The sequence below is a fragment of the Larimichthys crocea genome, chromosome I (assembly GCF_000972845.2).
Source record: "Larimichthys crocea isolate SSNF chromosome I, L_crocea_2.0, whole genome shotgun sequence".
In the NCBI taxonomy this organism is placed as follows: domain Eukaryota; kingdom Metazoa; phylum Chordata; class Actinopteri; family Sciaenidae; genus Larimichthys; species Larimichthys crocea.
This window is the reverse complement of record NC_040011.1, coordinates 37,000,343-37,066,924: the sequence shown is the minus strand read 5'-3', so window position 1 is coordinate 37,066,924 and position 66,582 is coordinate 37,000,343. Positions and strand designations below refer to the sequence as shown.

The 66,582-nt window shown below is 42.0% G+C and overlaps 9 protein-coding genes across 16 annotated transcripts in view; 6 read left to right on the top strand and 3 right to left on the bottom strand.

Moving 5' to 3' along the window:
• Positions 1-5,089, bottom strand: part of fbxl3l (F-box and leucine-rich repeat protein 3, like) — a 5,903-nt gene extending 814 nt beyond the window's left edge. The window contains exons 1-5 of the mRNA XM_010755304.3: positions 4,803-5,089; positions 2,444-2,801; positions 2,070-2,192; positions 1,646-1,817; positions 1-863 (exon numbers count right to left, since the gene is read on the bottom strand). The exon at positions 1-863 is cut by the window's left edge and continues 814 nt beyond it. Of these exons, the coding sequence (XP_010753606.3) occupies positions 220-863; positions 1,646-1,817; positions 2,070-2,192; positions 2,444-2,800 (1,296 nt within the window). The 5' untranslated portion in view covers position 2,801; positions 4,803-5,089 and the 3' untranslated portion in view covers positions 1-219. The remainder of the gene's footprint in view (positions 864-1,645; positions 1,818-2,069; positions 2,193-2,443; positions 2,802-4,802) is intronic.
• Positions 5,090-9,277: 4,188 nt separating this feature from the next.
• atp7a (ATPase copper transporting alpha) lies at positions 9,278-22,936 on the top strand. The gene is made up of 23 exons (XM_010754833.3): positions 9,278-9,570; positions 10,932-11,062; positions 12,214-12,721; positions 13,254-14,018; positions 14,122-14,334; positions 14,431-14,594; positions 14,806-14,967; positions 15,092-15,168; positions 15,687-15,909; positions 16,022-16,255; positions 16,371-16,462; positions 16,595-16,722; positions 17,103-17,257; positions 17,337-17,471; positions 17,581-17,775; positions 17,917-18,099; positions 18,222-18,435; positions 18,545-18,691; positions 18,819-18,961; positions 19,162-19,365; positions 20,023-20,140; positions 20,244-20,346; positions 20,442-22,936. The coding sequence occupies exons 2-23, from the start codon at positions 10,943-10,945 to the stop codon at positions 20,716-20,718; spliced, it is 4,560 nt and encodes a 1,519-aa protein (XP_010753135.3). The 5' UTR covers positions 9,278-9,570; positions 10,932-10,942; the 3' UTR covers positions 20,719-22,936.
• A 1,695-nt stretch (positions 22,937-24,631) lies between these two features.
• Positions 24,632-30,062, bottom strand: sfxn1 (sideroflexin 1). 2 transcript variants are annotated; one of them, XM_010754849.3, is made up of 11 exons: positions 29,924-30,062; positions 28,052-28,221; positions 27,797-27,967; positions 27,514-27,612; positions 27,312-27,387; positions 26,913-26,998; positions 26,592-26,719; positions 26,382-26,431; positions 26,095-26,144; positions 25,074-25,121; positions 24,632-24,873 (listed from the first exon to the last, which is right to left on the bottom strand). In XM_010754849.3, exons 2-11 carry the CDS (start codon positions 28,213-28,215, stop codon positions 24,777-24,779), a joined length of 969 nt encoding a protein of 322 aa, XP_010753151.1. In that variant the 5' UTR covers positions 28,216-28,221; positions 29,924-30,062; the 3' UTR covers positions 24,632-24,776. The 2 variants fall into 2 exon arrangements, with proteins under 2 accessions (XP_010753151.1, XP_027133457.1); XM_027277656.1 differs by lacking the exon at positions 29,924-30,062 and adding an exon at positions 29,505-29,640.
• Positions 30,063-33,868: 3,806 nt separating this feature from the next.
• Positions 33,869-36,439, bottom strand: LOC104938463 (serine/threonine-protein phosphatase 2A catalytic subunit alpha isoform). Its single transcript, XM_010754859.3, has 7 exons — positions 35,996-36,439; positions 35,349-35,558; positions 35,085-35,258; positions 34,906-34,995; positions 34,534-34,695; positions 34,321-34,439; positions 33,869-34,219 (listed from the first exon to the last, which is right to left on the bottom strand). The coding sequence occupies exons 1-7, from the start codon at positions 36,095-36,097 to the stop codon at positions 34,147-34,149; spliced, it is 930 nt and encodes a 309-aa protein (XP_010753161.1). The 5' UTR covers positions 36,098-36,439; the 3' UTR covers positions 33,869-34,146.
• Positions 36,440-37,054: 615 nt separating this feature from the next.
• On the top strand, positions 37,055-40,557 carry atp5po (ATP synthase peripheral stalk subunit OSCP). Its single transcript, XM_010754868.3, has 7 exons — positions 37,055-37,185; positions 37,460-37,510; positions 37,612-37,722; positions 38,674-38,803; positions 39,776-39,888; positions 40,057-40,143; positions 40,290-40,557. The coding sequence occupies exons 1-7, from the start codon at positions 37,159-37,161 to the stop codon at positions 40,398-40,400; spliced, it is 630 nt and encodes a 209-aa protein (XP_010753170.1). The 5' UTR covers positions 37,055-37,158; the 3' UTR covers positions 40,401-40,557.
• Positions 40,558-41,508: 951 nt separating this feature from the next.
• si:ch1073-44g3.1 (UPF0461 protein C5orf24 homolog) lies at positions 41,509-43,433 on the top strand. 4 transcript variants are annotated; one of them, XM_019265489.2, is made up of 3 exons: positions 41,511-41,760; positions 41,858-41,930; positions 42,026-43,433. In XM_019265489.2, exons 1-3 carry the CDS (start codon positions 41,711-41,713, stop codon positions 42,665-42,667), a joined length of 765 nt encoding a protein of 254 aa, XP_019121034.2. In that variant the 5' UTR covers positions 41,511-41,710; the 3' UTR covers positions 42,668-43,433. The 4 variants fall into 4 exon arrangements, with proteins under 4 accessions (XP_010753197.1, XP_019121034.2, XP_010753182.3 ...); XM_010754880.3 differs by having other exon boundaries at positions 41,512-41,760; positions 42,023-43,433; XM_010754895.3 differs by lacking the exon at positions 41,858-41,930 and having other exon boundaries at positions 41,509-41,760; positions 42,023-43,433.
• Positions 43,434-43,655: 222 nt separating this feature from the next.
• nsd1a (nuclear receptor binding SET domain protein 1a) lies at positions 43,656-58,283 on the top strand. 3 transcript variants are annotated; one of them, XM_019265488.2, is made up of 24 exons: positions 43,656-43,783; positions 44,711-44,888; positions 45,492-46,354; positions 46,636-46,777; positions 46,917-47,089; positions 47,173-49,045; positions 49,153-49,277; positions 50,433-50,670; positions 50,812-50,909; positions 51,007-51,066; positions 51,166-51,408; positions 51,531-51,623; positions 51,712-51,835; positions 51,925-52,125; positions 53,450-53,629; positions 53,993-54,149; positions 54,752-54,957; positions 55,062-55,174; positions 55,268-55,537; positions 55,633-55,749; positions 55,862-56,003; positions 56,104-56,210; positions 56,347-56,551; positions 56,755-58,283. In XM_019265488.2, exons 3-24 carry the CDS (start codon positions 45,509-45,511, stop codon positions 57,546-57,548), a joined length of 6,507 nt encoding a protein of 2,168 aa, XP_019121033.2. In that variant the 5' UTR covers positions 43,656-43,783; positions 44,711-44,888; positions 45,492-45,508; the 3' UTR covers positions 57,549-58,283. The 3 variants fall into 3 exon arrangements, with proteins under 3 accessions (XP_019121033.2, XP_010753198.3, XP_019121032.2); XM_010754896.3 differs by having other exon boundaries at positions 43,671-43,810; XM_019265487.2 differs by lacking the exon at positions 43,656-43,783 and adding an exon at positions 43,825-43,961.
• A 1,490-nt stretch (positions 58,284-59,773) lies between these two features.
• slu7 (SLU7 homolog, splicing factor) lies at positions 59,774-64,693 on the top strand. Of its 2 annotated transcripts, none has more exons than XM_019265469.2 (15): positions 59,774-59,937; positions 60,101-60,281; positions 60,826-60,979; positions 61,065-61,145; positions 61,241-61,405; positions 61,748-61,813; positions 61,905-62,036; positions 62,177-62,274; positions 62,361-62,428; positions 63,094-63,233; positions 63,327-63,488; positions 63,583-63,684; positions 63,785-63,862; positions 63,960-64,085; positions 64,170-64,693. In XM_019265469.2, the coding sequence occupies exons 2-15, from the start codon at positions 60,109-60,111 to the stop codon at positions 64,347-64,349; spliced, it is 1,725 nt and encodes a 574-aa protein (XP_019121014.1). In that variant the 5' UTR covers positions 59,774-59,937; positions 60,101-60,108; the 3' UTR covers positions 64,350-64,693. The 2 variants fall into 2 exon arrangements, with proteins under 2 accessions (XP_019121014.1, XP_027141356.1); XM_027285555.1 differs by having other exon boundaries at positions 59,774-60,000.
• Positions 64,694-66,472: 1,779 nt separating this feature from the next.
• The window catches only part of spef2 (sperm flagellar 2), a 14,379-nt gene continuing 14,269 nt past the window's right edge, over positions 66,473-66,582 (top strand). Inside the window, exon 1 of the mRNA XM_019265476.2 lies at positions 66,473-66,582. This exon is cut by the window's right edge and continues 76 nt beyond it. The gene's annotated coding sequence lies outside the window, so the exon portion shown is untranslated.

The following is a 66,582-nucleotide window of genomic DNA, read 5'->3' as shown; positions in this document are numbered from 1 at the left end:
AAACACATTCACTGCAGGTTAAAATACAAGCGACAGCTTTAGAAATGACTTTATTGTAAGCCGGTGACGAACACTGATGACAGGAAATCTATCTGTCATCTATTTGTTTCCCAGAAAGAGTCTGATACTAAAGCTTCAGTTAAACACTAAAAAAACTGTAGAGACACTGTCCATAAAAGTCATGCACTTTATTAACCTCCACTCTGGCTTCATGTCAGCCTACCAGGTGGGCATCATATCAGGGAACCACATGCGGCCCAAGTGCTTTGACACCTCACTGTGGATCTGCTCCATGTTGTAGCTGCTGTCTGGGATCAACACCTCCTCCATGATTGACAGCTGAGTCAGCCTTCCCCCACACATCTTCACAAACTCCACAAAGCCACTGCAGGTCACTTCACACTCGCCCAGTCCGATGGCTGTCAAGCTTTTGCAGCGTTCGGCGATACGGATCAGCTCCTCATCCAGTGGCTCAAGGCCGTTGGCGCACACCACCAGCTCCACCAGCCGAGGGCAGTTCAGTCCGATGCGGCCCAGCATCTCTTTGCTGACTGCACGGCCAAAGTACAGGTGGGTGACTGGGGTCTCCTCACAGAAGAAGGGCTCAAACTCCTCCTCATAGAGGAAGAAGTACATGACGATGTTGACCTTGGGCGAGTGTCGGATCAAAGCCTCCCAGCTGCTTCTTTTGATGGTGTGAAAGTGTGTTTGGCCCGGGTTTTCGCTCACCACGTCAATGCGCAGGTGCTCCAGGCGGACATGTTTTTCAGAGGACAGGGCGAGCAGGAGCTCGTCACTCAGGAGATGATAGTTCAATGCCAGCTCCCTGAGTCCATGGCACTGATCTGCAACACACAGGATGCCTGAAGACAGGAAGAGGAGCCAGAACATCTGAATGGGAATGAAGCTTCTTAGCTTACTCAACAATTATTGAATAAATTGCTGTTCAACTCTGTGCAGACATTCATTCCCTGAGGATCAATCCTACTGATTTTGGTGATCTGTTGACTTTTCATCTCGTACCACCATGAGGTTAATAATACACTCAATTCACTCTGGTAATACCTTCAATTTCCACACAGTGGCATCATCATGTCAAAATATGTCAAGTACTTTGGTTTATGACCAGATACCATCAGCCACAGCTGTACTGCTGTTTAGCAAATGTAAGCTTGCTAACACAAACTAACATAAGACAGTCACAACACTGACTTGTTACCCTCTAAACATCAGCATGTTGACATTATCATTGTGAGTATGTTTGTATATTGACGAGGACTGTGTGCTCAGTCTTGTTCTTTTTTATTATTATTATTATTGGTATTTTGGGCAGAGGACAGTCAAAGACAGTCAGGAAAGCAGGAAGAGATGTGGGTGCTCTACCAGGTGAGCCACTTGTTAGTTAGTTTGAGACTTATTTGGCTTGCATGTGCAGTAAGATCTACAAGTCCAGTTACCCCAAATGTAAACTGAGAACCTTCACAGAAGCTAATGAAATATAAAAGCTGGTGGCTGAGAAATGTATGCAATATCCCTGTTCGAGCCCAGTCAGGGACATTGCTGCATATCATTCACCCTCTCTCTCTCTCTTCTCTTTTACTAACAACTAACAATGATAAGAACAAAACAAGAAAAGTATAGTGACCTGCTGGAGAGACATGAGGACAGCTGCTCATCTTTAGTAACTTCAGGGTGTCACTGTTGTTGGCAACCAGCACCTTCAGGGACGGGTCGTCCACTGGCGTATCATCAATTTTGATGGAGGACAAGGACTTGGAATTGACAAACACCACCGTCAGTGCAGACACAAAGTGAGCCTGAAAAGGAGCACATGGTGCTGATTAAACCTTAACATTTTATAACATATGACTTAAACAGTAAAAGTGCAGGATTCAGTGATATTTTTGCCAAACTTAAATTGTGGTAACTCGTTTTGAGGGTTGAAGAAGATGATTACAGTCTTCAGCTTGACATGCAAATGATGTGATCAATCCAGTGCCATGTGTGTGACAAATAGCACAACAGTGAGAGTGCTGACATGTGCATACGCAGCACAGGCAGTCTCTTACCTGAGATACATCCATGAAGCTTGGCCGCGCTGTGGAAATCAACCCGAGGGTCTTAATGGTACAGTTCACCAGCTGGGAGAGGATGTCACAGGCCGCCTCTGCAGATTCTGTGCAGCTGTCCACCTGATTTACCAGCAATGATTCATCATTTAGGTATAGACAATTATGACAGATGAAAAGATGGAGGTGTAAGAATAATCTCAGCCTTGATGTGTTAAGCCCACTAATGCCAAGACAGCTGATGCATCATGGACAGCTTTGCAGCAGATGGTTTGGATTAAGGAGGGAACATATTGTTTTTAAGACAGCTGTGTTGTGAAAATGGAGGAGGTGAAAGCAGAGGAGAAATGAGCGACAGCAGGGAAGGCTCTTACCTTAAAGCTGACGTACTGCAAGTGTTGTGCGTGCCTCTTGATGATCTGCTGAATGAGGTCAGGGTGAGTGGAGCGCAGGTAAGACGTAGCCGGCTGATTGAGCTCAAACTCAAATCTCCTCCACAAGTCAGGGGTGTGAAAGACGTCATTCCAGCAGCGGCAAACAGACGAGGCCCTGGCCCGGTCTACGAGGGACAAATGCTGAAAGATCTGCTGGATGACATGGTGGGGAAGGTTACCCCAGTCCTCTGATGGAGTCAGGGCGAAGCTGGATGTACCACGCTTCTGTCTCTTAGCCCTCTCCTGGGAGGGGAAGGTCTGGCACTTTGATTTGAGACCTGTCCTTCCACGTTTCATTCTGAAGCAAACAAGCAGATTGTGGGAGCATGAGATTAGAAACTGGTCAAAGTTTAAATGCAAACAGTAAAAAGAGTGGACATCAGCATATCTATACGATTCTCTGACCTTTAATAATGTATTACAACCTCACAGTCACAGCACAGCTGTATGTAACTACACTAAAGTGTTGGAGCATCGTTAATTTCACCTAAAATAAGGTTATTTTCTCTCTGTCTGCCTGCATAACAGATGATAAGCTGTGCAATACGTAGAAACCAAGAGGTAATTTACACAAGCGCTTCTTGTCAGTCCTTCAATAGTCCAACAATCCAATAATCCAATGTCTCAATTATACAGTATCATCACTGGAAATGTTTGTTTTTAATCTTTTACCATTTTAGATATTTTTAACACTGGTTGGCATTGACTCCCATCAATCAATTATAATCAATATCATAGGACAGTTTGTCAGACCAAGTAATTTGATTGGACAAGCGTCTATAAGTGCTGATGAAGAACATCAGCAGCACTGGGACTTCAATCCACTTTCCAAACGTTCTAACAACCTTACATTAACGTTACATTAACAGTCATTGTGTATCTTCAATTGTAACAAACATTGCACCACAAGGATGAACATATTTCTTAGTTAGTAGTTTAAAACACACACACACAAGGGGGCAACTTTACTGAAAATAGCTGTAACTGAATACGATTAGTTGATAATAATAATCAATACACAACTAACAACCAAACCAATAACTAACAGCAGTCAACATCAGACAACCTTATCACACTTAACAGTTACCTAGTGTTTCTGTCATTTTGACCAAAATGTTAAAAATTAAACATATTAGCAGTTTGAATAATTTTTTTAAGCTCCCTGCGCTGTCTGTATAATATGACACCAAACTCCCTTTAAGAAATATGACATTTTAACAATACGTGTTCATAAAAACACATAACACCGGAAATGCTTGAAAAGACCAAAAAATATATCTTCATATGTCGACGGTCTTCTTGTTGATTTGGCATCAATATAATCCATCAAGATAAACTGTATAACTTTTTCAATAACGTTTTATAACGTGTTCCTGCCTCCTGTTTGACTCTGAAGAGAGTGCAGCTACCTTCTGATAGAATTAAGATATTATTAGATATATTTCTTTAATAATTGTTATTAAACCAACTGCTAATTGTGTCACTTCGCATACTATACTAAACACATGCATACATCTAACACTAATTTCAGTGAAAATACAAAGTGCATTGAAAGCTGCTCATGTTCTTCCAATGCAAACTTACAGACTTTTTATAAATCACTTTATTCACTGTCACACTAGCTGTTCAGCAACATTTTCCAAAAGAATCCTTAAACTTGTTTTTAACACTGACAAACTGTTGACAACAGTTAGGTTGAAATCACAGCATACTGAATTAAACGTGTAATAATATCAAACTCACCTCAAAATACTTTTAAAAAAACAACTAAACAAACAGTGATGCTGAAGTCCTTTTCCCTGAGATTCTTCCTCCAGTCTTGCAGAAACAATCTTTGACTCGGTCTCAGTCTGTTCTGATGTAATGTGGCATGAACCACCAATCTACATAGTCACCCACTCAGTCTTCAGTTTGCCACAGCACTGCATTTTTTATCTGAATGTGGGCTGGATATCAATGAATGGCTCCTGCTCATCTTCTAAATATTATAAACATGTATGAATTTTACCTTCTTACTAACTAAACACTGCTCACAGCAGTCTGCTAACAGATGTGTTAACTTATATATTTTAAAGCCTCATTCTCTCAACAACTCTTGACTGCACTATTAAAACCATTATCCCTCAATTACCATTGTGCACGTTACTGTTATCATATATTTAATGTGTCCACATGAAGGAAAGGAAATGAAGTTGGTCAAAAAAAGACCACCTGTGGCGCCAGGTAAACACATTACACAAATCTAGACGCGTCGAGCATATCCCATACATTACAAACGCCATTAAAACACGTTACTTACGTGAAAGGGTTTGAAAACAACAGCTTCCTCTCGGCTTTGTGCTCTGTCGGTGGAGAAAACAGCGTTTACTCGGAGCTGGAGATGACTGGAGACATGCTGCTGGCTGGTTCTGATATAGGACAGCAGCAGGAGCGGCTCCCATAATAAGCTCTCCTCTCGGCTTTAGTGACAGCTTGACGGGCGCTGCAGAGCAGCCGGTGCGAGTGAGCGGAGGGAAACATGGATCTGCTCAGCTACAACTCCAGCCATCATACATACATGCACAAACATGGAGGCTGTGTCCACGCAGACAGAGGGAGAGTCATGTTTTTATTTTTAGAGACAGTGTACCTTCACTTTAACACCAGTGTGTGTGTGTGTGTGTGTGTGTGTGTGTGTGTGTGTGTTTATTATTGGTGTGTCACCCTGACCCAGGAGAGTAGAGCACGCCTGCTGAGAGAAAGTAGGTCAATGTGTCAGTGTGTGTGTGTGTGGCCAGTAACAATCACAAGTGTTATCTTCCCTGGAGTATTCAATAAATAATGATACTGTCTGTATTCAACGCTACAAGTTCATCATAAGCAGTAGCAGTACGAGTGACCTTTCATAATTATTATGTTATTGTAGTGGACCTCCAAGTGTTTTGAACTCAGCCCAGGTAGCCACATCCCTTATATTTGTTTAATTTACATTTGCAATTTACACAGACATGCAAGTAAATAGATACCTTCATTAAAATTCAAATTAAATGTGTCTGTTTACTTCTTGCATGTCTGTGTAGTGTGATTATTGATTGGGTTGTAGGTTCTGTTAATTTTTTTGTTGTTTCTTTATGAGTTTCAGAGTGGTCCGGGGGGTCATCAGATGGGAGCCTGCAGTGTTGCACCCCAGTTTAAGGAGGACACACACAGTAGTATGCCTCCCACTGAGGCCCCAGCCCACTGATTTTAGTTTTCTGTTATTGTTATTTGAACTTTAGTAGTGTTATAGCCGGCCTTTTAGAGTTCTTCTGTTAATCAAATTATTTCTTACACTCACCTTGTGTTTAACCTTTTTTCTTTTTTTTTCTCAGCAGTAGCAGTTTTATTTTTAAGCCTTATTCATTCACCTTATTTCAATAAAAATATTTGTTTTATTTACTCTACTGACTCTGCCACCTCAGTCTCGACCGTGTCCTTGCAGTATTAGTATTTCAGTCCCCAGGAGACATTGTTGGCCCTAAAACTCTAGACTACTCTGCTCCTTGCCACATTATGTTTCCATTAAACTAAAGCACATTGATCTTATTGTTTTACATTTATTTGACAAAAATTAATTGGATCTTTGGCCATCAACATGGCATTTAGCAGAAATGTTAGATAATCTCTTGAACGCTGACTTTGACATCCAAGGTAACTTGCCTAACAAAGTACAGCACTTGTACTGTGATAGATAGGATTGTTTACTGGTGCATTCTCATGAGTAAATTTACTTTTCTTCATGCTTAAGGCCAACACAAACACAAGTAGGAGCTGTTGTTAATATTATTAGGAGCTTCTACTGACGCTTGCCTAATGTTTCGTGGATGGAGGTCTCTGCACACCGAGTCGGAGGATGGATGGAGGAGAAAAGCAGCCACCACTTGACAAGCATCATCATACTTAATACATATTATTTGGTTGTGTTTGTGTGTAGGCATGTATGATAACTGCTTTGCTTTAAGAACAGCAATATAACATTGGATAAAATAAGTTAGACTTTAATGATCCCACAATGGGGAAATTCACTTGTCACAGCAGCTTGTATACTCAAGGTGGATGGGAAATTATTCATAAATAAGAAATATATAGAAATATATATACAGTTTTGAGAGAGAGACCACGCAACTATATATATCTACGCTTATTCACAGAAATGTTTGTACAAATGCACTTCTGAAGTGGAAAATAACTTCCCCTGATGAACTTTTGGACTTTCAAATGAGGGAAACTTATGTACCCCAACCGGTCAAAAGAGTGCCCTCATAAACTTCCTCTTTCAATAACAGCTTGTATTTTGGTATAAACATCCCCTGCACTCACTGACAGACTGCTTGTGTACTCTGTTCCTGACTGCTCCTTCTCTACAGAAATCACTTTCAAAAGACAATTGTCATTGTCTAACTCTTTAATTCAGTATGCCTCTGTGGTCTTTGGTAATACCATTTTTCCATGACAGACCTGTGGTAGTGCTCCTTCTTACATGGTGGGAGTAGCAGTGTATTGTTTAAGGCCTCCACAGTCTCATGCAGGAGGTTCAAAGGAGTTCATGATGGATGTCAGCTTTGCTAACGTCCTCCTCTCCCCCACTTCCTCTATGGAGTCCGGGGGCAGTACAGGACAGAGCTGGCCTTTTTGATGAGTTTGTTGAGTTTGTCTTTTCCTGTCACTCTCTGTGCTTCCTCCTCCCCAGCAGATGACTACATAGTATTGTTGTTTTTTTTCAGAGCCCAGCACACTCCAAAGGACCTCAAACTTGCTGTTATTTCTTACAACTGTGGCCAAGTTTTAGTTTTAATTTCAACAGCAGATTCTTATACTATAGGACATCATTGTCAGTCAGTGGCAAAGACGATAACTTTATGATTATAGTATAAACATGTGTATTGATACTGACTTAACAGCCCTGGTGTTGTTTTTCTGTGCTCTCCATTATTATAAAAACTTTTGGTATTTGGTAAATCATAATCAAGAATGCAAGAGTGAGGCTGTTAGGATCTTTAGACATGCAGCTGTGCCTCACATCGTAACATAACTGAGACAGTATTTTTCATAATAGGTTAGGCTATATTCAGAGAAAGTGTTTATTTGTCTGGATCCCCATTGGTCAACATCTCTACCCTGTGAATCTCAATGAGGAGCTGACTCATACAGCATAAAAATATCATTTTTAAAAGAATCAAGTCACCACCCACTGAAGCAGCATATCTCTGGCAAGTTAAAAAGATGTTTCCATCACAACTGGACCAGCTGCCTCCAACATATAGACTAGCAGCAGTTTTTTTATTACCAAGGCAGGTTTTTATGCCACGAGTTTGCCCTGTGTTTAAAGTGCCCACCTGAAGACGATCAATGTCATCTTTAAACTATAAATACAGGATGACAAGAAAGGAACCAAATGTAACAGACATACTGTGGATTGACAGGGCGCATGGGTGATAACAAAGGGTCAATAACAAGTCAGGTGTACAAAGGGAGGGACTAAACAAGGGACAAAGGAGTCAAGAAGAGGAGGAACAAATACTACTTTGTATCTTTTTACACCCTGAATTTAGTCTGTAGGCTCACAACTTATCTCAGACAGAGGCAAACTCATTGCAGTAAACCAACAAAAAGTCTGAATCCCTCTTCATGATGCAAGTAATAGAAATGTAAGCTCCCTTGGTTGTATGTAATTACTTTTAAACATACTGTGAGATGAACATATGTGAGAAAGTTGAGTTTTCAAATTTCAAGAGTCAGTTTTATTTCATGTCATGTGCAGGTTGACACAGGGTCAAAAAAACAATAAAATGTGTTTGACGAAAGGAACCAGTCACCTCAGTTACATTAAGAGCACCGCACATAAAGCATAAAAACAGCTAAAGAAGTAAAATACAATACAATGATGATGATATACCGATATAAAAATACAAGATATAATAAAATATAATATGAAAAATATGTATAACTGTTCTATACATTGTGCAGGTGTAACAAGTACAAATGTGTGTGTGTGTGTGTGTGTGTGTGTGTGTCAGCTTCCAGACTGACAAACAGATCCTGGCTAACCAACCGTGGTCCCCTTGGTAGTGGGGGCACTTGGGGCAGTAACCCCCCAAAACTGGGGCTCCAGCTCCAGCAAATCCCAGGATGTATATATATATATATATATACACATATATATATGCACAGCCATTGAAGAGGATTTTCCACGGGCCACAATCAACAACCTGATCAACTCTATGCGAAGGAGATGTGTTGCCCTGCGTGACTGGTTTTCTGACCCCCCCAGCCCCCACCAATAAAACAAAACTGCACGTTTCAGAGTGGCCTTTTGTCGTGGCCAGCCTAAGGCACACCTGTGCAAAGCAATATTCATGCTTTCTAATCAACATCTTGATATACCACACCTGTGAGGTGGTATGGATTATCTCGGTCAAAGGAGAAGTGCTCGCTATCACAGATTTACACAGATTTCTGAACAATATTTAAGAGAAATGGTTATTTTGTGCGTATAGAAAATGTTTGAGTTCATCTCATGAAAGATGGGAGCAAAAACACAAGTTTATATTTTTGTTCAGTGTATGTACATGTATGAAAGTAAAGAAAAAAATATTTTCTATATAAGATAATCAAGAGTTTCTGTACATTATGTAAACTTTTTCAAATAAAAACTATATATAATAGCTCATTGCTGTATTGATACCAGCTGTGGACTAAACAGGCGTAAACAGCCTGACAGGTCACACTCAGGGCAGCGTTTACCCCTGCTCTTTGCGCATGCGCAGCCCCGCCTGTTGGCGCTGACGCAGCCGTGCGGTGCGGTTGGTCACGTCGGCGTGAAAAGAAGAAACAAACACAGTTTCACGCAGCTGCTCTTTATGTGATAACAGAGGCCACTGCTCTGTTCGTTATTCCTCACTGGGCAACACGATGCTGCGACGTGTCCGGCTCGTTGTTTGTACCGCGGGCTGATGAAAGGGAAGCTAACGAGCTAGCTCGGTTTAGCATAGTCTGACAGTCAACGGCTGTAGCTTTGCAGCTAACTGGATATCTCCCCTGTGAACAAGGTAAAAACTATGTGTGTGTTTGTCTGCTTTTTAATAGACCTTATTACTTCTAATAGTTTCTTGTTGACACCTCAGCTGGCTTTGAATTGTCTTGTAAGTGTAGCAACAAAGCAGTGGACAGCTAACTGTAAACATGTTGTCTAACGTAGCTGACTCACATTAAATAATATGAGCATCACTGCAAGTTACAAAACTAACCATTAAACCAAGAACGGGTTTATGTCGGCTTACCATCGCAGTGTTATTGGTGAGTGAATTGGATTTGATTTAAACCTCAGAAAGAGTTTTTGTTTAATGTTTGTCCTGTGAGTCCATGTGATCGGGATGGCTTCACACTGCTGTGACAGGTTTGTTTCAAACTCAAGACAAGTGTCATGTTAAAGATAAAGTGAGAAGACAGTAATGTTGTCAGTTTAATAGAAGTCATATTATCTATCTATCTATCTATCTATCTATCTATCTATCTATCTATCTATCTATCTATCTACCTGTTTTTAATGTAGTATTCTTGTAATTTGATATACCTTTGTTTTTTTTGTTTGTTTCTGTTATTTGCTGTCTGCTCTAATTTATTGTACAGTGTCCTTGGGTGACAGAAAGGCACCTATGAAATTAAATTTATTATTATCTATCTATCTATCTATCTATCTATCTATCTATCTATCTATCTATCTATCTATCTATCTATCTATCTGTTTTTAATGTTGTATTCTTGTAATTTGATACGTTTATGTTTTTTTTGTTTGTTTCTGTTATTTGCTATCTACTCATTTATTGTAAGGTGTCCTTGGGTGACAAAAAAGGCACCTATGAAATAAAATTTATCATCATCATCATCATCATCATCATCTATCTGTCTAGTTATCTGTCTGTCTGTCTGTCTGAAGCTTTAATCTGTTGTTGCTTGACAGCTCAAACTTCAGAAACATTGTTAAGCTTCTTTATTTTGTCAGGCAAAGGTGCCCGAAATACTTGTTACAGGGGAAATATTTTTTTTTTAAAACTAAAGCACTCCTGTATGTTTTTCTTTTTATATGTTGTGTTTGTGTCTTTGCCCTCCTCTTGAGGGACAAAAAAAAAAGACCAGAGCTGATAAACTGGTCTAATAATGTGACCAGCGCCAAGATTTGTCCTTTTGTTTTTCTTATCGCGTTTTGACTTTGAAGAAACACATGTTGTTTAGTTAATTTGTGTAGTAGTCTTTGTGTACATAATCTATAAAGTCCCACCTGCTGTTCCCTCAACTTATTGTCACACATTTGTGTCCACCCGGTTTTTGTGATGTCTTCCATATTTGCTCTTGTGAAACACTTCCTGTCGTATTTTACACAACACATTTTTTCCTTTGTGTGTCCTTTCAGACTAGGCAGTCATGACGCATAAAGTAAATCTGTGCTCAGTTTCCCTCGGAGTCGAGGGCATGACTTGTGGCTCCTGCGTCCAGTCCATAGAGCAGCGCATCGGGTCTCTCCCTGGAGTGATGCATATAAAGGTAAATGCAGTCTTTGCAAAGATATAACAACGGTTTGGTGTCATTCAGACATTTCTTTTCACTGAGGTGCAACTTTTGACTTAACAATGTAACAATGCAATCTGTGTTTTAAAATGGAGCATTAGAGCCTTGTGGAAAAGACCAATATGTTCACATTATTATATTAACTAAAGTTTCCTGCCCATTTTAAGGTAATACAGATTGATTAATCCCACAGTCTTGCTCCCTCAGGACTAGCTGGTCTGATTTACAACTATGTTAACATCAATATATCCATGAGAGATGGCTAAATGGCAATAGAAGTGATCTGCTATTTTGTTTATCGTGTGTTTACCCCCCAGGCTGAAGCTAAATGAGAAGATAATGTAATAGTATGGTCCAGATAGAGCTCTGCCCTTTTCTGGACAATGACAGCAGGTCGATATGTGGTCTGTACCCACAGGAAATGTCATTTGTGTCTTAAGAGAATTCAATTCCTGCATCATTTTAAGTTAATCCATATAGACATGTTTGAGGTAGGGGTAACATTGTCTCATTCCTGCCCTGCCCCCGCTCTCTTATTCTCAGGAAAAAAAAAGGTTAATCCAAGGCACACTCATTTACTACTAAACCCCCACTGTGGTCTGCAACTTTATAACAGTCAAGTGATCCCTTCAGCGTGTCACATGCTTTCTTGTTGCTGAAGAGGAACAACTGAAGATTGTCATGCTGACAGAACTTTTTTTTTTTTTTAATGACGTAAAGTTACATTCTTGAAACATAACTCATGATTCACAATTGGACTGTAAAAATGTTAAATAAAGCTGAAGGAATTGAGTATAGTAACTAAAATAAATAAATTAAATTGACAGTAAGTCTTTGAAGTTCATTCAGACATACTGAACACTGAATCAACAGAAACAAAACAAACTGTTATTGCCTTACTAATGTGCTTTCTGCAGTTTTATCTAAAACTTCTACATCTGCTGTTTTTAATCTGAAGAATTAAAACCACCTGTGGCACCTTAGTCGTAGTTTTTTTTTGTCAGATTTTTAGTATAATAAGAGCTCAAGTCAAATGCTGTTAGTGATAGCTGAAATTATTTCACTTTTAATGAATATACTCTGTTATATTTACTTATTTATCCCTTATCTTGGTTCTTATTTTGTAGGTGTCTTTAGAGCAGAGGAACGCTACTGTCCTATTTGACCACAGCCAACAGAGCCCAGAGTCTCTCTCAGATGCCATCGAAGACATGGGCTTTGAATCAAGTCTGTCAGAGTCCAGCACAGCCACACCCGTCTCTACCGATACCCACCTGATCCCCACCTCATGCCTGACACCTGCAGCCCAACAGGAAGCTTTGAAGAAGTTGTCCCAGATTCAGGGAGTGTTGGATGTCAGAGAGAGCACAACCCAGATGGGTCTGGTTGTCACCTTTGTTCCTTCCCTGACTTCTTCGCAGCAGCTGAGTGAGGTGGTGGGCAGCTTAATGCTTCCGGAGATCCCCACACCCGGCAGCCCCATGCAAACAAGCCCAACTTTGTCCCCATCTCACTCCTCTGCGGGAAGTGGGGTGTCGCTCCTGAAGTTGCGCATCGAAGGAATGACCTGTCACTCCTGCACCACCACAATTGAGGGGAAGATTGGGAAACTCAAAGGGATTGAAAAGATCAAAGGTGATGTACTTGGCGTGTTCACAAGCTTTCAGTCACGTGCTGCCTTCCTGTGTGATCGAGAAGTGATGTTATAAAACAGTTGCGGCACACTTAACAGATAAAGGTCATGTCATCGTGTATGTCAGGCTTTTTATATGTGCATCACTGAGAGATTGCTCAGTAGGATTTGACCGTGACTCATAAAATCCTCTTGGGTATCGCTGTAATGAGTGACATGAGGACAGATTGGATTATATATGAGTACAGCATCAGGTGGATGCTGTATATTCTAGATGGATTACTCCTAAAGTAATTTAACATGTCCATACCTCAAATGTTTTATGCTTTTGACACAGATTTATGATTATAAAAATCTTTGTAAAGCTATATACTAAAGATAGTGAATGTATGCAGTGAACATGAATGTTGAACTTCTTTTAGTGAAGCTGTCTTTTCTTGCACAGTCACTTCCTGTTCCTGTGTAATATTAGCTTACTTTCTTTCTTGTCCTCTGTTTCTAATTTTAACTCTGTCATGTCTTTATTCTCCACAGTTGTTTTAGAGACTCAGGAAGCTTCAATCGTGTACCTGCCTTACCTCATTACTATCGAAACCATCGTCGACCAGATTGCTGTGGCCGGCTTTAAGGCGTGTGTCAAGTCAAAGCCTCGCCCTCTGCAGCTGTCCCCCAGTAACGTTGAACGTTTTGTTGATTTACAAAAAACAACCGTTCCTTCGCCTTCAGAGGAGACAGAAATCTTCATAGACATGACACTTACCATGCTCAGGGTGAAAGGTATGCACTGCCGTTCATGTGTGGTCAACATTCAGGACAATATCGCCAAGCTGCCCGGTGTCTCCTCTGTGGAGGTCTCTCTGGAGAAGGAGAAGGCCTCCATCTGCTATGACCCTCTAAAGATCACAGTGGCTCAGTTGCAGAAGGCAATAGAGGACTTGCCTCCAGGAAACTTCAAGACTCAACCCTGGGACAGTGGCCCTCTCACTACTACATCCACATCGCCCACAACTGCCTTATTGTTGCCTCGTCCTGCAGGAGCAACTCAGGCCAAACCTGCTGCCTCACAGCCTTGTTTTACCCAGCCTCTGAGCTCTGTTGTTAAAATTCACATTGAAGGCATGACGTGCAACTCCTGTGTCAAGTCCATTGAAGACATGATCTCACCAAGGAAGGGGGTGATGTCGGCCCAGGTCTCTCTGGCTGATCACCAGGGGATCTTCGAGTATGATCCCCTCCTGACCACACCAGAGCAGCTGAGGGAGGCCATAGAGGACATGGGCTTTGATGCCTTCTTACCTGGTGAGAGCATAGATGTTGAAGTATTTTGCCTAGAAGCTTAACCTTGTTGCCTCGATGCTCCTCAGTATTTCTCTTTTTAAAGACCATAATTTGTTGTCCACAGAGACCAATTCACTGCTGCCTGAACCAGATCACAGTCTCTCAAAGTCTTTGAGTCTAGCACCTGTGAAAGATAAGGAGCTCAACAATGACCTGCACAAAGAAACCCCCCAGGGACGCAACAGCGACCAGCACTTAAAATGCTACATCCAGATTGGAGGGATGACGTGTGCTTCCTGTGTGGCGAACATCGAGCGAAACCTCAAGAACGAGGCTGGTCCGTAAAAACGCAGAAAGTTTTATTTAAATGAGGATCAGTTGTGTCATATTGCTTTGATTAGGAGCTAAAGAGAAAATCGTTGGTGTTGTGCAGGTATCTACTCTGTTCTGGTGGCATTAATGGCCAGCAAAGCAGAGGTGCGTTACAACCCTGAACTCGTCGACCCTGTGAAGATAGCTGATTACGTGAAAGAGCTGGGGTTCACTGCCTCAGTCATGGAGAACTATGAAGGTTCAGATGGAAACCTGGAGCTCGTGGTGAGTTAACATAAGGTAGCACTGACATTATTATTATGTATCAAAAGACAAGACATATTCAACAGTCCTTTCCACAATCTGAAATGTGTGATGCGAGCATCCCCCTTTGCAGCAAATGAAAAGAATCATGTCCGTCTCCTCACATCATTTCCTCTTTAATATATTTTTGTCCCTTTTCTCCACTTGACTGCTCCTCTTCACCTTCTTTCAGGTCAGGGGAATGACGTGTGCCTCTTGTGTTCACAAAATCGAATCCAGTCTCATGAGAGAAAAGGGGATTATATATGCCTCCGTTGCCTTGGCAACCAACAAAGCACACATCAAGTACGACTCTGAAGTTATAGGGCCGCGAGACATCGTCAAGATGATTGAGGTAATATTCCTGTTTCTGTCTGTTCAGTCATTTCTGCATGTTGCTCGTGCAAACCAGAGAATTTGTGAATTATTTATTTTTAATGCTTCTAAAATATGATGAGTAATTTGACTTTTGTTTGTAGAGTCTGGGATTTGAAGCGTCTTTGGTGAAGAGAGACCGCACTGCTAGTCACCTGGACCACAGCAAAGAGATTAAACAGTAAGTTTGTCTTTGTTTACCAATAACACACAAAAGCTCCAATCTATGTTTGTTTATCGATTATTGTCACTGTGTCCGTAAGTTATAACTTCTGTTTGTGCTGCTGCTGGGACCAAGACAAAGTTAATCTCAGCAGAACTCAGTTGTTAAAATCTCACAGCAGGGATTAACTCAGAGAAAACATAAAAACTTTATTGTTTGCTTTGTGTTAGGCTTTTCTGTTTTCACATGCACTGCTTTGTTGGACTGCTCTTTGATCCGGCTGTCTGTTTTAACTCTCCTCTCCCCGACTACTGACATTCAAGCCTGTTACTGCTCGTGTTTGTGACTGTCAAGACAGCTGTTCATGTCATCATGTAACTGATTCATATGATATAATTTCATCTTGATATTAATCAAATATCAAATGTATCTAATCATAATGAAACTTGTGATTTTACGCATTAAAACATGTTTATAAACTCAGATTAAACAAAATGAAGTCAGATTCTAACACAGACATGTCTCTGTTCTCAAAGATGGAGGAAGTCTTTCCTGGTGAGCTTGATTTTCTGCGTGCCTGTCATGGGCATGATGACCTACATGATTATCATGGACCATCAAATGAATGTTTCGCATCAGCACAACGCCACAGTGGAGGACCGCAACCACTACCACTCCACCATGTTTCTGGAGAGACAGCTGCTCCCAGGCCTCTCCATCATGAACCTTCTCTCCTTCCTCTTCTGCGTGCCTGTGCAGGTAAATCAGAGGGATTAACTGAAACGTGATAAGGAAATACCAGCCGCCGGGTGTCTGAAGGAAATGTTTGTGGTTTAGTGAATACAAGCTTTTCTCTTGTTCCTCTCTTTAGTTTATTGGAGGACGCTACTTCTACATTCAAGCCTACAAAGCAGTCAAACACAAATCTGCCAACATGGATGTGCTAATAGTTCTGGCTACCACCATAGCCTTCACCTACTCGCTGGTTGTCCTAATTGTGGCCATGGTGGAGAAGGCAAAAGTCAACCCCATCACCTTCTTTGACACCCCACCGATGCTGTTTGTCTTCATCTCCCTGGGACGCTGGCTGGAACAGATAGCCAAGGTTTAGCTCATCATCATTAATGACATCTATGACAGTTCATTTTCATTTTTTAATTGCAGTTAGATGATTAGACGGCGCTTACAAATTGTTTTGTGTGCCCTCTTCTTCCATCCAGAGCAAAACATCTGAGGCTTTGTCCAAGCTGATGTCTTTACAAGCAACTGAAGCCACGGTGGTCACTCTCAGCAGCGACAACTGCATCATCAGGTACTCGTTGTTCTCTACGCTCATTTTGTTTACACAAGCCTTTCATATCTTTAGTTTGTTTTAGATGACATATGTCAGTAACGGTAATCTATTACTGTGCATCACTAATGTTGACATCCATGTGTGTCGCAGTGAAGAGCAGGTGGATGTTGAGCTGGTGCAGAGGGGCGATGTGGTGAAAGTTGTTCCTGGAGGGAAATTTCCAGTAGACGGGAGAGTCATCGAGGGACACTCCATGGCCGACGAGTCCCTCATCACAGGTTAGTAAGAGAAAGAAACAATACTATTAGATACTTGGTCCATTATGTATTAAGGGCTCAAAATCAACATTGGTGGCCTTTAAAGTAGTAGTACTAAGTACTACTGCTCTGGTTGTTCCTTTGCCTTTTTTGTGCCTTGTTTGAGTAGTAGAGTAGGAGATAATCTGAAAATGGTTAGTCTTCAGTTTGATGTGTTCTGTTGTAATGTCTATAAAATAATTTTACAATATGAAAAAAATCAATTGCCAGCACAGCGAACACTTAGTCTTTGCTCATTATTTGAATAATAACCTGGAACACCAGTATCTGCGACAGACGACCTGTTTTCCTCCGTCTTGGACTGTAATGTTTTCTGACCAGCTGTTGTTTTGGATCTGCAGGTGAGGCCATGCCAGTGACGAAGAAGCCCGGCAGCTCTGTGATTGCAGGCTCCATTAACCAGAATGGCTCTCTGCTCGTCAGTGCTACACATGTTGGCATGGACACCACACTGTCTCAGATTGTCAAACTGGTGGAGGAGGCTCAGACTTCAAAGGTAAATAATGTGGTTTGAGATCTGCACTGTTTCCCTGCTCTGCTGGTCACATGTTTAATTTCAGACATTTTATTTTAAGGCTCCCATCCAGCAGTATGCCGATAAGATCAGTGGATACTTTGTACCCTTCATTGTTGGTATATCCGTCCTCACGCTGATCGCCTGGATCATCATCGGGTTTTTAGACTTCTCCCTCGTGGAAAAGTATTTTCCTGTGAGTCTTCTCAGTATAGTTTCACAAAACGATGTCCGTTCCTCTCTGTTCTTTAAAATTTTTTTTTAGATATGACTAAAAGAAAAGCTAACAGCCACATTTCCTGCAGGGTTACGACAAGAGCATTTCCAGGGCAGAGGCAGTGATTCGCTTCGCCTTCCAGGCCTCCATAACAGTGTTATGCATTGCCTGTCCCTGTTCTCTTGGCTTGGCAACCCCGACAGCTGTCATGGTGGGCACAGGGGTTGGGGCCCAAAATGGCATCTTGATAAAGGGAGGAGAGCCACTTGAGATGGCGCATAAGGTGTGTTAACGATGATATTCTGACACCCCTATGTAGTCAGCCAATTATGTAACAGACCAACTGTCAATTTAAACACGTTATGAAATGGTTTACTGTGTTACACAACCACATGAGTCTTATCATATCTTCTTTTATGGGCAGGTCCAGTCGGTGGTGTTTGATAAAACTGGCACCATCACATATGGTGCTCCAAAAGTCATCCAACTGAAGATAGTGGTCGAGGGTAACAAGATGCCTCGTTCCCGACTGCTGGCCATCGTGGGTACAGCGGAGAACAACAGCGAACATCCTCTGGGAGCAGCTATCACCAAGTACTGCAAACAGGTTGGTGTCTTACCTCAGATTTAAACCTAACGCGGCCAATGGCACACCCTCATCTCAGATAACTAGTCCACCATTTGATCTAGATTTGTGAACTGTTAACATCCATTACTGTTTGGGTGCAGGAGCTTGGCACAGAGTCTCTTGGCGCTTGCACAGACTTTCTGGCAGTTCCCGGCTGCGGCATCCGATGTCAGGTCAGCAACACGGAGACGCTGATGAAACAGGCAGACAGCGACAGCGAGGATAACAACCAGCGCAACAGCGTCCTCGTCCAGATCAGTGACACCAGAATGACCACCACCTCCCATCCACTCATCATGGACCCACAGCCATTAAGTAGGTTGGGCTGCAATGCAATCCTAACATATTGTTGCAGTCATAAATTCAGTGTTTTGATATTCCAGTGATACAATCTGCATCTAACCCAAATGATATCTGTGTTTAGGCCTCGTCCAGACAGCCAGCTATGTTGTTCTGATTGGCAACAGAGAATGGATGAGGAGAAACTGCCTAGAGATAAGACCGGAGATAGACGAGGCCATGACGGAGCATGAGCGCAGAGGACGCACTGCTGTCCTGGTAGCTGTAGACGGTGAGTAGTACTGTTCAAGATTAAATGTAATCCTTTTAGCAGTTTGCCATCTTTGCCACATGGAAAGCGTGCTTGGAGTTGTTCTCTTGTAGAGGAAACACTGAATATAGCATTTATTTGTGCATAGATCTGCTGTGCGCAATGATAGCCATCGCAGACACGGTGAAACCAGAGGCTGAGCTGGCCGTCCACACTCTGACCAACATGGGGCTGGAAGTTGTGCTGATGACCGGAGACAACAGCAAGACGGCACGGGCCATTGCTGCTCAGGTATGGACAGGGTGTGGTTATAGAGCTTGGTAACGATATTGTAAAAAAAGATCTGTGTTTTTATAGTTAACAGGGAAGAGTGATATGATTTATGATATCAGGTTTTTAAGCCATTTCTTTTATTGCTCAATTGTATCAAATAATATATTTTTTTCACTCGCAGATGTGATTTGTGTGTTGTGGTATGTTTGTTTGCACAGGTGGGTATCCGGAAGGTGTTTGCTGAGGTGCTGCCCTCCCACAAAGTGGCGAAGGTGGAGCAGCTGCAGCAGTCAGGAAAGCGAGTAGCCATGGTGGGTGACGGTGTCAACGACTCACCTGCTCTGGCCATGGCTGACGTGGGCATCGCCATAGGAACCGGGACAGATGTGGCAATAGAGGCAGCAGATGTGGTGTTGATCAGGGTAAGAATTTGAGCTTGGACGTTAAAATTATGTCATGAATTCATGTCTTGGCTCTACAGATCCTTTGTTTCATAACGTAAACGCTGCAAACGTCATATTTCTGTATTATATACACAGTGTGAAACACAGGATGGCAGGCATGACACACTATCACAACACAGTATGATGATATGTTAGTCATGATACCAAAAGCATAATACATGTTTTGCAGGACAGCAATACATCACACACCAGAGAGAAAAATTGCAAACGACTGTTGCATTCCTCTAATGAACGTCGCCTGGCTCTGCCATCCGTTCGCTCAGGGCAATCGAAACTTGTTCCCCGTTGGTGGCGTGCGATACCAGTTCCTACCAGAGTAGAGTGTCCATCTTCTGAAACATAACTCCTGAAGACCCAGCTCTTCAGAGAGTACCTCCTTTCCTAGCACTACCAACAACTTGACACGCTAAATCCATCCCCCTAGTCCTGTCACAGTATTTATTGCTGCACTAACATTGTCACACTGTACCATGATTGTTTCTTTTTTCTGTAAATCGCTTTGGATAACGGCGTCAGCTAAATGACTAAAAGTAAAATGTAAACGTACTTGAATCATGGTTCTAATCACATTACTGCTTGTCCTGCTTATTGACCCACTTTTGTTGTCATTTGCAGAATGACCTGTTGGATGTGGTGGGCAGCATTGACCTCTCTAAAAAGACCGTCAAAAGGATCAGGATCAACTTTGTTTTTGCGCTTATCTACAACTTGGTTGGCATTCCTATTGCTGCTGGTAGGTGACCGCAAAATTTTTATTTACATGGTGTTGTAACATTGACCGTGCTCTTGGTGGAAATCTTGTGCACAGTAGTAATATGAGCCGTGTTTGTCCACAGGTGTGTTTCTTCCTATTGGTCTGGTGTTACAGCCGTGGATGGGCTCTGCTGCGATGGCGCTGTCATCTGTTTCTGTGGTTTTGTCCTCGCTTCTACTCAAGTGGTAACGAGAGTTCTTTTCATCTGCTTTGTTTTTCTTTTACCAAATGTTGCATATTCATCTCTTTTTTTTCCTTTTATTTTTCTGTCTTCCTTCAGTTACACTAAGCCGAGTGCTGAGAAGTTGGAAGCCAGACTGGGGGGTAACGGCAGACGGCAGGGCAGCCTGTCCGATGTCAGTGTCCACATTGGCATGGGCGACATGCGACGCCCTTCCCCCAAACTCAGCCTCCTGGACCGCATTGTCAACTACAGCCGCGCCTCCATCAACTCCCTGCGCTCAGACAAGCACTCACTCAACAGCTTGGTGCTCAGTGAGCCCGACAAACACTCCCTGCTGGTGGGGGAGGCGCGGTGTGAGGAGGAGTTTTGCTGATTTCCTGAGGCTCACATGGGCCAGCAACAACTTTTATATACTGTAGTAGACTGTAACTGCATTTATTGAAGGATAGAGCATGTTAAGCTGAAAGAGTTAATGGCCCATCCATCTGCTGTAGGTGCCTCAGGGCAGCACTGTTGACTTGAAGAAAGCTTACATGCCCCCTTCTCTTTTCTGCACTACAGAGCGCACTGGGGTGATTTTCTCTTTTTCAGCTGCAGACTATCCTTTCTCGAGGTCACTGCCCTCCAGCACACTCTTTGACCAACCCCCACCCTCTCTGATCTTCTGCCACTCTGTGTGCTCGGGGGGGCATGAAGCATCTTCAGAGGCTTGAAGCAGGTGATCACATCCAGGAAGCAGAGTGACGATCAACTCTCCTACTGTGGTCATTTGCCAGTACAATCTGTAACATCTATCCAAAGACATTTTCACAGTGTATCCCTTGTGAGAGTGGACACAGAGTTATATTTTGATTCATTTTCCATTTAATGGAAAATTATAATAACACTGATGTATAATTATATTCCAGAGTATTTATATTACCCTTATTTATCTTTTTTTTTCTTTATATATGATGTGAAAAATGAAGTTGTTGTATCCAAATGCCTATTTCCATTTATCTCCCAAAATGTGTAATTACTAAGTGAGGTAAGGCATCAAAAACTCGATCAAAGAAGCCTTTTGCTGCAAACACAACGCTAATGAAGTGAGTCGTAAAAAATGTCGGTGTTACTAAAGTGCCAATTGAAATGCCGCCTTGGCAGAGTCCAACACATTCCAAAGATAGCACCATGCAGAGGTGACTTTGGACTACAATGTGCACACAAGTGTGAACAGAAGAAAGGTCAACATCAACGAGCAGAAAACCAGTAGATGTTTGACTGCGTGTGAAGACCCTCTGCGTCTTTGGGTCATGGTACAAGATGTCTGTCAATGAATGTGAACGTTATTTGCTGTTAAACTATAAAAAGGCTGTTACATGAAGGTTTTGTGCTGTGATGCTGTTTGTTAAGAAAAGGCCAAATTGTAAAGGCATGTGTGTTCTGTCATTACAGTGGGCACGATGTCGCTGAACGCACAGCAGGATCAGCAGCTGTGCTGATGAATTATGTGGATTGTTTCATAAAAAATCACGTTGTGTAACTTACAAAATGGAGATCACACTATTGCAGACAGCTATGCTTTATTTTATTTTTTACACCTACAAAGATTTGCAGTCCATCTGTTCCTTGAAGTTTTGTGTCCAAAGCTCTCTGGTATTTCTTTGTCCCATCAGTTTGTCCTGCCACAATCCCATGATGCAATATGTTCTGTAGCTGCTTTCTCAGTGCAATTATGCCAACCTGTTGTTTTTGTGCATTGCTATGTAAAGGCGTCTTAAGGCTTCAGATCTGTGTGTAATCAAATGAAGCAAGTCCATGTTTGCAATCTTTCATAGTTCTTCTGAACATTATGTGCCTTGGAATAAAAATCCCCTTTGTAACGTCAGTCGACTGTGTCCAGTTTAAACCAGAAGATGGCGCTGCGGCACCATTGGCAGCACTAAAACAACAGACAAGATTTCATCAAGTTTATTTCATCCAGTTAGTCTAAACATCACATCACCCCAATGTACTGCAAAACAATCAAATACAATTTGTGTCATCTGTTTTTAAAAATACTTATTGTAATTAATGCAAACTGTAAATGACTTATTCCTCTTGAGTCGATCTGTATCGCTTTGGCTGTAGTGATCATTTGATTTGGTAGACTGAAGCTTGTGAACATGTTATTTATTAGGGAGTTGATTTAATATATTTGTTAGTCAGAGGTTAAGGGATTAATAATCAGAAAAAATGTCTACCGAAGGGCAAGTTTAGTACTTCTTCTCATCTTGTGTTACTCCCTCACTGAAAAGCATTGTGGTCAGGAAACAGAACGGGTTTAACCAGGTCTAAAAAATGTGCAGCTTTTGAAATGTTACAACATTGTGCTTTTCTGGACTAACACGCCTCGAGCAGCTGTAATTTGAAAATGCTACATTCAGTTAACCTTAACCATTAACAAACTTCACTTCAAACCAGCTAGGGAACGGCTCAACTCCAACAAAACTCTCTGGAAACACTGGCAATCTAAAATAAAAGTTACTTATACAGCAATATATGCAAGTAGATTTACATTATTTTAAACATTAAAACACCTTACAGAAATTACACAGCATGATGAGCAAAAAGAAGCAATGAAATCCAAATCAACGTTCACAAGCGTTTGCCATAGATTTAAGTTAACTGGACCAAATGATTTAAACACACACTGGAGTACAGATTTAAAAAAAAATGTTTTTTAGATTTGCTCAGATTTGTTTTGTGTCTTCAGGTTGATCTTTTTCACTTTCTGGCAGGTTTATAAATCTGGCACATCGCTGTACAATCTGTCTCGAATTCAACTTCATGCAGTAAAAAACAGTCGCTGTAGACCTGGCACACAAATGCCATCGACTCTGCAACCCTATCAGAATAACCGACTTCTGGATGAAAGCCATCTGGTGTCAGGCACACACACAACACAATTCAAACCAACGGTGTCCAAACAGAACAGACTGTCAAGTACTGTACCTGCTCTGTATATGTAACTGTACGTATTAACCAAGGTGTGCGTGTTTCTCACTTTATCTAAGCAGAGGGGTTGTTAATGATCCAAGACTCTAACTTCACTAAAACTCACCAGGCTGAGGTCAAAGTATTTCTGTATGGTGCTCCAACGAATTGAAATGTGTCGTTGCTTGTTAATGAGTCCACAGAGCTGGTTCATAATGGTAAAAGTCAAATTCAAAAACACATACTGGTGAGATGGATCTTCTGGAAATCAACGTTATCTTGAAAAGTGCTATCTTGAGAATGTTTCTGGTGTTTTTTTTCTCCATTATATCTAACATAGATTGCATATGTTTACATAAATGTACTTTAATTCCTTGAAAAAAAATAATGCCACGAAACATTAATCTAAAAATGGGTCACGTTGTGCTGTAATAATCAAATCTCTGCGTTAAGGTACATAAGATAGATACCATACAAGTCTGTGTAAGGCATGAATGAGTTAATGAGTCAATGTTGGTGGTATCAAATACTGTGATCACAAAATCATGGATTAACTACTGGAAATTAGGGATTAGAGTTCCAGTGTGAAATTATTATTAATAACACTTTGTCACCACCGGTCAGTTCTCCTGAGTGTAGCCTCAGCGTGAGTAAATATACAGAACTTCATTGTTTTCTTTGAAATCCCATGACGCTCATGTGAGTTTGTGGTTTGTTCATGCATGTTTGGCAAGCAGAATAAATAGTATGATAAACACCGATTATTAAGACATCAAATAGCACCGTGTTGGCCACCATCATAGCATCACATTTTAAAGGGTGGATCCCTGGAGAGTTGTTTCTCAGATTAATGATTGGATGCAACAGGCCTCACTTGAATAGATGTCACTCATTTGGCAACATGAACTAAGTTAAAGTGAATGTCGCTCTCGGAAATAACTCAAGAGCAGGAGGTCGTAATCGTTGACGAGGTCTAAAAAGATGTGAGTACAGATTTGGCAAATGCACTGAAGAGGTTTTTGACTAATAGATGTCAAAACTGGATCATAATTATAATGCAGGTAAGAAAGATAATGACTGCCAACCTCAGGTAGTATGAAAATGGCTTGGCGGCGACATACAAGTCACCAACTTATAAAAATACTGCACAGAGAAAATTAAAGGTCCACTTAAAACAACCTTACACAGGCCACTATAGAGTATCTGTCAAAGTAAACACTGTACTTTTCTTCTGGCCCAGTCAGAGAAAATCTTCTCTAGCAGTTACGATAAAATCAACAATCACATTGACGAAAGCAAACATCTCATTACAAAGAGACTGACTGAGAGAGGGAGTCCTCAGATATCCATCTTGAGTGGTGGAAATGAGGAGACACAAACTTAACTTTGGCACACTGAATGAGGAGGGCTGGCAGAGAGGCGAGGGCTGAGCCTGCGGTTGTGTAATGGCAGTGTTTGGATCAGGGGGCTGCATGCTCATAGCCCTTTGTTGAAGTAGACCCGGTCCACTCCCGGGTGGTTGGCCCGGATTTTCTCCTGCAGCTCCGGCTCCAAACGGCTGACTGACATAGAGCTGCATCGAGGGGAGGAATGTGAGACAAGCATGGGTTAAATTGATTAAACGCATATACTGTGGGTGTGTCACGCAAATGTTGAGGAAGAAAAGAAATCCAGCAACCTCAGCATACATTTAACTAATGCAAAGCTGAGGTTCTGTGGCTACGACAGATTGATTTCTATTATCTCTGAGTCAACTCTGAACGGTTCACTCACCTCTTCTGAGGGAACAATGCACAGCACAGTGGAGTGGCAAACACCAAGCTGAAAAAGAGATGCATATCTATGAAGGCACACAGTATAGAGTTTCCTGTTCCTGATATAAGATCTGTTACAGCGAGCTGGTTGTCTCACGTCTATGTGTATTTACACAAACATGTTATTGTGATACTAATCCACATATTATGTTACAAGCTTTCTGGAAAGTCGGTTGAGAAACTGGTTATGAAATTAACGGTCATGATCACAGCACGGTGAGGGTGTAGGTACACCTGCTGGCATGAGCGTGCCAACATGCTCGCAGTGAGAATATAAGCACCACATTTACAATCTTAATTTAGCATGTTAAGATGAAGGACAGTCAAGGCTGATGGGAATTAGTTTTAAACCAAAGTAATGCACAAATTAACTTTTGACCTGATGATGGCACTACATAGAGGTTTAGAGGTCATTAATGTTGAAGGGGACATGTCAGTTTCAGTCTGGACCAAAGTGGTGGAACGACCAACACTGCCATCAACGGAGCTATGCTGCTCGACCTAATAACATGCTGAGATTGTCAAATTCACACATTGGATGACCTGACAAATCAATAAACCATGCCATAAAAGATATTACAGGCAAAGCTGGCTTGTGTTTGTGTGTGCTAGTGAGCAAATATGCTGCTCAAATAACCGTTGAGCTTGAGGAATGTTAGACAGGATTTTGATTTCAGTTGAGTTTAATCATTCTGAGGAAGCTAAATAAAGCCATCAGCACGTGAAGGAGGAGAAGTGTAAAGTTTTCCAGAGACAGACTGAACAGGAACTGTTGCATGTCACTGAAAAGGTTGCAAAACTCTGCCTGCTGACTAATTTACAGTTAACATCACTGAAGTGCTGAGCTATTTTGAGCACATTCCTCTTGAGACGTTTAAAATCGTGGGATTAATGACTTTTCATATCTTTGTCGTTTTGGAAATTTCAAAAAGGAATTTTCACATGGCCGCTTATCAGGTGCACCATCTCTGACAACTCACCAGAATCCCACCAGGCCGACTTGAATAGGTGCACTCATCCATGGGAACTTCTGAAAAGACCAGGCAGAAAAAAAAAAAAAAAAAACGAATGAGGGGCACAAAAGCGGCGTTGAATTCCCATACTAGAGTGGCCTCGTGTCCTCTGTGCTTTTCATGCCTCTGATGTGTGATTACAAAACGAAAACTGAGTGGCAGATGTAGCGTGGGACATGAGGTTCCCACCGTTTAACTTTAAACCTACAGGTATTTCAAAGCTGTCATGATGAAGTTGATGTCTTGTACTGTACCTTCAGAAAGGCCTTCTTCTCCAAGTGGTTCATTAAAAACGGGGGGATAGCTGAAAAGACACAAAGCATTTTCACTTAAACAGTAATAATAAGTGGTGGTTTTAAACTTGTATATTCTTTTTTTCCTTTATTAGATGATGTGAACACCTGAGGCGAGTTAAACCTCACACTGGGTGTCTAATTGTGCTGATGATATAAAGATATTCATACCCATTCCTGGAGAAGCCATGAGGATTCTGGAGACCACGACCTGAGAGATAGCCTGCTGTGCAGCTTTCGTCGACTCTCCTAACCTGTTGTCGTTTTCATCTGTTATGGGAATGCCGTGCTGAAGTTCTCTGCCAAACAAATTAAATCAGAGGAGTCAAATTAACCTTTTATTATAGCTACTAAGAGGAACAGCCCTATAATCTTTGTTTCCAGGGACACTGTCACCATTAGTGTCGTGTCTTCAAGGTCAAAGCCATAGTGTATTGCCAACATGCTTAAAAACGATGACATACGTTGCAGAGTGCTGCACGTCCTCCTTACCTTTGTCTCATCAGTGGGATGTTGATACAGTTAGCAGCAGCTACAGCAGCAAAAGGAACAAACCGTCCAATCAGAGGCGAGATGTGCTACAGCAGAAGAGAGGGGGCAAGAAATGAATCACTTGGCTCTGCACAGCCAAAGTAACCTTTCAGTCTAGTCTGAGGTTACTGCAGCTTTATGTCAGATGCTGTACATGCCGGCTGTTCTACCATACCATCAAACACACAGAGTCACTATAAAAGCTGGCAAGACAACATGCTGATACAAGTGCATGACCCTGTAAATAACACAGCTCTTCTATGACTACTTGTGCGTGGCTAACGTCATGTCAGCACACGCATGTGGCTGAGGTTGATATATTAAAAATGAGATGTAGAATGGGGTTACATGAACCGATACCTTTGTTAGTGCATTTAGTCCTAGAGCGGTGGCAACTGCCCCTGTGGTGGCAGACACATAAGCTGTGCCAAGCTGACTGCAAACAAAAGAGTCAACGGTCACGTCACGCAAAAAAAAAAAAAAAGAAAACTGTGCACACAAAGACTGTTTAATTAAAGGGTTAATATGAGCCAGTGTTGGTGCTAAAACATCTGTCTCTTACCTGACTGTGATTGGAGCGTCACCGCTCCTGTTGGTGTAGTTCACTATTGCATTGAAAGACTGATTAATCCACTGCCACAGCAGCACGGCTGGAGTTGTTCTGCAAGATTGCAAACAGGAAAGTCATAAGCAAGGACAATACAGAGGGTCCGCAGAAGAAAAGGCTGCACTTTAAAAAATCTGTTGTACAAATGACGGCTAGATTTTCTGGTTCTAGTTAGAAAGTGAGGCATTACAAAAAGGTTACTGCCCCAAGTAATAATACTGATAGTATAAGTTCTTACTTGTAAAATGTCATCATGCATCCAGTGATCGTCATGTTCATTGGAACCTGCGCTGACATGCGGCCAATCAGGATCATCTTCTCCCCGGTGTCGGGATGGAAAGCCGAGTCAAAAATGTATTTGGCTTTCCACAGTTCATCTTCTGTCAGTCCTGGTGTGACTATACCTTGCCTGGGAGGACAGTAAATGTGACATTTAAAGCAAACTGTTCCTGTTACTGGTGAATGACAGCTGTCCTTGTAGTTGCAGGTTTACCTGTAATCAGTGATGATTTTGTGTGCATGAGTTAGTTGTTCATTGGTGAGGAGGATGTTCCTGGGGTCCGTGACGGTGAAGAAATGTTTAGCCCGACCTACAAATGTGCTCTGGTCCCACCGGGGCTCCTTGATGTTTATGGAGGTGGATAGTTCTGCTGCCATATTTATCTGAGGAAAGAAATATTACAATAATCATATCAGTGATTTGTCAGGATGGATTCTTTAAGGTCAAATCACTTTTAGATGTTTTTTTCCTGGAGTAAATAAAAACAGAAGCAGGAATTCTGTGACAAACATGGTGAATTATAGCTTTCGTGGAACAGTAATGTCTGAAGTAAAGGGTTTGGTCTCTGGAATAACTGCGATTGTGTCATATCCAACAGAAATTGGCTCTGCTCTGGCCATTGCACCCCTTTTACTTCTTGTTTTCTTTTGCAGACGTGAGTCGGTGAAGGAGGACTCCCATACTGGATTGCCATGCTGCTTATTCAGCATAATGTTGCTATGGTGACGGCTGACCTGACACAAGGGTTGTGAAGCACTAAATTGCAAAGCCCCATTATGAGCACACACACCAACCAACCAACCAACCAACCCCCAAAGAGTGGCTGAAAAGCAGCTCTTGGTAAGCGACAAAGACATCTGCGTGCATGAACAGTCGAACAAAGTACATTATTATGTATTGCATTAGAGCAAATTGTTGTATGTTATGCAGTAGGGCTTTATGATCATTTATTATCACCAGCGCCGGTGGAGTAGTTCATTCAAACTTTATCCATTTATGATTTCACAACCCCCAAAAACCAGATAAGACTGGCCTGCAGTGAACTGAACTGAACAGACACTGCACTATGTAAAACATCCGCTCACAGCATCCACATTCTTCCCTGTGTGTATGTGGGTCCTTGTAACCCAGTCTGATCTGGTTTTTAACCATTTGTTCAATGCTCCACATGAACTACTAAAGGGAGTCAGTGTAATGATCTGCAGCAGCATGATGAAACTCCACCTGAAATTGCACCAAAGATGGCTGCTGGACTGACAAGAAAACATGAGAAAGTCTCTTGTTTGCCGGCGGGCTGTGGCGTGCAGGAGGCGTGCTGTCTCTTTAAATTGAATTAAACACCATGGGGTTCTCACGAGATGACAACAAAACATGGCTTTCTCTGAGCTCATCCAATAAAAAAAAAAACTAAATCACTGCATGGGCTGGGTGGAAACAGTGGCTGCAGGGCGTTAAAATTATTATTATAATGATAAATAACGCTGATATCAGGAGTGAACTTTGGACTTGGATGGCCTTTGATCTATAAACCCTCAACTGCTTCTGCCCTCCCTCACTCTCAACCAATCAAAGGCGGCCTGCGTGGCTATACATTAACCTGCAATTCACAACATCTTCTTACAAATATATTAAATACCAACATGCGGCATCTGGTTGCAGATCTCACCTTCATTTCTCGTGCATGTGGCATGCGTTTACACTGGAGCAAACAGCTGTTTTCTGTCAGTGGGTCGCAGGATAAACATGCCCTGTGACTGGATACGGTTAATTGTTCAACCCGACGTAGACCAGTCAAATCTGGACTGTGACTGGAGGTGTTTCTGCAGCGATGAAACCCTACCAGAAACTATTTTTAAAAAAAAATCATTTTAAAAACGATCAGTTATGCACGACATCTGTCCGGCCTGGTAATTATCCAGCTGTGCGCCCCAGATTCAACTAGTATCAGCCTGCCACATCCACACACATCCAGCAGGCTTTCTCAGACGCATCTAATGACAGTTTGTCCGACCTCAGACACAAAGTGCACACTCATCTTTTCTCCGGATGGATCCGTGCATTAAAAATACAGGACAGGTTACTTACTGCACTGTGGGCTCCGGCGGTCCGCAAGAGGTGTCCCTGAAAGGCTGCAGCCAGCTAATTTTATGTGCAGCAGCAGCGTCAGCAGCACGAAGCCACATCCCCCCAGCGAGAGGAAGCTCACTGTCAAAATAAAACTGAAAGCTGCAAACATCAGCGAGGGGGGAGAGATTTCGAGTTGGAGAAGTGACTAATGGGAAAGTTGTGAAAGAAAAAGCATGCTTTCGTTCTGCTTCCACAAAACTGTCAAAATCAACATTTGAGGTGATAATTTAGTTGGATTTCACTTCACGTCCTTGAAAATGAAGCTTTTATTTTCAGCAACAAGCCGTGCACCACATCCCTTATTGTGGTGATGTTTTCGCCACGTTGATTTACAGGCAGTAAATCATTAATAACTGGTAAAACTTTGTCAGTCCACCACATAAATGCACCACAGGGTTCAAGTAACAGACACATCCTCAGTGTCAAGCTCTTCAGAGGAGACCACGTGAATCAGACCTTTCATGGTCGATTGGCTGCAAAGAAAGCAGGACTGAGGATGATCCACGAGAAACAGTGGAAATTTGTACTTTGGTTTTGGAAAGTTTTGGTTCAGACTGCTGTGTTTCTGGGAAATCACAGGAAAGGTGAGTGGGTGGTTTCTACATGTGTGGTTCCCACTGTGAAGCATGGAGGAGGAGGAGTGATGATGTGGAGGTGCTTTGCTGGTAAGTACTGTTGGCAATATATTCAAAACTGCATTTTTATTTGTGCTTAGTGAGACCCCAAAACACACCTCCAGGCTGTGAAAAGAGATATTTCACCAAGAAGGACAGTGATGCATCACCTAGCCTTAACCTAATTAAGATGTTTTGGGATAAGTTGGAGCACAGAGGGAAGGAAAAACAGCCAACAAGTGCTTATCATACATTCAAATGGCCATTCTAGTTTCTTCTTCATGCCTACGAGGAAAGGATGAGCTAGCGGGGTTGCAATCAGAAACCGCTACACCACCACTGCACCACAGGCCCTCATGGTCAATTTGCTGTAAAGAAACCACAATTGAGGGAGACCAAGAACTGCTTAGGCCAAGAAACACAAGAATGGACATTAGACCAGTCGGAAATCTGTGCTTTGGTCTGATGAGTCATATCTATGATTTTTTGATTCAGACCGCTGTGTCTGTGCAGAAAAGGGGAGTGGATGGTTTCTAAATTTCTGTTTGGGTCCCACACTGAAGCATAGAGGTTCTTTGCTGGTGACACTGTTGGATATTTACAAAATTCAAGGCACACTTAAACAACTGTAGCATTCTGCACTTTTCTTACTGCACGATTATTTTCTTTGCTTTTAGGGTGACGACCAAAACACACCTCCAGTCTATAAAAATGGATATTTCACCAAGAAGGAGAGTGATGAATCACCTGGCCTCCACAATCACCCGGGCTAATCCCAGTGTAACCCAAGTAAATGCTTTAGGTTGAGAAAACTTGTTTTGGATATCTACTGAAGTAACTAAAGCCACTATACATGTGTAGGCACAAGTTAACATGGCCTGGGAGGCTAGAACATTCTAGCATGCCTCATATGGGTGTTAACGCAGACACCAGATCAAGCAGAGATCACTGTAGGTACAGTGTAATTGTGAAATCTTAGGTTGTGAGACACATTGCCTACTTCCCCTTCAGACAAGATCAGCATTACTACAGCGACCAAGGTCAGAAGATAGGACTATCTCACTCCCTAGAAACGATGGGTAAATAACATGGAAGCCTCTACAGAGTCAGAGAACAATCTCAGACCACTAAGTGTAAACATATTTAGTAGTTTCTCAACCAACTGGCAAATACCTCATACTGCACATGCATGGAGTATGATTTATGGACATCAGTCAGAGAGGACAGCAGCATCAAGAGCAACAACAACAACAAGCCTACTGATAAATCATCCATTCTCGTTGATCAAGCTTAAACAAAATGTCAGCACAGAACATCTTGGACTCCTGCGCACGTTCTCCACATCAGAAATAAAATGAAAGCTAAAGCAGTTCCCTATAGTGGATGTGTCAAAATCATTTTATATTAAGAGCCTGTAATAAAAATAAAAACTTACATACATAAAATGTCCTGCACACCCTCACAGCTGAAATGATTATCCTATTAATGTGGATCATCAGCACAGTTTCTGGTTGTTTGTTTCCATCTAGTGGTGACTGTGGAGGGAAAACTGCCACAAACTATAATTACAGGAAATAAATGACGAAGCAACTTTAGTATTTATTTCATATAGCTGTAGCTGCGAAACATTAAGTTATTAATATTTTAAACTGATGCTATTTGTATCAGTATAGCCTACTTAAATGGATTACATTAACTCCTGTGGGAGACAGCAGAAAGAGAGCTACTTACACTATAACAGAGTATAAAAAAGAAGATAGTCTATCAGTGCCGTGTGATAAAAATCCAATACAAAAGTGCAGAGAACAGATTCATTTCTGAAAATATTTCATATGGTGAAGAGGTGCCTCAAAATCAACTGAATGGCAGAGATGACAAAATATATTATGGGGTGTATCATCCTAAAAGGAAGAAACTTAGAGCTGTGTTCAACTATAATGACCCGGCAGCATTTATAACAAATCACAGCTTCACTGAAAGGCCTGTCTTAATGTAAGAAAGCATGCAGCTCAAGGGCTGATGGTAAATATCAGATCCCAATGTTGAGTATGTTCTAGTACTCTTCTGGTCAATGAAAAATTTTGGGTCTTTTTGATTGTTTAATTTTGTAATTGTTAAGTGCACACCAGCACAATTACTGTACGGCACTGCTGTGTAGAAGCCTTTTATATGTATATATTTGATTTAACCACTAGGGGGACTTTCGTTTTTATGTTGCTAAATACAGATGGGCAGTCGAAATCATGAGGAGCTGGAGTATGTAAATCAGCAGGTCATCAATCAGCAACAGGTCAGCATGGCATGAGGTCACGTGTGATGGAAATCGCAGGCCTACTACTTTTGATTATTTATCTTGGAATCTTTAATTAATTATCCCGTTATGTGGAAATCTTGACAAAATTATCCTGCTTTGTCGAGAAAACAACGTTTGTTATTTCGAGATATATAACTCAAGATCTCGAGAAAACCAATGAAGTTAAGTTGTTATCACAAGAAAGAGGAAATACAAGGTGTGACTGCATGGCAGCTTAGGGCTTCCGTACACTCAAATTAATTGTGTTGTTATCTTCAGGAAAGGTTTCATTAGAAAATTATCCTGTTATCTTGGGTAAACATTTATTTCGAGATAATGACATAAATCGCTTGAGATCTTGAGAAAACAAATTAAATTAACTAGTTATCATGAGAAAAATAAAATGGAAGGAAAGGAAATAACACATATGAATGCATAGTGGCTTAGGGCTTCTGTAGGATTTCAGAAAAATAATAATAAAATAATAGTTTACTATTAAGCAAGAGGTGAATTTTATGTCAGTATCTGGTATTTGTTCAAATTTTTCAAAGTTTTCCCACCCTGTATACAGCCCTGTCTTGTAAAATGATAAATAAACATTGTTCCCATTTATACTTTTGTTGCATTTCACCAAATATATATATAAATATATATGTGCATGCTCTGTTCAAAATATAGAAATGATAACTTGAATGTTTGATATTTGTAGTCACACTGAATTAACTTGTACTTGTGCACCTGTGGAGAGGCCCACTGAGGAGGAAAACAAAGAGCTTCATGCTGTACGTAAAGAAAAACATCTTCCAAAAATAATCATTACAAGAATGAATCACTTCACAAAATAAACTGTTTATGAGCTTCAGTTACAAAAAAGAAAAGAGTTCACATTATATTTACTGAAACATTTGATTTGAGGCCATGCCAAGTGAGAGATGCAGCATACAGACGGTATATGGTAGAACACTCTGGTCATCATTAACACCCTAACACAAAGATTACATTTAGTTGTTATTCTCAGCATTAGTTTATTCATGTTTCCTGACAAACCAGCAGGTATTGTGACGGTATTGTTCATAGTAGCAATCATTTCTAGCAATAAAAACATCATGCACAGAGAGGAAAAAGTTGAATGAGTCGGATGGTGGTCTTTAGCTACATGTGATAGTTTCCATTTCTTTGTGATTATGGCACACATATTTATTTATTTTTTTTGGTCCATGGGGTTATGAATACTTCTTTTCTGTGTAGCCTCGTGCCATCCTCACCAGTGATCTTTACAGGAAATAGTCGGGCGTACGCCGCGTCACATGGGGCTCTCCTCTACGTGGTGCAGGGTCGAACTGTAGGCTAAAGCAAACAAAGGGCAAACTCATATTTTGAGATCTTATGTCCATTATGATTATTAAATACATGCAAAAATATGTTTATAGTTATGTATTCATACTTACAAAGAGTATTTCAATGTGTCATCAAGCTCCATGATTGCTGCCTGGTTTCCACAACGATAACAATAGTTTGGTGCGCTGAAGATGGTCACCACATTGCGGTCGTGGCACCAATTATAACCCTATATCAAGAGATTTATTGCATGTTAATCTACTTTAAATTCACAACATGTAACATCAAATCTCTCAGAGTCTCCGAGGATAAAGTTAAAGTACCTCCATCACCAGCTGGTGGGCTCTCGACACCAAAGTTAGGCCGTTTGCATGGTTGAAAGTCTCGGAAATGTCTTGCCCGAAAGTGTAACCAGCACCACGGGGTGAGATGCCCCAGCCACCACGGTCATCTGGGTCTGACCATAACAAGTCACACATTGGACCCTGGAACATGGAGGAAACATCAGTCTTGTTTAGTCTATTGTACATGCAAACACAAAATCTATCCAAATAGGAACTGACATACTTCACAGGTCAAAAGGAATGACTACTAAGAAAACCTAAAAACATTCACATTTGTGAAAACTATATGTTGTGATAGTAAATAACAGATTAATTAATCATCTATAAGAGAGGTGTCTCTACTGAATTTACCTCATGAGGAACCTCCTGCAGGCGATCCAGCGCTCTGATGTGTTCCAGTGTGTCTATCGATGGAGACAATCCACCATGGAGGCAGAAAATCTTACAGAGGAAACAGAAAATAAATATCAGACTCCCTGTATCTGTGCTTGAATATCTTCATCATGACACATCTGTATACACAACCTTACCTGGTTGTCTACCAGCGCAGTCAGGGGCAGATAGTCAAACAGATCTGTGAAGTACTTCCAAACGTTGGCATTTCCATATTTCCGTAAGCACTCGTCGTAGAAGCCGTACACTTGTGTGATCTGTCTGCTCTCGTGGTTCCCTCTGAGGATTGTGATTCGCTCACGAAACCTTACCTAAAAATAAAAATGTATTTAAAAAGAATTCATATGCCTGTTGTAGCTGACTTACTTATTATACACTGTTTTTTTTATTTTTTATTTTACCTTAAGAGAGACCAGGAGAGAAACTGTCTCCACAGAGTAGTAGCCTCTGTCAACATAGTCTCCCATGAAGAGGTAGTTAGTGTCTGGAGACTTCCCTCCGATCTTAAACAGCTCCATGAGGTCATGAAACTGACCGTGGACATCTCCACAGACTGTCACCGGACATCTCACCTCCTGCACATTGGACTCCTTTGTCAGGATCTCCTTGGCCTTAAATGGAGGACCAAATAATAATTAAAAAAACAACAACAACATGATGCTGATCACACAGACTATGATCTAGTTACACAAGCCTTATTTAAAAACAAAACAAAACACAACACAGAGACACTGAATATTCATGCAGATTATCATACAGTTTTATGTGTACTCCAGTGGTGAAGAGGCACCAAGAGTGGGCGTAGCTAGGGGGGGAAAACATATTTGCAAGACATGCCCCTCCATCTTCTTGACGAGTGGCTTCCTATAGCAATGTGCTGCATGCAGCAACAGCAGCAGCAGCAGCAGCCAAATGGTGTGCTCCCAAATCAAGGCCACATGCATCAGCCAGACCAGGCGATGCTCAATTCAGGGGATGTAACAGCGCTAGCTGTGGGGAGCTAAGGAGTGATAGCTCGCCTGGCTCTCCTGCAGCAAACCCTCCTTACCTTCTCACACAGGACTTTGACCTGATTCTCTGACAGCTGTTTGCATTCATTCAGTTGTTCAATCCATCCGTCCAACTCCTTCGTGAATGACTTGTCGTCCATGCTTGCTTTTGCCGTCAGCTATCGAGCCGAGCAGCTTTAAAATACCTCGGGGATAATCTCGGTTTTTTTTTGTTGTTTTCTCTTTTTTTTTTGATGCGCTACGTCTTTAGCAGGCTCTCTCTGGTCATTCGCAGCTTGTATGTGTGTGTGCGTGTGTGTGTGTGTGTGTGCGCCACGAAAATGCGTCAACTACCCTGCGTGCCTGCGATTTGACGGGGACCAAACCGATCAGTTCACATGATGCATGAATAATACACATTTTAAAACGACCACCAGGTCATACATTTAGCTATTTGCAGATACTGACAGACCCAACCCTGATTAACTCCAAAAGAGAGGCTGAGCAACAAATTATATTTACGTCATGAGGGGATAAGAGGATTTTTAAAATAAATATCAAGTTCATTTGTTCAAGGAGTGATTGAAATTGGTTTAATTTTTAATTTATATGATCATATTTCAGCTTGGTAATCTTTTTTTGTTTGTTTGTTTTTTCCTAAGGGTTCTTTAAAAAGTGAAATTGTTGATCTGCCCTCTGCTGGTCGAAGAAATGGTGCAAATCCCGGCTGGGGGACAGAGGGGGACATGTCCACCCCCCAATTTCTGAAAATCCCCGCAATAAAAATACCTTAAATTATTTAAAATTGAACAAATGTCTTTTCAGATTCCACATTCTTCACATTTTAGATTCACATCTAAAAAATAAATGATTGAAATAATGGAACAAATGTGTGACAAATATATATCTGACTCCACATGCCATCTCTGGCCTCTGCAATGCAAACTACAAAAATTGCCATTCCTGCGGAATAAATATGAATCACCCTTTGAATTGTGTCTTTCTGTCGAGTATAAGTTCGTAGAAAATAAAACAGCAATCATACCAGGCTGATATAATATCTCCAGACTAATTTAATGAGTTAATTTACACCTCTGCGCTTGGTCCATACCTGTCAGAATGCGCAACCGTGCAAAGACTACATTACCCACAGCTACGACGACTTCCGTTCAAATGCACATGCGCAGTGTGGACGCTCCACTCTGGACAGCTGTAGGAGAAAATGGCAGCACTCATGCTAGGACAGCAGGTAAGACATTCAATGATTCGGGTGATTTTTAATAATTTTATAACAGTTGTGACTTAAATTTACATATCTTATAAAGTGTCTCGGTGGTATTGTTCCCTCTGGAGGGCGGGAAACACCGCTGAGGGTGCAATAAATCCGCACGAGGCATTGCACTTGAATGACTGCTAACGTGTTAGCCTGCAGGCTAGCTGTCTTTAACGGTACAAGATGTGCTAAACAAGTTAACCCGCGCTAAATTCTGGTTTATACCTCATGCATTTGTTTTATTTTCCAGGTCCGCCAGTTCAGCTCGTCTGTGATCAGACCTGCAGCCAAACTGGTCAGGGTAAGTATCCACGACCGCTCATCTATCGTCACATATTAACAGGAATAGTTCATAGCTCATCTGTGTGTGTCTGTGTCCGTGTGTGTCTGTGTCCTTTCTAGCCTCCCATCCAGGTGTATGGAGTGGAGGGCCGCTATGCCACCGCTCTGTTCTCAGCTGCCAGTAAGCAGAACAAACTGGACCAAGTGGAGCAGGAGCTGGGGAAGGTTACTGTAAGTCAAAATAAATAAATAAATAAAGACACAGAATGACAGCGAGGGATGTTAATGATGGTAATTAATTTAAATGAATGTAAACTAATATGCTGCCACATCTGAGGGATGGTGCACTGGCATAATAATCTGATTCCACAACGGGGAAATTTACTCGTAACAACAGCAGCAGAAAAATGTGTAATATACACTATAGAAGTCAAATAAAAAGGGCAAACACACAACGAACAGACAGAAGTGTCCTTCAGACTATACAACAAACTGTACAGATGTGCAAAACGAGTACAGTGGTCCCTCGTTTATCACGGGGGATACGTTCTAAAACTAACCCGCAATAGACGAAATCTGCAAAGTAACCATCTTTATTTTTTATAATTATTATACATGTTTTAAGGCTGCAAAACCCCTAACCACACACTTTTATACACCTTTCTCAGACAGGCATTAACATTTTCACACATTTCTCTCTTATTTAAACACTCAAAGTTCAAACTTTTGCAGATTTAACAAAAATAAGTACAATACTGTATTAGTAAATGAAACCGTATTTCACAGTGCCTCTTTGTCCAGGCGCCACTCCGCTGTAACGGCTTTTTCCTCTGAAGGCCTTGGTGCAGGTGTTTTTTTTCCGAGTGCAGAACATACAGCGCATTTTGTACAGTACTCCTTAGCCAATCAGGACGTCGAACACAATGCACGTTCATACTGTACAGTACGCTGTAAAAAATTTTTTTAAAAAGCATGCAAAATTACACTAAAAAAATCCGCGAGGCCGCAAAAGGTGAACCGCATTATAGTGAGGGACAACTGTACTAAAGATAAAGTGGTCATGATATAAATAATATTACACATGGTCTGTGTCAAGTTTTGCTGCTCTATGTTGTTTCAGCTTTGCCTGTTTTTGTTCCAGTTCATAAACTTTAGTTGCTGTGTGCCTTTTTTTTTTTCCAGACCCTGATCAAGGACCCCAAGCTTTCCAGTATCGTAATGAACCCCCATGTAAAGCGCAGCCTCAAACAGAAGACTTTCAATGATGCTCTTGCAAAGGCTAAGGTTTCACCCATCACCATCAACCTCATCAGTGAGTCATCAGTCGATTGTGGCCCCATTAATGCTTTGATTACTTCAACTTCTGCATCTGCATGGCATTATCTTAGTCATAGCTAAGTAGACCTTAGTGGGCTCTGTGAATGTAGTATATACATTCATATTAATGTAGAACCAAAATAAGTTTGAGTCTGTTAAGTCAATAGAGGTCATTAGAAGTAACACAAAGTCTTTCTCACCATTTATCACTAACGGAAATAAATGTGATGAATAATAAAAGGATGATAGTCCACCAACACACACGATAAGATACAGATGTAATTGTTTTGGTACAAAGAAGTCAAAGTAAAGATGACACATGTTTCTCAAATTCAAATAATTCACATTTTAGTTTGTTTAAACTCCAAACGAATTTGGTTTACTTGCCTCCAACTGATTTTATTTATTTATTTATATTTTATCATGTAAATGCCCTTTTGAGGTCAGCTGTGTGTGTGTGTGTAGTTTGCTTTAGAGGGAAGCTCTCAACCGCCATTGTTGTTATTCTTGTGTGTGTTCATGTGACCTCTGGAGGACCCTTGGAGGTCAGAAGGATTGTCAGGCCTAGTGTCACGACACTAGCCTCATACAGTTGATTTATATTTGTCAGCATAAGTTAAACATCGAGGAGGAGAACTGTATTTATATAAAAACAAATCCTCAAATACAAATTATGAGTTTTTAATTGCCCACTTTTAAGTTCCACTCTGCATTTCCCAGAGAAACATTATTGATGCAAAGGAATACTATATTGATCATGGTGTAAGTAAACTAAGTAAGCATATTTTTGAAAAATGTTATTAGCAGGACTAGTTGGAAGAAATCCCAAACATCTGTTTATTTTCAATTGTTAAATATGGAGTACTTTCTAGATTATTTTTTTTCCTCAACTCGAGGCTCAGTTTGTAATGGCGAGGAACAGCAAAGTGAATCCCGCTCAGACCTTTTCCTGCTCTGTGTTTTGCAGACGTTTTGGCTGACAATGGTCGTCTTACTCTAACTGGTGATGTTATCGCTGCTTTTGGCAAGATGATGAGTGCACACCGCGGAGAGGTCATCTGCTCTGTCACTACTGCTCAGGTATGGAATGGACGGACATGCATGATATGTATTCTTTTTTAATTAAACAGTCTATATTACCTATCAGTCTCTTTTAAAAAGGATGAATTGCAGATTTTTTAACTTTTTTTTACTATGAATATGTGTATGTGTATGCACAATCAACCAATGAATGTGTATTCATTTCAGCCTTTGGATGCAGCCAGTCTTGGTGAGCTGAAAGTAGCTCTCAACGGCTTCCTCCAGAAGGGTGAAACTATCAAGCTGGAAACAAAGGTACAGTGTCAACCTGTGACCCCAAAAACATACAGATTTTTGCAGTTGGCGTGACAAGTAAAAGTGATTAAAACCAGTCTGACGCTCAACAGTAATGTGATATATTTGAGAGTCATGTGTAATTTCATCTGTTGTCTCCTCTTCAGTCTGATCCTGCAATCCTGGGTGGCATGATCGTCAGTATCGGCGACAAGTATGTGGACATGTCCACCAAAACAAAGATTCAGAAGCTGACCAAGCTCATCAAGGAAACTTAAGTCCCGTGGACTTAATTTAGCAAAAGATTTGAGGCGGCCATCGAGGGGAAACGCTGATAAATGTATATTGCTACCTGTTCTAGCATTGCAGTTGCTCCATAAATCCAGTACCTGTGCTTAAGTTCATATGGATGTTAATAAAAAGTACAAAAATGGAGACTGGCCTTTGTTGTCATTGATTGTATTGCAGCACCTGTGTGCTCCAATTTCCGCACAATGTTTATGATCAAGACAGATGATTTATTAGATGGAGAAACTGGACGTTCTAGACAATGTAGTAGTTATTGCTTAAGTGGTGTAACTACAAGCCTACCTTCACCATGTTCTCAACAAGTGGGGGAGTGCATGTGTGTGGTACACCGAGGATTCGTTTGGCTCTGTTATGTTGTGGGAAGGATGGTTTAGGTCCACTTGTCTGCTTAGAGTGAAGCGTCACTGCAGATCAATACAAAACTGTTCTCAGTGATCCCCTTTACACGATAATGAAACATTTCCATCCTGATGGAAGCGGTTTCTTCCAACGTAACGGTAACAGTACCTCCATCTATCAGGGTATAACATCAGAAATTGGACTTCGCCACCTTTTCCATACACCGTGATGGAGAAAAGACCCCTCTGTGAGCCCTGGGCAATGTGAAGGAAACCAGTTGAGCAGTTTTTTTCTCGTGCTTGTGGAATATGTCATAACTTCTAATGTGCTGTATATCAAACCAAAATAAAACAACTATTTAAGTAGGATGTCAAGTCTCCCTGCAGACACAAGGGCCCCGTGTTTTCCTCAGACAAGGATCAAAATGATCTCTTGGCAGGTTGGATGAGGGTGATCCTGATATAATCAGACAGGGATTTCCAAATATCTCAATCCCTGGATCTAAACAGGAAAAACACATGATTTATTAAGTATTAACTGGACATTAAACTATATGTAGCAGCTGATGTTGTTGTTATAGTGTTAGTGTATAATCTTAGTTACATTATAACTACAGGCCCACGCTTTACCATTAGGACACGTCTTTGTTTAACGTGGTCTAAATCGAGCAGAGCCACATTGAGTGGGTGATGATCTGCTACTGCGTTTCCTGGAAGCCTTTGTACGCATGCGCGTTCGGCGCATCCTGTTTTATTAATTTTTTTTTTTCCAAGCGAAAATGGCTGCCTGTCTCATCTAAACCTCTGGCTGAAGGATTAAATTAATATGAAATAAAGAGCAGAAACCGCAGTCCAGCTTGAAGACAGCAGTGATGGGCGTCAGGGCGTAGTTTGCGCAGCGCCTGCACAAAGATGTTGTGGCTGCCAGAGAAGGAAAATGTATGCGATTCAACATTAACCCTTTCCTGTCCAACATCCACCAACAAATAAGGTACGAACTGTTCATTTGACGTCCTTAATACGGGTCAGCATTTACGGAGGAAATAATAATCATGTCGTTTTGTGCATGCAATCTGTTTTTGCTGCAGTTTGCCTCGCTTTGTCTTGACATCACTGATGTTTTGCGCTGCAGCGCTGAAAGGCCTGTTTGCCCCACTAAAAGTGAGCTACTAGAAACGCTTCTTTGTGTTTGTGTTTGTCTGTGTACACGTGTGCATGTTCCTACCTAATGTTTATGTTTCTCTGCACTCCAGCAGAAAATGATGCACCAAGTGACCAGCAGCAACAGTGACTATTGTATGAGTGGACTGGCAGAGGACTGTCACCCAGCCAGCCACTTTGATCTATGTAGCACACAGTCCAACAAATTCTACTCCTCTCCGACGGCCCCTGGTTTACAGCTGTCCCTTGCAGGCTTAGCCCCATTGCCACAGAGCATGCACAAAACCACAGCATGTCAAATGCAAGACACCCAGAGTGACTTCCAGTCTCAGACGGTGAGAATCAGGAGCAGTGAGGCTGCAGGGCCCGATGGCTCTAAGAAGAAGAAGGGAATGGTGAAGTCAGGGCGGAGAGGGAGGCCATCGGGAACCACAAAGTCAGCCGGTTACCGTACAAGTACTGGACGGCCACTTGGAACAACTAGAGCAGCTGGGTTCAAAACCAGCCCAGGGAGGCCCCTCGGTACCACCAAAGCAGCAGGATACAAGGTCAGCCCCGGCAGGCCTCCCGGCAGCATCAAGAGTCTAGCTCGGCTCAAGAAGCTTGACTTTAACAACTGCAGTGTTCCCAAGAAACTGGACTTCACCACCTGTGATGTTCCACCTTTTCCATACACCATGATGGAGAAAAGACCCCTCTGTGAGCCCGGTGGCAAAGTGGATGAAACCAGCGAATAGGAGGAAGGAACTTTTTGCCATTTAGAAAACGGCTCTCACTGAGTTTTAAGTTGTACAGTTGTCTTCATCCTCTCATAATAAATGGCTGAATTAGAAGTATGTTATTCCAGTCTGGCAGAGATGCATGCATATGAATTAATCACACCAATCAGTAAAGGCAAAAATGTATTCATCAGTTTGTGGTTGAAACCTCACCAGAGAGTGGAACTTTTTTTTTTTTTCTTCCCCCTCAAGTGTTTTGTTCCTCTCGTTTGTGACACGCTCTCTTACTCTGCTTTAATATTTCTATGGCCGAGTTCTTGTGACATTTTCTACATTTATAAAAATTGCTTTTTAGTACAACCAGTCAATCAAATCAGCTTTTTTGCTGAGCGTAAACATGTGGATGTGTAGTTGTCCTTTCTGTGTCGTCCAGTTTAATATGTGTGCTTTATTTTGTGATGTTATCCAAGCCTAAAATGGGAACACTGAGGTACATTTTTCTATTAGCTTTAACTGGTTAAAAACTCAACGCATTATATCCTTTTTAAACACAGTATTTGTTTTTTTTCTGCACTTTGTGAATATAGTTTGGATTATGTATCGTAACAGCCTGTTTTTTGTCCCAACAAACTGATTTAATAAGCACTTCCAGATCTACATGTATGTTGCAACGCTGTTCATTATCATAGTAAACAAAAAAAAAGGCTTCGTGGAATATGTAATAAATGCTAATGTGCTGTATGTGAAACCAAAATAAAAGAAAGAAATTGTCTTTTCCATATAACCATTTCCTGTCAAATCGAAAGCGTGTCATTCTCGCTGCAGACACAAGGGGGCCCGTGTCCTCAGACAAAGTGACCACCTTGTAATAATACCTTTATTTAACCCTTGTTATATGAAATAGCTGATGATAACACCGTGCTGACCCTCATGGTCTGACTTTTTGGACTTTACGCAGTGTGACAGCAGACTTTGTTTACAAACACTTGTTTAAAAAAAAAAGGTCATGTTGTAATATAAACGCTAAACAGCTGATCCATCAGGGTGGGTGAATAAGTTCGACTCTTTCTGGTATTTCTACTGGATCATTCACCAAAAAATGTGCCTAACAGAGATCTGAGCCATATATCTGAGGTAGTGTGTTTAAAAAAAAATCGAGAGGTAAGTTCCTGTGCTGTCAGGTCGGCGTGTGACTGTACCGTCTTTGTTTGATCTTAAAGGACCGGCCCAGCGAGCCTATTGTGCTCTCCAACTTTGCGCATTTACAGATCTGCATCCATACGCGCAACAGAATCTTTACTGATATGTGAGGGTAAGCTGGAGGGGCGATCATTTTGGGTTTTTCATCGGAGTAAACCCTCGTTTTTGTTTTTTGTTTTTTTTTTACACACACGATTTCAGCCACACTGGCTCCTTCTTTATCTTATTTTCCTGGGCGCCTAGCGGCCTGTTTCCTCATGTCAGAGCAGAGGCAACATGGCGCACGGAGTTTTGGTTTGACCGGAGAGGCCGTGTGTGGCTGTTTGCGCATTGCAATCATTTTGTTGTCTCGATTTCCCCTTGTCGCTACACACAGACACAGACACAGACACACATTTACACACACACACAGGCCTGTAGATGATTAAAAAAAAAAAAAACAATAGGAAGAGCGCAGAAATGGGTCAAATTCACTAAATCGGGTCATTCATTCGCTTTTGGGATTATTATTGTTTTATACCACTCACTATTTAGAAAACTTCACCTGGACGCGCATACATGCATGTGCGTGCTTGTGTGTGAGTGCGTGCTCGTCGAGGGCTGAGTGTCACGGCCCTCTGCAGACGGGGGGTTGGGTAGCTGTGCCGATTGGTTGCTGCTCACCAACACAGTCAGTCTGGGCTTGTTTTAACATAACCGGGGGCACTTCGACAGCAGGAAAAAAATCATGTAGTAAATAAGCTTGCTGTGGCTGTTATGGGTCCGGTTATGGCACGTTGAATTTCGCCGCTGTTTAGTTGTTGCAGCGTAATGGAGATTTACTTGTTATTTTGTATTTAAGGTGATTTCTTTTTTTGTAAGGGGGCCGCCGCTGATGAGGCGATGAAGTGCAGAGAATGAGCGCTGTTCCTTGGCCTACTACTAGTGCTGCTGCAGCTGGGATTGTGCAGAGCCGCTTCCACAAACCGAGAAAAATACTCGCTTTGTGCCACATTGCCAAACACACGCTGTTGGTTTCACGGTGACCGACCTCCAAATGGTGAGTTTTACGCGTTTTTCCACGTGTTGATAGTGTTATGAACTTAGCCTTTTTTTTGTATGTATGTATGTATGTGTGTGAGGGAGAGAGAGAGTGAGAAGAGAGGAATAGTAGCTTCCTATGTCGGTGTGTGGCTGCTGTAGCTTGTTTGTGTGATGGCTCAGTGTCACCACCTCTACTACAGCTTCTGCGCTCCTCCATTGACTGTACTAGTCACCGATCGTCCTGACCTACGACCATCAGACAAAGCGCGACTATTTTCTGATAGTTTGTGAATGAAATGTGGTGAAGGAGCGAGCGTGATCTGTGTGTTTTGTCTTATGCCGTCCAACCGGCCTCTAGTATGGAGGCCATGCAATGTCGGCTTATTTGTGTGTGAGTGAGTGTGTGTGTGTGTGTGTGTGTGTGCGCAAAGCCTTGTTTCTCCTTTATAGGTTTCTATCCGAGTCGATATAATGCTCTGTATTTTATAAGTGTCTGTCAACATGCTTTATTGTGTCCTACACTATACACGCACCAGTAACCCTCACAGAGGTTGTAGTTGGGGAGAAACTTAAATAGCATGCTTCCCTTATCTAATCTGCCTCTTTTTTTTTTTGACAGGATATAGCCGTGACAACATGAATCAATCATACAGACCAGCTGTTCGGGTAGGCTCAGTGTTTGGCTCAAGCCAAGCAGAGCGGAGGCCCCGCAATGGTCTTGTGAGCACTTCCTATGGAAACCAATGTGGCATTGTGAGTCGTGGGTCCGATCAACTGCCATCTTCCAGCCTCAAACAGCCAGCTGTACTTGGGTACAACCAACCAACCGACCGATCTCACTGCTACAGCCCGCTGAAGAGGCTGCAGGACCTGAACACTGGGGTCACAAGGCCTGATGTGGAGAGGAACCTCCACCCTAGGAATCAATTGCACTGTGCAAGCCCAATCAGCGATGATGATGATGATGATGAGTTTGAGGCACCATCAGTCCAGTTGCCACCTTCTCCAGGCAATGACGACATGGAGCCCTTGGAGGCTCTGCAGGACTCAAACAGAAATGGCTTCTCCCCTCACAGTCCTGATAGTTTGGAGCGCTGTTCTCCCATCCCCAATGGCTACCTGCATTTTGAGTCCACGCTGTTTGACAGCAGTGACATTAAAGAGGAGGACGAGGAGACGGAGCACAGTAGTGATGAGGACTTGGCGCCTTTTCACCACTCCCCAAAGTTGAGTCTGGACCAAACTGTGAGTGACAGTAAGACCACGTGCAGCTCAGGGGCGGATAAAAGAACATATAAACCTACTGTCTTTAATCTGATGTCCAAAACTATATCTGAACTCAACCCTACACTAAGCCCCAGTGCACTGCCAGATATGACTATGAGAGATGGGTGGAGCTTGGGTGAGGAATCAGACAGTGATGATGAACTTATCTCTCCTGTTGACCCTGGACTTATTTCACCAGCCGGCACCAACTCTAATGTGAGTCTGACACACCCATGACGCTTACTTCATCACCGTTACAACAACTATGATGTTGTTGACGTTTATCATATCCAAGTACAATTTTATGAATCTTTTATAAATTAATTGTGCCACGTGTACAGTGAGTTAAAGTATTTAACATGACCATGAAACATTGAGATTGTGATGCTCAAGTAAATAATGCATAAGAAGATCTTTTTTCTCTCTTAATCTGTAATTATTGGTGGTACCACTGTTTCCTGCATTAGATATTAATGTATTTTCATTATCGTGCTTAGTCCAACAGCCCAAAGAAAAAGCCTCTTCCTGCAGTGAAATACGTGGAAGGTGACTTGGTGTGGGCTAAATTTAACAGACGGCCCTGGTGGCCTTGCCATATCTGTTGTGACCCAGACAAGGGGGGCCACACTAAGATGAAAGGTAAGCTTTCATTCATAAAGAGTAGTGGAGGTGAGAGGGTTTGATTATAATATGAAATATTTCCAACTCGACCTTTACCTGAGAGGTTAGCGTCTACCAAAGAGTGTGCAAAGTAATTAATATGTTAGTATTGTTTCAGTTCCCAGTCCCCGTCCTTGTCGGATGTATTTCCTAGAGACGATTGGAGAGATTATTGAAAGTGCTTGGGTCCAAGGGAATGCCATTCTTCCTTTTGAAGGAGGTCATCAGTTTGAAGACTTACCTGTGCTGAGACGGAGAGGGAAACAGAAGGAAAAAGACTACAAGTATACGGTAAATGCATGAAATGACTTGAAAATATCACATAATCTTATTGTGAATATTATTTTGAATGATGTTGTTTCTGTTCCTGGCAGATACCCAAAAGTTTACTGACTGCATGGAAGGTCAGTGTGGCAGAAGCCGAGTATATGCTCCCAGATCGACAAAAGAAGACTGAAAGCGTGCTTTCAATATCTGTCAATGGAGAGGAGCGGGTGCCAAGCCCACTCCCGGCTGAAAAGCCACAGGAGGCCCCCTCTGTCACTGTGGACCCTGGTCAACCCCCATCACCCAATATGGCCCCCAACGGAAATGAGCCCGATATCATCAAAAACTCTGCTGCTGTTCAGTCCAATAAGAACAAAGCCTGTAAGAAGAAAAAGAAATGTTTGTCAGACATATTTGGTCATATAGTTGGCGGTTCAAAAGAGTCATCTACCATCACAAAAGTGGTGGATCAGTTTCATCCTACAACTCGTGCACTGAAAGAAGAGCCAAAGGACTCACCGTATGCAGACCTGGACTCAGTTCCTATGCTGCATCGTCCTAAACGCACAGCAATGTCTCCGGTAGAGGATACAGACAGATTGGTCAGAAAAGAACAGGGTTCAGCTAAAGCTAAAACAAAGTTTACTGAAAAAGTGAACCATTCTATAGATTCCTGTGACATGCCAAGCATTGCAACAAAAAAAATTACATCTAAAAACACAAACTCTGAGCAGAGTTTGGACAGCTGTAATGAATTGTCTCACAGTACAACTGAAAAGCACTCTATGAATCTTCCTGCCAGCAGTCGTCTGATGACGAGAGCTCTGAAAGCGGAGGAAGAGACTGATCTCAAAGATGCACTGGCCGCAAGCCAAATCTCAACAGATGCCCATGTTAATAACTGTCCTGATCATACACCTACTGATGCACCCATCAAAACTGAAATGTCTCCTAACTGGGAATTTCCTAGCAACGTAACATCACCTGTAAATCACATCTCGCCAAAAAGGCGTGCGAGGAAGCCTGATAAGAAACAAATTCGAAATGGCTCGTTGATAAAGCCCAAGTTTGTTGGGTCTGGTGTATCGACTGTGCAACCTGTTGAGATCAAGACAGAAAATGCTGCCCCTGATGTTTCATCATCATCTTCTCCATCCTCATCTCAGACCCTGATGGATGCCTTCCAGGATCCCAAGGAACTAATGTTTAAATCTCTTGTGAAGGAGGACAGCAGTGACTCAGAATCGACAGTGTTTCGGCCGGATTCTAACTATAAATTCAGTACCTTCCTGATGCTCTTAAAGGACATGCATGATACCAGAGAAAAAGAAGGTAAACCCCTGATTCTCCCACCATCACCAGTTCTGATTAAGGAGGAACCCCTCGTCATCCCTACTTCTAAAGAAGGAGACCCGCTGAAGGGTTCGTGTGATGGTTTCACTCAGAGGATAAAAACAGAGAATGGGCAGTCGGGGAAGTCCACAACAGCCCAAAACAGAGCAATGAAGCCCAAGAACAGGACAAAAGCTATCATGACGGCTGACACCTACCACTGTCGAGACTTTCCTTTAAACTCTCAGATCTGGAACTCGGACAAGCAGCGTAGAAAGCAAAAACTACCCGCCAAACTGAAACTTAGCATACCTGGCCTCTCTTCGGACCTGGCTGATTTGGCTTACGGCAGGGAGTTTGTCAGTGGCCATGCTGACTTAGCTGATTCTACGCCACGTCCTCCCATCGCTGCTGATCCTTCAGCCAGCTACCTCGAAAAGAACTCAGGATCCACAGTGGCTCCAAAGAAACGCTGGCAGTTGCTGGAGGAGACTGCTGGGCATAAGGAGGAAGTTACGAGTGAGGTATCTACAGAGATAAATGGATCCTACACCATAAGAACTACGCCAACATCACCAGATCTTGATCTGGGAATGGAGAAGCAATCGGAGAATGACTCGTACTTCTCAGAGACGAGCAGTGGCGCTGGTAAGACGCAAACTGTTGGTGTTTTACTTGTATACCTGTGTTTCTCATAAACTTCGTCTTGATCTACTGGGGCAATGTATAAATGTATTTCATGTGTGTTTACCCAGGAAATTTAGAGAACAAACGTCTGCGGAAACCAACTAAAAGACTCCTGGAGTCAACTGAGGAATACGAACAAATATTTGTCCCAAAAAAGAAATCAAAGAAACACCCATCAGAATCTTCCAAAATGGTGAGATGATACTCTTTCTTTTAGTATCCTGACAATAAAAATGAAAACACACAAAAACAAGAACAACTGAATAAATGTATTTTATATTCTTAGTATTTTAAAATCTGTGTAAAGGCAATTCCGTGATTTCTTTTGAAATACATTAAATATGTTGGAAAATACTAGCTGAAAACATGTGAAAAGACTTTACACGGTTTAATCCTTACCACGTTACACATTACTGAAATGTGAAGTTCAAGGTTAAAACAGTTTTTCACCAGTTTTCAGTCCAGGATTTTTTGGGCGGTCCTAAAAGGTGGCTCGATGACATGTTGAGGCCACCCTGAGCATACCCTTGCACCCCTAGCACTGTAATTGTTAAAAGCCTTCAGCACATTAGTGTCTGTGGGTCTCTGTATGCTAGTTGTTATTCTTGTTTACTCTCAGTTGCTTGCTTGCTCTGCCTTTTGAACTACTGCAAATGCTTTTTCTAATGCTGGTGAATTCATCTCCTGAGCGTAGTCCTGGGGAAAATACACAAGGACAAGGACACAAGACATCTTTTATATGCACCAGCAGCCTGTAGCTAAAGGGAATATATATAGTTAGAAGTTTATGTGTGTCGGTAACAGCACACACGGACCGTCAGACATCTCCCTGGGCTGGTGTAATCGCATTGCATTGCATTTGCGCTGTGCTACCGCCAGCGAAACAAAAACAAAGTAACGATAATATTCCACACAGCAGTGTTGTTTCACTGCGGTACATGACATTGAAACAGAGACAGGAAGACACAGAGATAGAGATTCACTTGCTCAGAGTGTTTCAAAGTTATTGTAATTTTCTGAACTCATTCAGTCACTTCCCACAAGTCGGTGTGGCTTCAGCACATTCAGCGGACACACCCCCACAGTGTTGGAGCTGAGAATACTGCTCATTTTTATCTGATTTTGATATATTTAATCAATCCAATTTGTCTGAGTGGTTAATAACACTTTATATTAACACTTTAATAACACTCTTTAGTCTGACAAACTCTGAGCACATTTTTATTCTTACCTTACACTGACTTCAAGACACATTTTGCAACCCAACAGACACCTAAACACACCCTGTGTATTCAATTCGAATCTATTTGATTAATTCATGGTGCTTCCTTTGCATGTGTGTACACAGCAGGCATCAGGGTTGACGACACTCCATGATCTCAGCAGCACGCCAGGAATAATTACCTCAGCCTCGACCTCGATCTCGTCTTCGTCTTCTGTAGAGCCCACGGAGCCTCCTTCAGAGCTGGAACAGTGTCCATCTCAGGATGAGCTTTCTCCTGTGGCACCCTCAGTATCTCCAGTCACAACACAACCCTCTGTTGACACAGAGGCAGCAGAAGAAACTGATCTACCTCCTGAAGCTGGTAAATAAGTTTTTACTGGATATTATATTCTATCCGGTATCTAAATTGCTGCATAATATAAAAGGGACAAGTGTTGCTGCACAGAATATTGGTTAGGAAACAACATTATAACAGATGATGCATCATTGTTTTTAACTTCAGGCACAGTAGTTCAAGAAAGAAAGAGGCCAAGGAAGCTGTCGCACAGGGTGCTGGAATGTACCATAGAAGAAGTTTCTGGTACTCCTGCAAAGAAGAAGGTATGTTTGGACTTCACTGGCAGTGGGAGAGTCCACTTAGTGTATACAACTAGCGCCAGAAATATTGAATGTGTTTCCCAATCTGTTTGTTTTCCAGGAGCTGAAGCGACACAGTGGAGTTACTTCAGAGGTGAAAGTCTTAGTCAAGAAAACTCAGGTACTACAAAAGCACAGTCACACCCCTTAACATTCCACCAAAGAGTGTCATGCTAAAAGTATATTTAACCATCCTGAACATAAATCTCATGTTGGATAGGTTGGAGCTGTGAAGAAAGAGAAGCCTGCAACCAGCACATCCTCTGCCCCTGCCCCTGTCCCTGCCGCTGCTGCTGCTGTCTCCAAGCAGTCAGAAAGCAAAGATAACCTTGAGGGAGCTAATTCAAACAAACCCCCCAGCCCCCGAGTATCTAAGACCCCCAAGCAGGAGGCAGAGATAGAGGCCAGCGGCACTGTGGAGAAGCAAATTGTACACACTGGAACACTAACTCCCAAACCTGAGGTGTGTTTGTTGTTATTGTTCAGCTAATAAGTGATTGGTTATCAATCCAAGAGAAAAATATTCTGTTGCATTTCCTCCACAAGTGTGGCTGAGTGATAATATCCTTTTCTTCATCTCTGTAGGTGCTGCCTGTTGCCTTGAATGACAGCCTTTCTTCCCAAGTGGATGTAAAAGGAAAAATAGGAGCTACATCCTTAAAGGAGAATGTCTGTCAGGTGAGGTTTTGTTTGATTTTCTTATTTGTACCATGTAGATCATTCGCATGTTTCTTACTCTGTATTATTTGTGTTTATGTTTGTGCAGGTGTGTGAGAGGACAGGAGACCTGCTGGTGTGTGACGGCCACTGTTATGGAGCCTTTCACCCGCAGTGTATTGGCCTGTCAGCCGCTCCGAAGGGAAAATTCCTCTGTAGCGAATGCAACACTGGTGTGTACACCTTGTGTCTGACATGAGGCTCAAAGCAACCACTGATCATGAAACACGTGTCCTTACATACTGCTTTGTGTCACTTTCAGGTGTCCACACATGCTTTGTGTGTAAGAAGTCTGGCAGTGGCGTGAAGCGCTGCATGATACCACTGTGTGGGAAGTTCTACCATACCGACTGTATACTGGCCTACTCGGCCACAGTGTCGCATAACAAAAGCATCCGCTGCCCTCTGCACGTGTGCCTGTCCTGCCACATCACCAACCCTCTCAACATCGGCAACTCTAAAGGTATGCTCCACTTTTGCCTTTGGATTTAAACCATAGTATAACTATGACATGTTACAAATGGTTCACAAAGATTTGCAGCTATGTTACATTTTTTGACACTTTTATCCAAAGTGACTTACAAAAAAGGGTAACAATCAAGGTACCGTGCGACATGGACATGTTCATGCAGCAATAAGTACTACTCACATGTTAGTTGCAAAGCGGGATGGATTTAACATTTCCAGTTGTTTGTAGTGCCAGAAGAGGAGGAACTCTCTGAAGAGCTGGGTCTTTCAAAGTAGGGAGGGACGGCCCTGATCTGGTAGGAACTGGTAGCACGTCTCAACGATGAGGGGAACAACAGACGAGAAAAATCTGTATTGCCTCAGAGCCAGGCGTTGTTTATTGGAGGAGTGCAACAGTCGTTAGGTAACATGCCTGCATGAGGGCATTCAAGTAGGTAGGTGCAGAACCGGAGACTACTTTGTAGGCGAGCATTAGGGATTTCAATTTAATGTGGGTGGCTACACGTAGCAGCTTGATGAGCAGCGGGGTAACGTGTCCTTTTGTGTTGATTGAAGACAGGGCATCTGGATCAACTGAAAGGGTTTTCACTGTGCAGGCTGGGAGGCCTGTTAGGAGGCGAGATGACCACAGCCTGTATCAGGAGTTGGGTAGCATGTTGCGTTTAGTAAGGCCTGAATTTTCTTATGTTGTGAAGTACGAAGTGATCAGAGAAATTTGTTTCTTGCTACTCTGGTAGGGGCGAGAGAGTCACTTTTTATGTTGTTGTCATACATATCCTGGCTGACCAAGTAAAGTCCTTGTTATATTTCTTAAAGTATTGAAATGGTGCTTTATGCTTCTGAATCAACTTGGCAAATATTATGTTGCAGCTCTGACTACATTTTCTACCTGCTTAGCAACAATGTGTAGGCTCCAAAATTAGACATTCCTCAGCACCATCAAAGTCTGCTCCTGTTACAACTACATCACAGTTTTGGTGATCATGTACCAAATTGGCACCCCTTGTTTTATTTCTCCCCACATCCTGACTTATTTCTTCTTCTCCTGTAAGGACTGAGTGTCTACTCTAAACTCATTATTAATAGGCTTTCTGTTTCATGACCGGAGATATCATCATCATGATTTGTTTTGGTGATTACATTTTTATGAGTGACTCACTGTCTGAAGCGGTGGGCCAGCTGAGTGAATGATCAGTTACACTATAGCTATAGGTGATGAGTCTTTGCCATCTTTGCTCATATGTCATCATAAACCATGCCATTAACTCTACATGTGCATGGATAAAAGCTGTCTTTGCTCCTCTGTGTTTTTATCGTAGGCCGGTTGGCTCGATGCGTACGCTGCCCTGTGGCCTATCATGCCAATGACAACTGTATGGCAGCAGGAAGCTTGGTGCTAGCAAACAACAGCTTCCTCTGTCCAAACCACTTCACTCCACGCAAAGGCTGCAAGAATCACGAACACATCAATGTGAGCTGGTGCTTTGTCTGCTCTGAAGGTAAGTCTGGTCTTATTTCATGGTTGCCTTCAAAACAGTTTTGCTGTGATGATCATGTAAACATTTAATAATATGGGTTTAAGTGTGAAACTTGAATCTAAAACACTTTTTCTAAACTGTCTCCATGTTTCAAATATGTATAAAAACCCATAAAAGTGGCTACTATGGAAAATGCCCTGAGCATAATGTGTTGTAAATTGATTTTTATGCCTCATCCTATTTTCCAATTAAATGCTCCCTTTCAGCCAGGGTACCCCCACACACAGGGTCTTTTTAATAATTTCACTAAAAATAATAAGCAATAATCTAACTCCTAATAAAAATAAACCAATCAGTGCATTGTGTTTTGTTACAATTTTTTAGGGGGCAGTCTGCTGTGCTGTGAAGCCTGTCCTGCTGCTTTCCATCGGGAATGTTTGAACATGGAGATGCCTCAGGGCAGCTGGTTCTGCAATGACTGCAAAGCTGGAAAGAGGCCTCGTATTAAGGACATACTGTGGGTCAAATGGGGACGCTACAGGTAAGCCACAACATTGTCTCTAAAAGTACATTCAGACGGGGTTGTGGCGAAAACGCAGGTTTTCCATTCATTTGAGTGGGGGTAGTACGTTTTGGCTGCAGGGGTGTCTGCCAAACTACACAGCGGCCTGTGGCAGAGAAATTGAGCTGGATCCAACTTTTGGAAAAATGCAGCGAGCCAGGACAAACAGCTTTAAATGTGACTGAAACTGAGGCAATCCAGATGGACTCATGGACTAAACTGTGATACTCTACCTGCTGTGTTCTTTGTTTATTTAATGTATTCGGCATCTAAATCTGACTGGCTCGCAATTTACACTGAAAAATTAGTAACACAAAGAAGTTTAATGTTTTGTATCCAGTGGTTTGAGAGAGTGAAAAAGCAAGAACTGGGAAGCGAGCAAGTGGCAGCATTGAGAAAGCTGTTAATCAGCTAAATAAAGCGTTATTTTCTCATTGTTTCACGACGATTACGTTCGGCACAAGTACACACACCCTACAACGCCTGTGGCAATTTGCAGCACCTGATCCTGTCTGATCGTAACCTAAGCAACAGCTACTGTACCTGTATTTGCATTTCTGAAACCTGATCTAATTTTCTAGGTGGTGGCCAGCTGAAGTCTGTCTGGCCAAAGATGTCCCAAATAACATCTTGAGGATGAAACATGAGGTGGGAGAGTTCCCAGTTCAATTCTTTGGCTCCAGAGATTTTGTGTGGACGTACCAGGCCAGAGTCTTCCCCTACATGGAGGGTGACACTCACAACATCGAGAAAATGGGAAAGGGTGCAGATGCAGTGTACAAAAAGGGTCTGTACTTGTGTATATTAATTGTATTTGTGTTTCTGCTTTTGATATTAAGAAATGAAGTCTTAATTCTGAGATAATTGTTTGACCGTATTATGTCTTTACAGCCCTCGGTGAAGCAGCAGAACGTTTTAAAGAGCTCCAGGCAGAAAAAGAGATGAAGCAGCTTCAGGAGGACAGAAAGAACGACAAGAAACCTCCTCCATACAGACACATTAGGGTACCACATACTTATCTGTGCTTTTCTGACAAAGAAGCAGTCCACTGAGATGTATGAGGGGAAATAAATCATGCCACTGCCTCTGTCTCTCAGGTAAACCGGCCAGTTGGGAAGGTGCAGATCTTTACTGCTGACCTATCCGAGATCCCGCGTTGTAACTGCAAGGCGTCTGACGAGAACCCGTGCGGCATCGATTCAGAATGCATTAATCGCATGCTGATGTATGAGTGCCACCCTCAAGTGTGTGCGGCAGGGGAGCGATGTCAGAACCAGGCCTTCACAAAGCGCCAGTACACGACCGTGGAGATTTACAGGACGCTGTCCTGCGGCTGGGGCTTACGCAGCGTTATGGACATCAAGAAGGTTAATAACATGGTGACAGATGTGTGTGACTGAAATACTCACTTGAAACTCTGTTATTTAATAATCTTGCTTTTTCTTCTTCGGTCGCTTCTCAGGGAGCCTTTGTGAGTGAATATGTGGGAGAGGTGATCGATGAAGAGGAATGCCGAGCCAGGATCAGACATGCCCAGGAGAACGATATCTGTAACTTCTACATGCTTACACTGGACAAGGTGAGCATGATGACTATAAACACAACACTCTGTAAATGATACATGATTCATCATGTGTGTAATCACTTCATCACATGCTCGGTGCTGACCTGTTTATATTTTCTTTTTCCAGGACCGGATCATTGATGCCGGACCCAAGGGGAACCAAGCTCGCTTCATGAACCACAGCTGCCAGCCAAACTGTGAGACTCAGAAGTGGACTGTGAACGGGGACACACGGGTCGGACTATTTGCTCTACAAGACATCCCTAAAGGTTTGCATGATGGGATATTTTGTACTGTGTAGGATCATTAGTCATCATTAGTTACAATCTCTCCAAGCGCAGCGTAGATCTAATACAACATTTATTTTAGGTGTAGAGCTGAAGTTCAACTACAACCTGGAGTGTCTTGGCAACGGGAAGACTGCCTGTAAATGTGGAGCACCCAACTGCAGTGGATTCTTGGGTGTTCGGCCAAAGGTGAGCGCCTACATTTGAACAGTTTAAACGTTGCACAGGCACACTTAAGACATCAGTAGATCCTCTGACTATCCTTGCCTAGATCATCGAATAAGAGCTACATTGTGACCTACCTAACTCTCTTTACCTTGTTCAGAACCAGCCATCAGCTGAAAAACTGAAATTAAAGGAAGGGAAGAGGAAAGTCCCTGTGAAGAAGAAGACCAAGCAAGAAGTGACCAAGGAGAGGGAAGACGAGTGCTTCAGCTGTGGTGACGGGGGGCAGATAGTGTCCTGTAAGAAGCCGGGCTGCCCGAAGGTTTATCACGCTGACTGTCTCAACCTGGCCAAGAGACCTGCAGGCAAGTAGAGATGGAGAGTGTTTAAGGGCATGATTTAGTCTAAATGTCCTAAAGCACACATGGAGTTTTCATGTGACTTTAAGCAGACCTCTTTGAGATTCATGAGACTGTTGTTATACAACCGCCTTTAGGTCAGAAATCACACTACTGACATCCACAAGATATATTTACTTAAGGTAGTAATGATGTGATCTTGTCTTCAGGGCGATGGGAGTGTCCATGGCACCAGTGTGATGTCTGTGGTAAAGAGGCAGCTTCGTTCTGTGAGATGTGCCCCAGCTCTTACTGTAAGGAGCATCGTGAAGGCATGCTCTTCATCTCGAAGCTGGACGGCAAGCTGTCCTGCAGTGAACACGACCCCTGTGGGCCTGACCCGCTGGAGCCAGGGGAGATCCGTGAATACATGCCCAACATGACCTCCATGAGGCCCGGGGCCATGGGTGTGCCTCTCACTCTGGCCCCAGACTCCAAAGAGCAAAGAGCCGGTTCTGCTCCCATCACTCCTCCTTCTGGCCAGGCTGCGACGACCACGCCAGGGCCTCCTCCTCGCCTCTATATCAACACAAAAACTGCTACCTCGAGCTTCATCCCCTCCAACAGATCCTACCTCACAGACAGGACTGAAGGGAAAGTGTTTTCCACTCCCACCTCCTCTAAGGACGAGAGAGAGGACGGTGAGGTGGAGGACGGGGAGGTGTGTGGTTTGGAGGTAGAAGACGTGGAAGATGATGATGATGATGACGATGATGATGATGATGATGACGAAGAAGGAGAGGAGGAAGAGGACGAAATGGAGGAGATGGAGATAGTGGAAGACGAGGAGGACGAGCCGCTGTATGGAGGCGACCTGCTGGAGGAAAACGACAACGAAGAGGAGGGCGAAGGAGGGGATGTGTATGACACTTGGGGTGATTATGGGGACGATGATGCTGATGACGGAGAGGTGGAGGGGGAGGACTTGGACGAGTGGGGAACAGTGGAGGACGATGACAAGTGACTCCATCCATCCGTTCCTTCGGCTCAGCAAAAACTCTCAGTAAACATTTAAAGGACAAAAAAGTTAGCAAAGACTACGAGAGATATTTTGGTACCTACATGAACGCGACACTGCCTTCACTTCGGTACCGCGTTGCCTTCTCATCCCCAGGCTGCTGGACTGACAGTGGGGACGTGTACTGGTGCTAAGGCTCAAGGACTGATTCATCAGTCTCTTTATACTTCTGTCGATGTGTTTATTTGTGTCTGGTGCTGTTCTTTTGTTTGTTCTCTCAACATTGTTTACAATTTTTTTTGGCCTTTTTTTTTTTTTTTTTTTAAATGTTTCGAATATAAGAAAAAGGTGAGAGGGTTACATCTGACCAAACTGTCACCAATAACAGCATCTCATGTTACTGTCTTAACCTTGTCTTTCTAATTACAAGAGTGATCAAAATAGTGTTCTCACTGGTCCATGTTACAGTTAAGCACAGCAATACCAGCTTGGTGCTTCTGAGGAATGCAAAAATAAACCCACTGGAGTCCACAAGGCTTTAGATGATTTTTCTCACTACAAAAACTGATTTTTCTACAAATTCATCCTTTTTCCCCTCCACACAGGTAGGTCAGAGCTCAGGATTTAGAGGCACAGAGAAATAAAGCAATGTCATGACGTTATACAATCTCCAAATGCATCACAGATATCACTGCTGTCCCATTTACTAAAGTAGAAAAATAAAATCTAAGTACTTATTCACTTGGTATCCAGTATTTCCTTCCCTCACAGTCACATCAGGCATCAAAAGTCTTTTCTAAAATAGTTTATCAAGGATTTATTTAAGTCAGCTATGTCAACCTGCTATATTTTGTAAGTGCACAGCAGTATCAGCAGTCAAATGTTTTTACATCTAAACTGAGTCATTTTTTCTTGTTCATTGTGCTTCCTGTAACCTCTCTTATTATTTTTCTACATGTGGTTTCCCCTCAATGGACCAATTTTTCCCATTGAGTTTGGCAAACTAATAAGTGAGGTGTGAAACTACAATCTACTTCTACTACTGATAACACACGCTTCATGGTTTGTCATCATGAGCCTTGCAAATCAAATACAATTACAATACGAATACAATTAATGACTGAAATAAAGATAATTAATAGACAGTATAGCTGTATGTTTAAGGTATTTAGAAGTTGTGGTTAGATTAAACTCTTCAGGGAGACACAACCAAGGACCTCAGTCTCGTCAGCAAGTGAAGGACGTCTGTGTTGTCCGAAAAGGTATTTGTATGCTCTCACCATCTCGATATCTAATCCCTGGATGTTCACTGGTATGTTCATAGGGCGCTTGTATCAGTTGCTATTGTGCTTTTAATCCCAGATTAACACAGACTGGTAGACTCACAGGAGCATGGAGCTGTGGACCCTGGGCCTATTAGCCTGTTTTGCACTGTTTGTCAGTGCTCAGTCAGTGTTGCACTTCCCAGTCCAAGTCTATTGTCCAGATTGACCCTAACCCCAACCCTATATTTTTTTTAACATACCAATGACCTCTAAGGAAAGGGTCAAGTGATTTTATGAATCATGGAGGGCAGAAGACAATATTCTTTTTAAAAAAATGCTACTTATGCTGCCTTACCTGAATAGTGGCCCTAGATTATCTCTTCTTTTATCTTTTATTTTGATTTGACTTATTCTGAAACTCTTTCCTGGTTCAATTAAAGGACTCAAACAGAAGAGTTTATATCTACTTATCCAAACCTAACCACAGACAGACAGACAGACAGACAGACAGATAGATAGATAGATAGATAGATAGATGCACACACTATATACCGGCATGGGGTAAAACATTTGGTGACAACAGTATAAATAGAATAAACTAAGGAGGTGAGATGAGCCGCTGTATGGAGGCAACCTGCTGGAGGGAAAACGACGATAACGATCCTTCTGCTCAGAAAAAAAACGCTCAGTAAACATTTAAAGGACAAAAAAGTTTGCAAAGACTATGAGAGAAATGTTGGTACCTACAGACAACAGTATTAGAATAAACATATGGTTCTACCTTTAAAAGATTATATACATAGGGACTCTTGTGCAACAATTTAAAGGTGCTTTGAAAAGTATATCATCTGCCAAAGAACCACAGAGATGAAATAATCGATTTACAGACTTATAAATAAAAAATATAAATAACATTTGGCGGTGAGCGGAAGTGCGTGTGTCCGCTAGGTGTCGCTGATGTCTCGGTGACGGTGAAGAAGAAAGGAAGTGACGTAGCTGCAGTTGATGTAAAATGGCGACGGTCGTGTGTTAGTCAAAACATAACTCAAACTTAGAGCGAGACACCGAGAAAGGGACCGTTAATACGAAGGGAACGAGAACCTCCGTAACACCTGCTGCGTCTCACCAAGGTAACCGAGTTACTTATTACACCTAAAACACTCTCTCCACGGTGCAGTCTGGTAAACAGCCAGGTCAGCGGAGTCACGACAGCTCCTGTGAATAACATGAATATTTATTTTTTTTTGGAGGTAAGTAAAAAAAAGTTTTAATGCTGTTTGTTTCTGGTGCCAGGTTCAGTCATGACCGAGCAGGCTGATGTTAACGTCACCGCTAACGTTACCGCGGCCTCGGAGGGCATCGTGGGGCTGGATGAGCCCAAGAAGATGACCCGGGAGGACTGGAGGAAGAAGAAGGAGCTGGAGGAGCAGAGGAAGCTGGGAAACGCTCCTGCTGAGGTGGACGAGGAGGGGAAGTAAGTTTGTCTGGGTAGAGGTCATAATAAGAAGCTGGAGAGGTGCCAGTTCACCTCCTGGGCACTGCCGAGGTGCCCCTGAGCAAGGCAGCCACCATCTCTCTAAACCAGTGGTTCTTAACCACCGGTGGTTGTATTTCAGGGTTAAAATGCATGTATTAGACAATGTGAAGATGCTCGGGGATGTTCCTAAATTTAATGGGCTTTGTTCTATAATTTGACAACCATAGAGACATTTTTAAGTTGATGTGAACGCTCACACGTTGTAAACATCTCTAACCATCCTTCCCATTTGATGTGAATGAATCTTTTAAAAGTTTGTAATGCAGCTTTCTGCTATAAACTTGTAAGTCTCCAAGCTGAGACAGATTTATTGTCTCTGACTTGACGAATGTCAGAAAGCATTAAACAACTGTTTTCATTGGCCAAGTGGTAAAAATAAATAAATAATAATTTTATTGTTGTATTTACAATGAAGCTCCTGTTCTAACATTCATGTCCTGCTCTTGTTGCACTTGTTGCTGTTTTCTTTCTTTTTTTTCAGGGATATAAACCCGCACATCCCGCAGTATATTTCATCAGTGCCGTGGTACATTGACCCATCCAAAAGGCCCACGCTAAAGCATCAGAGGCCACAGAGTGAAATTCAGGCGCAATACTCAGCCATTGGAGAGTGGTACAAGAGAGGAGTGAAAGAGGTGAGACTGAAGCAGTGAGTTACTTTTTAAGTAGCCAATATGAATGAACTCAAAGATAAATAGCCCTTTTTTTTACTTCAAACAGAGCTCTGTCGTCACTAAATTTCGGAAGGGAGCTTGTGAAAACTGCGGTGCCATGACACACAAGAAGAAGGACTGTTTGGAGGTACAAGAGACGAAGAAATCGTTGATCTTCCAGTAGAGATGAACTGTCAGTCAACTGTCAGATGTTAACCTCTGACCTTCACTTTTGTCTCACAGCGGCCCAGAAAAGTTGGAGCAAAGTTCACTGGCACAGGTATAGCTCCAGATGAACACTCACAGATACAGCTTGACTTGGACTACGACGGAAAGAGAGACCGCTGGAACGGGTATGATCCCGAGGAACACCAGCGCATTGTGGAAGAATACGCCAAAGTAGATCTGGTAAGAAGTCCAGTGGTAAATTAAGCTTGGTTTAACTCGTGTTTAGATTGTTTGCTTTGTTGCAAAGATGAAAACAGATCTCTGCCCTCAAGGACAATCTGGTACGTGACCGTGCAAATGAAAGTCTAATGCAAACAACTACAAATTGAACCTTTTTATTGGTGTATGGGTAAAATTTTTGGTATCTGGCAACTAAAAATCCCTGAATCTTACAAACCCAAACCCAGCAAATGTAAATGAGGACAAACTGAAGTCAACTGATGCTTACATTCATTTATTTTTCATCTTTTTTTGTCTGTGTCCCATTGACCAGATTAATATGACTTGTTTTCTACCTCTCAGGCCAAAAGGACACTGAAGGCACAGAAGCTTCAGGATGAGTTGGCCTCTGGAAAACTAGACCCAACTGTAAGTGTTCAGTAATTATTGTTTAATTTAAAAAAAAATAAAGGGCAGCCTCTCAACAATCATTAAAATTCTTCAAATCCTTTGTCTGCAGGAGCGGGAACACGACAGCGAGGATGAGGATGAAGATAAATATGCAGATGACATTGACATGCCTGGTCAGAACTTTGACTCAAAGAGACGAATCACTGTCAGGAATCTGCGTATCAGAGAAGACACAGCTAAAGTAAGTGGCCCATCTAGAAACACAGGCCATTTCTATATTCAGAACCACTCTTTCACTCTCCACACTGAGAGAGGTGAGGTGCTGTTACTTTAACTCTGAGGTGACCAATAATCTGAACTTCTTGTGTCTGTTTTTCACAGTACTTGAGGAATTTGGATCCAAATTCAGCATACTATGATCCAAAGACTCGAGCTATGAGAGAGAACCCATACTCCAACACTGGCATGAACCCCGACGAGTAAGTTATAATATATTGTATCTCCATTTCCTCACATGTTCTCACGGGATGTCACTGAATAATAATCAAACTGTTTTCTCTGACAGAGTGGGATACGCTGGAGACAATTTTGCCCGCTATTCAGGGGACACAATCACTATGGCTCAAACACAGCGTAAGTTTCCAAGATTTTCCAGCTTTTTTTTTTTTTAGGATATACAATTAAAGGTTATCTATTTTTAATTTTTTCAACAACAGCTCAATCGCTATTACAACTTGGGGTCTACTACAGGTGTGCTACATGGTTATTGACTTCATCGTGTGAATTACTGAACATAAAGGAAGGTTGCCTTCAGTGTTGATCTGTCAAATTAATGGTTATGCCACATGCTTTAAGTGAATACCATCAATATTTAAAGCAGCTGAGTTTCCATCGCATTGTTTCATCTGGTTTTAAGAGGAATCTGACTGTATCTGAACTGGTTGTAGGTATTAAGAATATCTATAGCTGGTCTTTCTGCTGATGGTCATGTTTGTTTAGACAGGTCATACGGAGACGTCAGTACTAAACACAGACAGTTTCAGTAGCTGTTGGGTTTTAGCTGCCTAAAATCACCTTGCCTTAGAGGACACAGCTAATTATAACAATCTCACTATCAAAGTACCCACACAACAGTTTTCTCTCACTGATATCATCTAGACTGTGAATGTAATGGGAATTATTTTCCCAGCCAGAGCACATCTGCTTTTCTGATATAATTATGAGATGAGACACTCAAAGACAGCTATGTAGCTCATATTTGTACTGTACATAATATTCAATGCCTCATCTTGTGACAGTGTTTGCCTGGGAGGCCTATGAGAGAGGCTCTGAGGTGCATCTGCAGGCTGACCCCACCAAGCTGGAGCTGCTCCACAAGTCCTTCAAGGTCAAGAAAGAGGACTTTAAAGAGACACAGAGGGATAGCATCCTAGAGAAGGTACACAGCTGGTTCAGTATGTTTCTCTCTGCTTGAAATTGTCATGTCAGGCTTAAATATGATGATATTTGTGCTTTTGTGTGTGACAATCAGTACGGAGGTGAAGAGCACTTGGATGCACCGCCGCGTGAGCTTCTGTTGGCCCAGACAGAGGACTACGTGGAGTACTCTCGTCACGGTGCAGTACTGAAGGGGCTTGAGAAAGCTGTGGCTCGCTCCAAGTATGAGGAGGACGTCCTCATCAATAACCACACTGTAAGGACACCCTATGGAACAACATCTCAATAATTTTTGTCACATTTTGTTTGCTTTTATTCTTTAATAAATAAAAACTGTGTTTTTTTTTAAGTGTATATGGGGGTCCTTCTGGAAAGATGGCTTCTGGGGATACAAGTGTTGTCACTCCATGGTCAAACAGAGTTACTGCACAGGAGACACTGGAGTTGGAGTAGTAAGTAAATGTACTAACAGTGTTCAAAGGCTGCACATAGTACATCAGTTGTTTTTTTCCCCCACTTACGCACTGTGTTTGTTCTCTCCACAACCTGAAGAACAACTCCGACTGTGTTCCCTTTGAGGAGGGCCTGACCGAGCCACAGGAGGAAGAACCGCCCAAGACTCTGCTGGAAGTAAGTGATCGTGAATAAACACTAACAGGTCCTGTCATTAAACCATATGCGTGTTTTCATGTAGTTCTAACTGTGTGTCAATATTGTGAATGCCCAGATGCACAGAGATAAGATGATAAAAGAGAAGAAGAAGAAAAAGAAGAGCAAAAAGAACAAGAAGAGAACAAGCTCTGACGACAGTGATTCAGAGGACGAAGAGAAGAAGAAGGAGAAACTGAAGAAGGTAAAGTTATTTTTTTGTTCATCTGTCTGTATCTCTGGTTTGGCACATTTTTCTGTGACTGATCTCTGTGTTTTTTCCTCCCAGGCACTGGAAGCAGAGGACAAGCGGGTGAAGCACATTGAGCAAATAATGCAGATAGATGAGAGAAAGAGGCCGTACAACAGTTTGCTGGAAGTAAAGGCGCCCACTGAGGAGGAGATGGAGGCCTTCCGTATGAAACGCTGCCGGCCAGATGATCCCATGGCTTCGTTCCTGGGACAGTGATCTCTTCCTCAGCTCTGCCAGTGCCCCTAAATTCTCCCCCGAGTACTCGACCAGAGCTGCTGCTCGGTGGAAAAAGACTCTTAAAACTCAAGTTTTGTCATATTTACAGCAGGAAGACTCTGTTTGCTTTATAAATGTGACAGAAAGTGTGTACAGTGTTTTTGTTAATTTCATTTTGCACGCTTTTTATTTTTGATGCTACGTGTTGAAAGATCTTATGACAATAGTGATGATCGAGGAAAATAACTTTGACAGTTTTCTTGGCAACAGTAATTTGAGGAAAGTAACTACTTTTTAGTGGGATTAATGCATCATTTTTATAATAAAATATATATTTGCCTGAATAGTTTGTGTTGAGTAAAATGTTATTTTGGGGACAATGAATATTGATTAACCTCACTGTAAATGTGCTCATGGTAAGCCAACAATTTAAACCCATATGTGAAATCAACCATTTCATTTGATGTATGAAACACTGCTCATCTCTGTTCCTTTCTTCAGTGGGCATTAATGGATGGATAGGGAATATAACCTAATGGATCAAAAGTATTGGGTAATATTTTTCTTACATGTTGTAACAAGTTATCTCACTCTGATTTGCAAGGAATAGTTGGGTACTCCATTTGCTCCTCACTCGTGTACTCGTGTAGTGGTTGTTGAAGATTAACCGTTGTTTAGGGTTCCCAAAAGCATCATTATGGAACTGTTATCCAGGATGTATATTTGCCTGCTGGCTTGCCTGTTCGGCAGTTTATTGTCCCACTGTGCCTCCAGCCAACTAGCTTTAAGTAAAACTACTGTGACATGAATAATACGTTAGATTAACTTGTTCCAGTGATGAACTGATAGGAGGCAGGCAGTTCACTTTAACTAGAAAAATGTATCCCTTCTTTCTCTTTGTCTTGTATCACTGGAAAATGGATGAAAGAATGTGTTTAAAGCTACACTTGCACCAGTGAATACTCTCCCACACCTCACCCTCTCCTTCCAAGCATGAGCAGAGGAAAAACTGACTGAGAAATTCACATAAAAATCAAAAGGTCATTTCTAGGTTAGTTGTAGTTTGTCTCTTATGAGCTACTGTACAGAAATGGAGGTTTAAAATGGACTCTGTTGAGGAGGACCCGCTCCTACTGTACACATAAAGGACTATAATGGATTTTAAAACAACAGCAAACACATTTTACACTAATAAAAACATACTTATGAATATTGAAAAGAAATATTGCAACTCTTAGACACAGGACCTTTAAATTTCACTACTGATTAACTGAAAAGAGACAGTGAAGTGTTTCTGAGCGAGTGAATAAATATTAATAACACAACCTGAAGTGTTCCATGTGTAAAGGCAATGAAGTTATTAAAGTTATTTTACTGACACCTGACATGGAAAACATTAAACACAACAAAATCACTCTTGCACTATGTCTTTTCAATTGAATTGTTGAATGTTCGTTGTTAAGTGTGTATACTTAGTTTAGAGTATATCAGTGTGTCTTTTCAGTTTCCTTTTTAGTCAGATTAATGTTGATGTTAATGTCTCGTCATGTTTTTTTGCTGCACAGTCACTGGAGTATATGCACACATCATTTCACTGCAACGATCTTGTATGTGACAAATAAACTCATACAAACATTTATTCCACTCCACCACTGTCAGATCATGGGAATTCATGGGAAACTCACTTTTATTAAATTATCCTTCTTCTTCCTACTTCATTTTTCAACCAATAATTTAAGCTGCACTTCACACAATGATGACATAGCCCACACAAATACGTGACACCTGACATGACCTCGCGTTAATATCAAAAAATACATTTCGTAACATAGTTAATTTAATTTAATTTCGGACAGAAATTAGATACAAAGCGCATGAGATAAAATGTCTTAAATCTCAAATATTTTTTTATTTTATTTAATTATTTTTAATTGGATTATGTGGGGGTGCTATTCCAACACTAGGGGAAGCTATAGCACGACAAACCCCTCCTTGACACCGCCTATGGTTCTGGATCGGTTTGAAGTCATGTATCTATCCAATTTTAACTTGGGTGCGGAAGTTCTAACTGATCCAGGGTCAGCAGGATCCCATGAAGAGACCCCGGTAAACCCCCGTTGATGATCACCATGGCAACTGTGAGCCCGCAACGGATTTCCAACTGTTTTCCAGATATTAGCAAAAAGCTTAAAAGAAGATAAAACTGTTATCCAGCGATATGTAAGTTAATGTA

What these genes read in the sequence shown, in the direction of transcription:
- atp7a (XM_010754833.3), top strand. Translation starts at nt 10,943, where the DNA reads ATGACGCATAAAGTAAATCTGTGCTCAGTTTCCCTCGGAGTCGAGGGC. An exon ending in ACATCGTCAAGATGATTGAG is followed by an intron (nt 14,968 to 15,091) that starts GTAATATTCCTG and finishes TTTTGTTTGTAG; the next exon opens with AGTCTGGGATTTGAAGCGTC. An exon ending in CACTTGAGATGGCGCATAAG is followed by an intron (nt 17,776 to 17,916) that starts GTGTGTTAACGA and finishes TTTTATGGGCAG; the next exon opens with GTCCAGTCGGTGGTGTTTGA.
- sfxn1 (XM_027277656.1), bottom strand. Translation starts at nt 29,528, where the DNA reads ATGCCACATGCACGAGAAATGAAG. An exon ending in CACATGCACGAGAAATGAAG is followed by an intron (nt 28,222 to 29,504) that starts GTGAGATCTGCA and finishes TTCTTTCCTCAG; the next exon opens with ATAAATATGGCAGCAGAACT. An exon ending in CATGGCTTCTCCAGGAATGG is followed by an intron (nt 26,432 to 26,591) that starts GTATGAATATCT and finishes GTGTCTTTTCAG; the next exon opens with CTATCCCCCCGTTTTTAATG.
- LOC104938463 (XM_010754859.3), bottom strand. Translation starts at nt 36,097, where the DNA reads ATGGACGACAAGTCATTCACGAAGGAGTTGGACGGATGGATTGAACAA. An exon ending in CTGCGCTGGTAGACAACCAG is followed by an intron (nt 34,996 to 35,084) that starts GTAAGGTTGTGT and finishes TTCCTCTGTAAG; the next exon opens with ATTTTCTGCCTCCATGGTGG. An exon ending in TGCAGGAGGTTCCTCATGAG is followed by an intron (nt 34,696 to 34,905) that starts GTAAATTCAGTA and finishes TCCATGTTCCAG; the next exon opens with GGTCCAATGTGTGACTTGTT.
- atp5po (XM_010754868.3), top strand. Translation starts at nt 37,159, where the DNA reads ATGGCAGCACTCATGCTAGGACAGCAG. An exon ending in CATCACCATCAACCTCATCA is followed by an intron (nt 38,804 to 39,775) that starts GTGAGTCATCAG and finishes TGTGTTTTGCAG; the next exon opens with ACGTTTTGGCTGACAATGGT. An exon ending in CTATCAAGCTGGAAACAAAG is followed by an intron (nt 40,144 to 40,289) that starts GTACAGTGTCAA and finishes TCTCCTCTTCAG; the next exon opens with TCTGATCCTGCAATCCTGGG.
- si:ch1073-44g3.1 (XM_010754880.3), top strand. Translation starts at nt 41,711, where the DNA reads ATGCGATTCAACATTAACCCTTTCCTGTCCAACATCCACCAACAAATA. An exon ending in AACATCCACCAACAAATAAG is followed by an intron (nt 41,761 to 41,857) that starts GTACGAACTGTT and finishes TTTTTGCTGCAG; the next exon opens with TTTGCCTCGCTTTGTCTTGA. An exon ending in GCCTGTTTGCCCCACTAAAA is followed by an intron (nt 41,931 to 42,022) that starts GTGAGCTACTAG and finishes TCTGCACTCCAG; the next exon opens with CAGAAAATGATGCACCAAGT.
- nsd1a (XM_019265488.2), top strand. Translation starts at nt 45,509, where the DNA reads ATGAATCAATCATACAGACCAGCTGTTCGGGTAGGCTCAGTGTTTGGC. An exon ending in CAGCCGGCACCAACTCTAAT is followed by an intron (nt 46,355 to 46,635) that starts GTGAGTCTGACA and finishes TATCGTGCTTAG; the next exon opens with TCCAACAGCCCAAAGAAAAA. An exon ending in CAACATCGGCAACTCTAAAG is followed by an intron (nt 52,126 to 53,449) that starts GTATGCTCCACT and finishes TTTTTATCGTAG; the next exon opens with GCCGGTTGGCTCGATGCGTA.
- slu7 (XM_019265469.2), top strand. Translation starts at nt 60,109, where the DNA reads ATGACCGAGCAGGCTGATGTTAACGTCACCGCTAACGTTACCGCGGCC. An exon ending in GAGGTGGACGAGGAGGGGAA is followed by an intron (nt 60,282 to 60,825) that starts GTAAGTTTGTCT and finishes CTTTTTTTTCAG; the next exon opens with GGATATAAACCCGCACATCC. An exon ending in CACTATGGCTCAAACACAGC is followed by an intron (nt 62,429 to 63,093) that starts GTAAGTTTCCAA and finishes ATCTTGTGACAG; the next exon opens with TGTTTGCCTGGGAGGCCTAT.